This window comes from Carassius carassius, chromosome 27 (assembly GCF_963082965.1).
Source record: "Carassius carassius chromosome 27, fCarCar2.1, whole genome shotgun sequence".
NCBI lineage: Eukaryota > Metazoa > Chordata > Actinopteri > Cypriniformes > Cyprinidae > Carassius > Carassius carassius.
This window is the reverse complement of record NC_081781.1, coordinates 6,619,249-6,690,218: the sequence shown is the minus strand read 5'-3', so window position 1 is coordinate 6,690,218 and position 70,970 is coordinate 6,619,249. Positions and strand designations below refer to the sequence as shown.

Genomic DNA, 70,970 nt, shown 5'->3' with positions numbered 1-70,970 from the left:
GTCAAAAGATAGAGTTCAATTAAAGTGCAGGAGAATTAAAACACATAATTAAGGAGAGGAAACAAGTTTACAGAAGGAAACTAGAGGATAGTCTGGATAACAACAATACTAGAGATGTGTGGAGTGGGATAAGAAAGATGTGGAGGTATAGTGGAGGGTAATGTACAACAAGCAAATGAGTTTAACCAGTGAGTTTGTTTGTGTACATTCCATCCCACCTATGTCACCTCCTTTTCACACTATATATCACCGCCGATAACGTGAGACAAGAGCTGGAAAGGTTAAATTAGAGTAAGTCTTCTGGACTGGATGGAATTAGTCCTCGTGTGCTGAAGGCAAGTGCTAGCCAGCTGTGTGGAGTACTTCAGCATCTCTTTAACTTGAGTTTGCATCTTCAGAGAGTTCCATTGCTATGGAAAACATCTTGTCTATTTCCAGTGCCTAAGAATAGAAATCATGACTACAGACCCATTGCACTAACCTCTCATTTAAAGAAGGTTATTTAGATACTCTTTCATGTACAACTTAGACCACAAGTGTATCCATTACTTGACCCTCTGCAGCTTGTTTATCAGCTCTGGGTGGGTGATGAAGATCATAACCAAATGTTATGTGATTGGCTTACGGATAACCAATGATTTTAAACCTAAGACAGCCCCCCCCCCCACGAGAAAGTAAACGATTGTCAATTATGTGCTTCCAGACTCTGTCTACAAAGCAAAGCGAAGTAGCAGAGTTTGGTATTACCAGGCTTCCAACACCACAGTCTGCATGTTGTTCTTTGATTTTTCCAGTGCATTTAATACCATCCAGCCAAGACTTTTGAAGGCAAAACTGGAAGATATACAGGTGGATGCTTCCTTAGTCAATTGGATCCATGATTATCTGAGTTTGCTGCTTAAGATGTTGTGGTGTTCATTCACATTGTTTCTAGATTATTGTGTGAGCAGATGCATTTTAAATAATTGCTAAAAGTTTCATTGGCGTTGGCATTGTGTTTTTGTTGGCAATGTTACCTCCAAAGAAACACGTGCAGCATCATCGTTTTGCATCAAAATGGCCACGCATGCAAAGGAAATTGCTACAAAGAATATTGCACCTTTAAGAACCATTTACCAGATCATCAAGAAATTCAGCATCACGTTAGTTCAGGCAGGCCACATTAGTCATGCTTGCATCAGCCGACAGTCACCTGTTCCCGATGTGTACCAATCCAATGTTGACACCTATCACACGCGGTCTATTTAAATTCCCATTCTTCAGCGTCTCTTCCATTGCATCGCTGCTTGCAAATAACTCCCTCCTCCAACCCCACCAACTGAACCTGTAATCCGATCTAACTTTGTTCTTTCTTTACAGTCACTTCATTGGAACCAGTCCCTTTCACGTTTCGTTTACAACTCATGTAATTGTGAGTTGTAATTGAGTATGCATACAATGATTCTGTTCTGTACCCCAGGGGGGTTTGTCTTGCTGCATTTCCCACTCTGTCCAAGCATGGCTGCATGGACCGTTGTGTGGAGTTGTGCCCAGAACATAACCATACCGCCAACACTAACTGTATATATATATTTGATGGAAGTGGTCCTGATTAAACTTCAAGGAGAGAAGTTTGACTGCAATGAATAAGCCTTCAGGACATTCCTGTGTCCAGCAAGCAGCAGGACTGCTACAGAATCGTGTCATCAGCAGTGCAGAGCTTGCTCAGGGCAGCAGGTTGGTGTGAGAGCATCTGCACTCACAGTGAGGCCTAGACTTTTGGACAACTGCTTGGTGTCAAGAAGGGCAGCAATGAAGCTACTTCTCTCCAAGAAAAACCTCAAGAACAACCTGAAATTCTGCAGGAACTACAAGGATTGGTCAGCAGAAGACTGGTGTAAAGTTATTTTCTCTGATCAAGCTCCCTTCTGACTGGTTGGGACATCTGGAAAATTGATTGTTCAGAGAAGAAAAGGTGAACGCTTCTGTGAGTCCTCTGTTGTGCCAACAATGAAGCATCCTGAGGCCATCCATGTTCGGGGTTGTTTTCCAACCAAGGAAGTGGGCTCTCCATATATTCTGCCCAAAAACACTGCCGTGAATAAAGAATGGTATCAAAACATTTTGCAAGATCGATTTCTTCCAACGATCCATAAGCAATTTCATGATTCGTCCATTTTCCAGCATTAAGATCATTACATTGAAGTTTTGGATCCGTAGCCAGGCAACTTCCCGGATCTCAATCCCATAGAGAATCTGTGGTCAGTCCTCAAAAGGCAAGTGGACATGCAGAAGCCCACAAATTGTGATCAACTCTGAGAACTATTAAGGCAAGAAAGGGGTCGCCATCAGTCAGGATTTTGCCCAGAAGATTATATCCAGCATGCCAAAGCGAACTGCAGAAGTTGTGAAGAACAAGGGTCAACATTGTAAACACTGACTCATTATATTTTTTTTGCCAATAAAAGCCTTTAAACAGATGATGTGTTTATCAATGTTTTTCAGTATACCATAGAACATGTGGAAAAATTATCTACAAATACTAAAGCAGCACACATTGCAAAACACAAAATTTATGTTGCTGCCAAAACTTTTGGCCATGACTGTACATGATTAGTAGTTTTAGATGGTTTTAATTAATCAGTCATTCATGAATCCTGCATGCTTAATCAGAAACAGAAGACTTCAAAGATATGTGTGTGTTGCGTGTCTCATGTGGAAAGAGTATGGGGAAGAAGAGGTAAAAGTGACTGAGTGGATTCAAAGGCACACCATTGATTCCAAGAGAGAATTGCATTCTATACAAAAACTGGTTGTTGTTTTCAAATAAATTATTGCAGATTGTAAACAACAAACATATGGACTTAATAGTTCACCCCAAAATGTAAAATTCTGTCATTTACTCACCCTCATTTGCTGGATGACTTACTTTCTTTTGTTTATGTTACATGTTTATAACATAAAGCATATAGTTACCACAACCATCAATATCCAATAAAGCACAATAAAAGTGGCCTATATATTGTGTGCTATATTCCAAATCTGTGTAAATCATTCAATAGCTTTGCACAAGAAAAATAATGAAGTTATTAATTACTGAAAGCCTCTTAATTCATATTATGCTTCAACATATTCAAACCTTACAAGACACTTGAAAATCAGTTAAGCAGCATTGATGTCAAACCTGGCTCCATGCACCAAAATTGGCATTTAGATGACTTACATGATACTTTTATTAAACTATATTATATTTCTATGGTAAAAAATCTCCTTTGATGTTATGTGGAAGAATTAAAGTCATACAGATTTGCGACAACATGGTGAGTAAATAATGACAATTATTATAAACAGGGTGGTTTTTAACCAGGGAACCTCAGCTAACTTAAAAGAGGGACACAGAAGACTTTAAGGTATTTAATAAATTATGAGTAAGATATTAAAATAATCTACCTCTGATCTAAATTAAAATGAAGAACATGCAGTTCTACTTCTAGAATTAAAAAATAAATAATAGTTAATTTATTTAATATAATGAGCATGCATATGCACACCATCCGAGGTGCCGGTCAGAAGAAATCTAAATAGCATAAAGAGGCTTAAGACCGCACACTCACTTGCAGGTGATTCTTTATTTACCTTTTATTTATTTATGTAAATAAAGAATCACCTGCTAGTGTGCATGCCTCTTTATGCTAATTTATTTAATATATCAATACTCCTAGTTTGAAATAATTACAGCAGAAATACCAAAAATATCTTAGCCTGTATCACTTGACTTGATTTCAAACTGAATGCTGATGTTGTTAAATAGAACAAAATAGTGTTTTAGAAAAATGCACTGACTTTAATTGAAAAAGTATGAAGCTGCACTTTGCATTTTCAAAAGCACTAGCACAATAATTTGTCTCTCTCCTAACAACAACAAACTGACTGTTGAGGAACACCATGTCCCTTTTTGTTCCATATGGCAAACACAATGTGTAAATCTCCAACAACAGAGGCCACAGAAGATAAAGGTGCCTGTTGCTCCAATACCAGACATTTGTTAGCAATTAGGCGGGTGCTCGGGACTGACTCACTGAAGCACATGCACCGTGTCCCACCTCCTCCTTTTCTCCTCCTTCTCCCTTCATCCATTCCACCCCTTTCCCACATAGAAACACTCTCTCCCTCTCTCCAGCATGTTTCCCAAAGCTGCACATGTTTATGGTCCAAGGTATTACTTTCCTCTGGTTCTATAGCGCAGAGTCAGCATATTATAGAAGGGTTTTCCTGACACACCAGCCGGACCCAGAGGGGTTTTCAACATTGGATAATTCTGCAGATTTGGTGCCTTACTTCTTGTTAACAAACCAGTATGGTTCTTGATTGATGCTCAGGATTCTGATGAGTCAGTGAAATACATCCCAATTTGAAAAAAATCTAACAGGTGAAATATATTCAGTCTCAAATCTCTGCTCTCATATTTACAAAACATCTTGACATCCTGGTTGATTTTACAGAATCAACATGAAAGGTAAGCAAGTTTATTTTTTATCGATTTCTACTGACTAATGTGTTACAGTTTTTTTGTTTATGTGAGAAAACCTTTGCAAACATGAGTGTGCTGGCAGCACATATTCAAGACCACAACTTGGAAGTCTAAAGTAAGCAGGGAGCTGTTGATGTTGGATGCAAGTTTGTCGTTCTGTTGCTATGAAAGCAGAATACATCATGCCTTCATCACTCTCAGCTTGACACTATTTGCTGTTTAATTTTTAGTTAAACACTTAGATAAACCACACTATTGGGGCAGCACTTGGTTTTAGTCAACATTGAATAATTTGCATTTTCAGAAAATCCAAGTGAGTTCTTGAAGGGAAATGGAACATATGGATCTGCATCCTTTGCTAGGATCTTTAATTTATAGGAAACATATCCAAAATGAAGGTCAATTTTTACACTCTTTTAATGCATAATCCAGAAACTCATGAAAGAGCATGACTCCCCCTGAGGGATGTGTGGGGAGTTCTATGTTCTTGGTGTGGGCAGCAGGTGTGAAGGCAGTGCTAACCACACATAAACATACGTTCTTTCAGCTGTTTTCCCAGGATCTGACCTATGCATCTACTTGTAATGGGCAAATAGGCTATTTTTAATTTGTATTACATCTAACTGAAGTGTATCAGATATAATGAAACACACTTGCTCTTCATCTTTAATGGTCAAAGAAAAAAACAAAACTATATTGTTAGTCTAATGGGGTTGCTATAGTTTGGCTTCAGAAAACAAGCTGTAAAACATCAAAGAATGTGTACTTTCATGCAATAAAGTCAACCCATGTGTGACTGTAAACATGTCGATATCTAAAGATGGGAGTAGAGGGGTGAGATTCACCTCCAGTTTGCAACCCTTTTGTTTTCATGAACTATAATATACAGTATGAATGTTTTCAATTACTCTCCATTGAACTCTATGGTTGAACTCTTGGGAAGAACTACTCATACTTTTTAAAATGCGTGTAAAGCAGTTATACATCAACCAGAACTGTAGAGACACTTGTCTTTATTAGTTGTGGTTGGGTTTCTGTGGTTTGGAAAGACCCTGCCCTCTGCCTCTGCTACCCATATCTAGTTTCAAGGGTTTCTGTCAGATGTTTTATACCCACGGCATTCATCTGGTCACGTAATACCCGTATTACTGGATGTTTCCTGTTTTGGTGCTTTTCAGTAAAGGGTATCCATTTAAAGGCACTGGGCAACCTCCTGAACCCACAGTTTAGAAATCATGCACACCACGCCAATTCGTTCTTTAGGACATCAAAGCCCCAGAAGTTACCCAAGAACACCTCACTCAAGTAGCTTTCCATTGCTCGATTTGAAGGATTAGGAGACACCTCTGAAATCTTTGGCCTGTGTAGAAGGTGCTGAAGAGATTAACCACAAACTTTTGACATTGCAAAGTTCTGAAAGGAGATATCATCTTAAGCATTTTTCTCCAAGGAGTTCTCAACTATTGCATTGTATTAAACATTTGTCTTCTTCGCTGTATTTCTGGAAAAGAGGATGAGCTGATGGATGCCTCATATGTTGACAACCAAATCTTGGTGGTTTAAGTGCATCTTGGTGACAAGACTTTGTACTAGCCCCTAAAAATATATAAAATTCTCTGATCTGTACTGACGTGCTACCATTGTGAGTCATGTGGTTTTAGTTATTCTGACAGTGTTTCGAAGACCTAGCATTAAATTTTAGCCTTTAATGTCTGGGGAGGGCACAGATGTAGTTTGCATAGCTGGTTGCTAAGATACTGTACAACACCTGCCCAAGTGGACTGATTTACTTAATTATGTACACCTGAGACAACTGATGACATCCCTCTAATGCTACCTTAATTGTGTCCATGGTCAAGTATTGCTGTTGATTTAGAGAGAATGCAGCAGACATGGTCAGTTTTTGACCTTTAAGTATCATTTATTGTATTATATTGTTGCAACTTGTAAACTTAAGACTCCCTGCTTGTTTAAACCTTACATCATGCAACTTAATTTTGAAAGCACACAGATTGTGAGTGCCCACCCTTTATAAACATTGGCATATTCGTCTTATGCACTTAGACTTCTGACCAAATTTAGAAACTTTCCATTTCCTCCAGATCCTTGAATGACCTGGCAAGCTAATTAAATATCCTGCCTCTTTCATTAACTTTCATACTTTATAAGTTTACTTCTGTTGACTCAGCTATAGTGCTTTTTGAAGGTTCTTGGCTTCCTTGTAAGCAATGTTTTCGAAGGGAATGCAGACATCCAGACCAGACTGAAGGGTCCCCTCCTTTTCCTCTGTACTGTTGGCAACACTTACACTACCACAAGACCCAAGGTTGTGTCTGCTCCGAGCCACCTGTGTAGCCAGAACTGGTGGGGAAATGTAAAGTCTCTCAACTTTCTCCCTCAACAAGCTTTTGCCCCTTCTAGCACTCTGGTTCTGGTAGACCTGACCTCAGCGGCTTGAGTAGTATGTATAAACAGTTTCACATGAGCTTAGCAGGTCTGGCACGCAAAGCGCGGCTCCAAGACGTGCTCAGGGTTTGAAAAATACAGACCCAAGATTTAAAACAAACAGAAAACGAAGCAGGTGCAAATTCCCTGAGGCTTTGGTGTTGAAGGATGTTATTGTAAAAGTGCTTTCTGAGTAGTATTGTCCGTTAAAGAGAAAACAGGTTGATGCTTAACAGTATTGGCAGTGATAACTGGCATAACTCCAGTAACAACTCTTTAACTTTAGTACCAACCCAGTGCCTTGCAGCTGCAGGGTGTAGAGATGTTGAGTCACCATTCCTTGTCGTAGCTTGAACCTTAACACTTGTCCTTTCTTTTCAGCCAGGAACACAGTGAAACATTTTCAAATTTCTGCACAGAGTTCAAGCCCAGTTTTCAAAGCAAACCTTGGCTAACCTATAGTAAGAAAATGACTCTCCAAAACATGGTGGATTGCAGGCTTCTGTAAAGATGCCCTCACATGTTTATGCTTTTTGTTGTTTATTCCTTCTTCCCATGAAACAGTACGCATTATGGGACATGGATGGTCTTGGAGACCACATAAAATGACATTGAAATACCTTTGTTTCTTGTTGATAAAGCTTTCTTAGATGTTCTGAGGGTGTATATAGTCCCATTTCTTTCCTCACTTGAAGCACCTCATACATTTTGGTTGCACTTCAGCAGGTGGTAATCAGCTGTTTAGTTTACTGACTGTCATGGGTGGCTGCAATAAGAAAAAAAAACAGCTAACCCTCTGCCGATAATGCTTTTCCAGATGTTCTAACATTCATTCCCTATTCTATTTATAGCTGTGTCCTGCACCACACACCATTTTATTTTTGTGGCTCATGGCCAGAACAGCTGTGGTTTTTCCCACCCATTAAAAACAAACTCAACATGGGCTTCTTAACTCAAAAGGGCCATAGTAAGGGCCCTTTTTTCGCATATGTTAAGAGCATCTCTGACATACAAACTATTCCCAGGCTATTTTATTCTGCCCAGGAGGAATAAATCCTCCAAATGATCCAATCAATTTGAGTACTTCCCTTACCAATTTTGTGTAATTGAGCTCATATAAGGTTCTTTCCAGCAGTGACCTCATCTAGTACAAATTGGTCCAAGTTGACTGGTTTTTGTCTTAAGGCTGAGTGCTAGCAAGCAGGCCTTACAGAATTTCAACTCTTTTGATTTATGTTTCTGGTGATAAAGCGAGAGTGTGTGTGTGTTATTCCCAGAATAAGTTTATGTTTCAATCTATTGACCTTAATTTGCAAACACATTGATCAACACTGCTGCTTTTTTCCTCTTTTGCAGATAGCTACAGTGGTTACGAGAACCAGCTTTTTAACGGTATGTGGAATCTTTTTCTTTGTTCAGTTTCATTTGAGCCCTCTTATAGACTTATAAGACCAAATATGTGTGTAATTCTTGCTGTGGATTTCATTGTTCTCTTATAATCTGTAATTAAAGTCTGAGACCTGACATGTTGAAATTATGATGGTAATGTTTTTGTTCTGTGCAGGAGGTAGATGATGAGTCTCAAGGGAAACTGTGTTTGATTATTAGCCAATACAATGAACAATGATTTAATAGAATTATGATTACTTTCAAGTACGATGTTATAAATTGTAAAGCCTTGACTTATTTGTGTTTTGTGCAATTTTTCTTTGTAGAGGAGGACTTAACTGGAGAAGAAGAGGAAATTCCTCCCTTGAGAGGTTAGAAAAAATCATCTTTCTTAAAGATTATTTCTGTCCTTATTAATGAGGCATGACAAAGTACAACAGATGGAATTTGTAAAAGAGAGTTAGACAGTAAGCTGTTTTTATAAATATCTGTCTAAATGTAAAATTTTTGCCTGAAATTTATTTTGCCATGGTCTGATGTCTAAAGATGTCTAAAGTGTACATGAGTCAACATTTATCCATCATTTGGAGAGTGATTATTGACTATTGATTAATGTTTCTTGACAGCATTTAGAAAAGTTTCATTTAGAGAATATGCAAGCTCAGTTTTTTAGTTTTAGTCATGTCGAATTGGAATATATTCTCTTTATTTTTTTCCCAAGTGCAGTTGTGTATTTAGTTGATAATAGTAGATTTAACGTTGATTTTGGGGTGAAATTTTTAAAAATAATTTACATACCAGTTAGGATATAATGGTTAGTTTATAATAAAATTCACATCTTTATGAGATTGTCTTTTTGTGTCCACAGGAAGAGCAAGAGGAGGATGTATGAAATGTCAGCAGACACATTCTCTTCAGCTAGCTGTCAAAATGCTCTATGGTTTTTTAGCTTTGCTCATCATTGCAGTTGCCGTGTTGGCATCCCTTGGTAAGTTTTCAAGGTACAACCATGTTTGCAACAGGTTTTGTTGTTGTTTGTTTGTTTTCCTCATTCTTTAAACTGACGCCAAAGTAAACAAAGAAAGTTAAATGGTAGTAAAATACTTTTTCATGAATCAGCTATCAGCATTTTCACATGAGAAGACACACTGCTGGGGGGAGTCAGTTATGGGCCAGAGAATGGAATGTGGGACACCCCAATTCTCATCCTTCATACATATGGTTACAACATGCAATGTGGGCTTTAATTTAGCTCAAAGTCAACAATTTCCAGATTTAATATTTAGAAGTTAACCAAAACCTTGCCCACACAATAAATCTCACATCATGTGTGAAGTAAGATGCCAAATCTGAATCCTTTGCCCCACTAACAAGCATGAAAGCACAATGAAAGGCAATAGTGAAAGAGCTACGAATCAAACCTACAATATATTTCACCATACACAAGTGTACAACAACAAACCCAAGTTCTAAATGCAATGGGGCTTCAACAAGAACTTCATGACTTCACTGTCATGCTTGCCAGTTCTAATACTACCATGTCAACCCACAACTAGCTAATCTGTGGCAAAACAAATCAATAAGAATGTTGTTTGGTTTGATGAAAAATATATGATGATGATGATTTATTTTAAAGAAAAACAAGTCTAGATATTTCAGAATGATGCCACATACACATCAGTTTCATATTGCTGTAACTCTTCCAACATGTATAACAAGTCTGTGTGTAATATGCATACTACTGCTATGTTAAGGAATTTGATGTAATAAGTTTGCACAAGGCAAATAGATCAAGTGACACGTATCCTGTTTAGTGATAAAAAAATAAGCAATCTCCTTTTATCACCTTTTTAAAATACAGCATGTTACATGCCTTCATAGAGATGGGACATAAATTGCAATCGCAAGTGAGGTTCCATTATACTTTAGGAGTCCCCATAATGCAAGATTAAGTCTTGGTGTGTGAAGACGGGTTCTTAAAAGAATTCCAAACATTTTTATTCTCAGAGGAAACAGAGATGACTTTTTGCTATTTCAAAAATATTATGCAATTTCACATTTTTGATTGGAATAAAAAATTGGTATCAAATGTGTATTTATTTATTTTTCTTGCTTATTTCACATCACCTAAATGTTTAAAATAATGGTTTTTAATATTATAAAATTTCAATTTTTATCAGTTTTCAGAAGAGTTGATACCTTATCTGAAGAGGAGACATTTTACCGCAAACGGATTTCAAAGGTCCAAGAAAGCCTAAAAGGTAAGAATTCTTATTTTTGAACTGACTGTTATTTTTATATTTTCAGTTTTAATTTTAATTTTAGTATTTTATTTCTGTATAGCTTTAATTGATTTTATTACAGTTTATTGTAGTACTTACACTTATTCCAGTAAGCTGACAAGGCAACAATTAACTTTTAAAGTTTTATCTAATATTTTTCTAAGCTTTGTTCCAATTACCAAAAACTATTTTGATAGTTTTAGTTAACGATAAACACAAAGATCTACAACAGGAAAATGAAAATGTAAGAAGAAAAATGTTCTCACACAGTTTAAAATAGGCCTGCTAGATTTATCTAAATTGTTTGTTTAATCTCTCCGTTCACTTCCTGTGGTCGGTGAAATCCTCAGAGAGTAAAACCTTATGAGGAATCATTTATTACCGAAATAATGGCCTAAAAAACAGCTGTGCAGACAGAGTGCTCAGTCTGTTAAAACAAAACTGCATTTTCATGCAATTTACAGTGTATTTTGTGTCAGCGGTACAAGAGATTGACGATTTGGTAATTGTATTGCAGATATCAGCGCTGTAAACAACTATTCCAACTGCTTAGATGCTGCTCAATACCAAGAGGACATTGCCAGACTGAAGAAAGAGTATGAGGAGATCCAGAAGAAAGTACTCAGTCAAGAGCAGCAGTTGGAAAAGGTAACTCAATCTCAGCAAAGTCTTACGCAATCCAGCAACAGAATGACTAGAGACCTCCAGTCCTTTGGAATTATCATCAAGCGGATAAACCAGTCTCTGGGCCAGTACCTGGATCAGGTAACTGGCTGGCAGGTTGTCATCAATGAAACAGATCAAGGCATAAAAACCCTTTCTGAGGATCAAAATGATTTGAAGGCCACAATGCAACAAGTCAACACTACTGTCGCCCTTAGTGCATTGTGGATAGGTGCTCTCCAGAGGAAGGCAGAAGAGGAGACCTTGGTGCTTCAAAAAATTACAGCAGACTGGCAGAACTACAGCAGAGTTTTAAGTGGCCTAAAGTCCAATGCCAGCATTACCATGCAGACCGTGAGGGCTGTTCAGAATGGTGTCTCTGCCACTCATCAGCGTATCAGCATGAGTTCAGAGATGGTGCATGACCTCACTCTGCAAGTCATGAACCTTCAGATGCAACTAGACAATGTCTCGTCTTACATTGATGAACATGAGGAGAACATGCATGACCACCAGTACCATGCCAAGTACTATGAGAACCGGACCGGGGACCGATTTGTGACTTTGGATGCAAGAATGAAGTCCACTGAAATGGAGATCGACACGCTGTCTTCCAGCTTCAAAGCAACCGTTAGCCATGTTCGGAGCATGTACCAATACATCAACCAAGAGAGTTCCTCTTGCCAGTCCAGGCTAAATAGTCACACAGAAGATTTGCAGAACCTGAACAACACAGTCTTGCTTCTCCTTCACCTCGCTGACACTCTGAGAATGCAGTACATGATGCTGAATGTACGCCTCGATGCTGATGTGAGAAACCTATCAATGGTGGTTGAGGAGATGAAGCTGGTAGACACCAGTCATGAAAAGCTGATCCAGAACTTCACTATTCTGAAAGGTTAGTCTACCTTTAGTGCAAAGATTCTCAGATTCAGCCCTGTAGGGTCACTGAACTGCAGAGTATTACTCCAACTCTGATCAAATTCTGAAGACCTTGATTAACTTAGGGTTGGGGCCTAACCTCTGTTGGACAGTGGTCCTCTAAGGCTGAATTTGAAGACCTGTTGTAGTGTCTATAATGTATATGTTCTTTAAGTGTCTAAGTGTCTTTTTTCTGGATAGGTGTGCCTGGTCAACCAGGTCCAAAAGGAAACAGGGGAGAAACCGGAGCCAAAGGACCTGTAGGATTAACAGGACCAAAAGGTGACAGGGGACTTGCAGGGAATCGTGGATCTCAAGGACTTAAGGGTGCTATGGGAATTAAGGGTGATCAAGGTGTACAAGGATCTTCAGGAATGAGAGGTGGGCCAGGACTTAAAGGAGAAAAAGGGTCTTTAGGGCCACCAGGGCCTCGTGGTGAAAAGGGACAGAAGGGTGATATGGGGGCTCCTGGGAAGGATGGAATTCCTGGCCCAAAAGGACCGACAGGTATCCGAGGGCAAGCTGGACTCCCAGGGGTACATGGACCTCCTGGACCAAAAGGAGTACAAGGCCCTATGGGACCACAGGGGCCAAGTGGAATACCTGGACCACCAGGGAAGCCTGCTCAGGTTTCATAAGCGAATAGACATAAAAATTTAAAATATCCCAAATTGTGATGCACTGATTGACTTTCTGGACAGACTGATGATGGTGGTAAACTTCCACTTGGAGATCTCTTTCAAAGCAAGATTATAGTAGGGTCATAGAGGCCCCCATGTACATTCCCCAAATACGGAGTTTGCTCTGAACAACAATACACTTTGTATAGGCATATTCAACACTCTTGGATAGTCCTCAAGCCTAATTCTATACAGGATATTGAGCCACTTCACACCAGTTCTTGTTTTAACAATGGTTACAGAGCCAGACTCCTATGAAACCATTATTTGTACTAGGTACCATTCATTAGACTCATTAGCCAGCATTAACATATGAACTATTTAGTAGTGCAGTATTTGCATCATAATCACAGAACATTCAGAGCAGGTACTCTGAAACATGTTTTTTATAAGTTCAGGTAAACCAAATATTTCCACTCGTCAAAGGTACCATAGGTTCAAGTTAATGAAACATTGTGCGAAAAATTACACATTATTTTACAGTTGCTGGCATTGCATGAAATTGCAAAACCAAGGCACTGAGCAATTTACAGAACTGTTACAAACTGTACAGACAAATTTATTTCAATGATTGGCAATGTGCAGCATGAAGTTTTCATGTTCAAATTGGTTTGATTTTCCAATTTGTAAATATAGAATTTTAACAGGTATAATTTTATATGGTTAATGTGTTTTTGAGGACTTCATGATGTGTTAGCATACAGTTTATTCTCTTTGCACAACAATAAAGGTTTATATGAATGTAAAAAGGGGACATTTTTGTTTAGCATTTTCGAGTTCACTGAGCAAATACAGTATTTATGATTACTATTTCATAATAAAATCATGAACCAAATTTAAAATATATGTATTACCTGATTAGCTATCTACTCGGAAAGCACAAAATGTTTTTGTAACACTGCGCAATGTTGCATTTGTGTTGTTGCTAAGTCATGTTGCTGTACCGTTTTAAAAAGTGAACTTTTTGCAATTTGCAGATTTGAATTATAAAATTACTGAAATATTGAAAAGTGCTCGTACTAAACTACGATGTTGTTTTATTTGACCAAAATAAATAATTTTGGAAATGTAGAACAGGTAGGTTTCTCTATAAGTAAATGCAAAACATCAGTATATGTTTCTATTACAACAGAAATATAATTCCAAACTGCATCATTTGTTTTATTTCATTATTACAACAACTTGCTGGCTGGGTAAAGAAATTAATTTTTTCATCAAAGTGTAATATCTGACTAGTAAGCATAAACAGTTTCCACATGTGACAATAAATCATCATTATGACTACAGCAAAAAGGTCAGCTCCATTATGATGGATCATTATATGGCTTATTTCGGCAGAACACTATCAAAATCAAGTGCAAAGCTGAAATAAGATCTACATGATCAAGAGTCAATCTAGTGACATAACTAATGCTAGCATGTCTTGATTAGCATATCACATAATGATATTTACAGTATGTTTCATCTCTCGACATACAGTACATAAAATAAATGAGTTTTTTTGTCATAGCTAGTGTTAACTTTTCTTATTGAAAAGGGACTGTAAGTTACAATCAGGAAACAAACCATTAAAATTAGATGATTGACATTTAAATGTAGTGCGAGGTCCCTGTGATCTAATTCCTCAATCCCTTTTGTTTCTTTAAGAAAATCTGTTTATTCTTCGATCCCATTATTTCTTTTTCAATTTCATTACTGTGAAAATTGATCTTTAGCCTTCATTTCCAGCTTGTGGTTTATAATATAATCAACAATTTGGATCCGTGGATACCAAAACATTTTTTCAAAGGTAATTGATTCCTTGTGGGAATGACAACTTAATAGTTGTTGTGTGGGAACCAGCTGAATTGATAAACCCCCACAGCCAAACATCAAATTTCTAGCTTTCTAATGAGTTCCAGTGTAACTCATTGCCATTGTATCAGTTGCTCAGTTGCATAGTCTCATGGCTATGCAGTTTGTTTAGGAACCCTAGAAGAAGTGTGTGTTCATTGTGTTCGGGCAAAAAGGACAATCTGTGATGTTTAGATCCTAAAATGTCCTTTTGCTATTCAAATTCCCAGGTCAAAGTTAACTGGACTTGAACTTGAATGAATACAGTGCAAAATAATTTTGGTGCACATACATGTATTCCCACTCTCCCATATTTGCATGGTTAAGAATGGAAGTTAATGAAACACCAAGTGTAGCATGACCACCCAATACACTAGTGAATAGTTGCCCTTTCATGAACTCTTACACCTGGTTGCTCTCTCATGTCATTAGGCCCAGAGTGTCTGCAGCTGGCCACAAAGTTTAGTCCCCATCTTCTATAATGGTGCATGACACTTTAAGGAAGTTTCCTGTTGCCAAAGAAAACACGATGACCTCAAGAACAGGTCAGAAATTCTCATTAAACCAAAACGTTACATAATTCTTCAATGATTAACAGCTCATATGCTAACTTTCCAAAGACGTGTACTTACACTATCCATCAAAGCTGCCGAACGTAATAAGCCACGCAAAGTAATAATGTTCAAAGTTGATCTTAATCATCAAAACACACTCAAATGCTATTTGAAACGTCTCTGTTGTCAGAAAAAAGACCTCTAACTACAAGCCAAATACATTTGAACCCAATTTATCATTAATAACTTGCTTTAATGTGTTTGCAGATGTCCCGCTGTCAAACCCTGACCTTCTGTGTGAGGGCTGGTCCACAGGAAAGACAACTGGATCGACACAACGTCAGAATTCACTAGGGTAGTCATGGGCCGTGAGAAAAATCTGTCGTTCACCTCTTTTGTCAAACAGAGCACTGCTCTCCTACGATGTATGAAAACAATGTACAGTAGACACCTATTTCTTATGCTTTAAGTTTGGAATTTCAAAAAATGAAAAGCTAGAGGGTGTCATGTTTTCCCTCTCCTGAATAACATATGACTTGCCAGAGTAAACTGCGCCAGATGTTAAGCTACGGGCTGAGGCCAATTTATTTTTCTTCCATGCAGAATTCATTTCACACAAGCATTTTCTCACTTAGATATTTAATCAAATGTCTTCCACAGCAAAGGTAATATTGAAGGAAGAAGTACAGCAAGCTACTGATTTTGTGCTAAAAGCTTTAAAACACATGTTTGTGGGGTTAAATTAGTGACCCTATGAAAACCCCCTGAATGTTATGACTTGTGACATTATTATTGCATGGAATTTGATTTGGAGATGGAATTTGTCTTTGATATTTTCTAATGGTATGTTGTTAGGACATGGTTAGGTTGCAATTTAAACAAGCAACTGCATTACATAACAAAAAATTATAATAATAATTATAATGACTCTACAAACAGATTATGTCAAAAAAGTCTAGACAGCCACCGGTCTGTGTTGAAGTCAGAACTAATTTTAAACCATTAGGGTGCAGTTTAAACACTGTTGCTGTGATGGCAAATCTGAATGGTTTATATGTAATACATGCTTTAGAAATGATTCAAATGTTTAAAGTACATTTTTTTAAAGAAATTAAAAGGGATAGTGAAATGAAATGAACACAAATTAAGATATTTTTTACTAATTCCAAGAGCTTTCTGTCCCTGCATAAACCTACAATATCTTTTAACTATATTTAGTCAAATAAATGCAGCCTCAATGAGCATAAAATGCTTCTTTCAAACACATTAAAAAATATTGCCATTGTATCAGTGAGGCAGAGTATGTGTTTTGCAATAAATAAAATACTTTGCTATGGGAAAATGTAGCTAAAGTCATATTCTAGAATTACAGCCTGGGAAAAAGATAAATGTCATCCAAAATCTCTCTCTCTCTCTCTTTTTTTTTTTTTTTGGCCAAACCTAGACATATTTTATCTTTATTAATCATTAATTAAACAGCAGAGCTCTGACTTGACATCAGCACAGATCTGTGGATATTTATCATATATATTTCCTTATGTTGGACATTTTTGCTTGAGATGGACATTTTTCCTTCGAAAGATTTCCCCAGCATGACATTGGTCTTTCAGGAACATGACTGCATGTATAAAGCCATGAGTTGAGAGGATGGCAAGTTAGGAAGAACGTTGTGGCCTGTTTGACATGATTTTTTTTTTATATATTTTTTTGTGATGGAGGACATGGTGAACATTATTTAGAGAACTTTCCATGCACTGCTTTTTAAAACTAATGTTCCAGGAAGCATTCTCAATGTACTACATTATTATTGTTTCATTTTCAGTTCGCAAATGTTCTCTTTAATTGCGTCAAAAGGGCACAGCACACCTCCCAAAGCCACCTTTAAGGTCATGAAAATATGTACTGACAACATGGCCAGACATCCTGTACAACATAAATTTGGTTTTTAGTCTGTGCTCAGGGAACTGTAAATTACACATAAACCTTAACAGACTATAAACCTAGACAGCAAGCTAATAGTTAATAGTCTCAGTGAAAGGTCCTTTTGGAAAAGTGACAGCCTGAACGAAACCAGAACCTCTGGACAGATCTGTTCAGCGTCTGCATGGTGGGTATAAAATCTTGGTCTTAAAATGAACACAGCAGATAAAATTTGAGAGGGAGCAAGTTTTTTGTTGTTGTTGCATTCTCATAGAGGTCCAAAAAGAGTGGAATGAGAGTAAAGGAGATATGACAAAATACAGGTGAAAAATAATTTGATTGCATATTATCCTATCAGTCATTCCACAAATTATCTCCAGCAATTAGACAGCAAACAACTCGCTCACTCAGACATCAATGCAAGAGTAACATGGTGGATAAAATTTGCGAGGGAGAGAGTTTTTTGTTGGGTCCTTATAGAGGTCTAAAATGCTTGGTGTGTGAGAGAGATAAAGAAACAATAAAGGTGAGAAGTTACTTGATTAGCATATTATCTTATAAGCCAGTCTGCAAATTGGCTTCAGCTTCAGTAATTAGATTTTAAACAACTCTCTCACTCAGACAACACCACATGCGATCATGTCTGATTCAAACAAATGCACTAATTTGCATAAACCTGATGAGCCTTTGGCATGATGTAAAAAAAAGAAAAAGAAGTATGTTAATGTAAATGATCTTATAAGTATATTAATACCACACCAATCTGGCTTCAAAAGTGGCCACTCAACTGAGACTGCTCTGCTCTCGGTTACTGAAGCCCTGCGACTAGCAAGAGCAGCTTCAAAATCCTCGGTACTCATCTTACTGGACCTTTCTGCTGCTTTTGACACTGTTAATCACCAGATTCTCCTGTCCACCCTCAGAAAGATGGGCATCTCTGGAACAGCACTCCTGTGGGTTAAGTCCTACCTCTCTGACAGATCCTTCAGTGTGTCTTGGAGGGGTGATGTTTCAAAGTCACACCACCTTGCTACTGGGGTTCCTCAAGGCTCAGTACTTGGACCACTTCTCTTCTCAATCTACATGACATCATTAGGATCTGTCATTCAGAAGCATGGCTTTTCTTATCACTGCTACGCTGATGACACCCAACTCTACCTCTCATTCCAACCAGATGACCCGACGGTAGCTGCTTGCATTTCAGCCTGTCTGAGTGACATCTCTAGCTGGATGAATGACCATCACCTTCAGCTTAACCTTACGAAGACAGAACTCCTGGTGATTCCAGTTAACCCATTGCTTCATCACAACTTCTCTATACAGCTGGGCTCATCAACCATTACTCCTTCGAGGACAGCTAGAAACCTAGGAGTTGTGATGGATCATCAGTTAAGCTTCACAGACCACATTGCTACAACTACCCGGTCCAGGTTTGCCTTATACAACATTAGGACGATTAGACCCTTCCTGTCAGAGCAAGCCACCCAACTTCTTGTCCAAGCTCTTGTTCTCTCCAGACTGGACTATTGTAATGCTCTACTGGCGGGCCTTCCTGCATGTACTGTCAAGCCTCTGCAATTGATCCAGAATGCAGCAGCGAGGGTTGTCTTCAATGAGCCAAAAAAAGCTCACGTTACTCCGCTCCTCATCAGGTTACACTGGCTACCAGTAGCTGCTTGCATCAAATTCAAGGTACTGATGCTAGCCTACAAGACGACCACTGGCACGGCACCAACTTACCTAAACTCATTGGTTGAATCTTATGTGCCCTCCAGAAGTTTGCGCTCTGCAAGTGATCGACGCCTTGTGGTACCATCCCAAAGAAGTTCAAAATCACTCTCAAGGACCTTTTCCTGGACTGTGCCCAGCTGGTGGAATGACCTCCCAATCTCAATTCGTACAGCTGAGTCTTTACTCATTTTCAAGAAACAGCTAAAGACTCATCTTTTCGCCTGCACTTAACCAACTAACACTAGCACTTTTCCTTTTCTTGTCTTTTAATTAGGAAAAAAAAAAAAAAAAAACCTACCTATGCGTTCTATACTAGACTAACTGAGACTTGTCATGGCACTTGTATACTGTTGTTGTTCTCTTGTTGACCTGACTGCTTCTATTGTTCTCATTTGTAAGTCGCTTTGGATAAAAGCGTCTGCTAAATGATTAAATGTAAAAATGATTAAATATTAGTATTAGTTGCATGGTGACAGTGCCAGCATGTTCTTTAAACTTTTAATTATTGCCTTTATCTTTTATCAACATCAATCAACCAAAAAAATGAATAAATTTGTCTTCTCATTTTTTAAGTCCACCACACGCCACTGAATAGCTTGATACATGAGATAGGTTTTGTTTGTTTGTTTCTCTTAAATGAAATGATTCAAATAATTGAATTGAAATTGCTGCAGAAATTGTTTAAAAAATGAAACCAAATAAAACAAGAACATTATTTGAATTTGGTTATACAGACACACTCAGAGACTCCTTATTAAAACCATAAGGAGGAGGAAATGCTTCTCTCCAAACCAAAGGCATCAGTTTGGAGCCTTTAGCAAAGAGAACAGTGTGATGCTTTGTATAAAAAAAGAGAAACTACTCTGTTATGTCAGTAACAGTTTAAGTTTTTATCAATCGTCTGGAAATGGCAGTTAAAACCAGAGTTCAATTGAAGTGCAAACAAAGGGCTTAACATCAAACTCAATTAATATGGAGTCATTCAAAATCTCTATTCGCAGAAGTAATATATATATATATATATATATACAACCCGAATTCCTGAAAAGTTGGGACGTTTTTTTTTTAATTTTAATAAAATGAAAACTAAAAGACTTTCAAATCACATGAGCCAATATTTTATTCACAATAGAACATAGATAACATAGCAAATGTTTAAACTGAGAAAGTTTACAAATTTATGCACAAAATGAGCTCATTTCTATTTTGATTTCTGCTACAGGTCTCAAAATAGTTGGGACGGGGCATGTTTACCATGGTGTAGCATCTCCTTTTCTTTTCAAAACAGTTTGAAGACTTCTGGGCATTGAGGCTATGAGTTGCTGGAGTTTTGCTGTTGGAATTTGGTCCCAATCTTGCCTTATATAAATTTCCAGCTGCTGAAGAGTTCGTGGTCGTCTTTGATGTATTTTTCGTATAATGATGCGCCAAATGTTCTCTATAGGTGAAAGATCTGGACTGCAGGCAGGCCAGGTTAGCACCCGGACTCTTCTACGACGAAGTCATGCTGTTGTTATAGCTGCAGTATGTGGTTTTGCATTGTCCTGCTGAAATAAACAAGGCCTTCCCTGAAATAGACGTTGTTTGGAGGGAAGCATATGTTGCTCTAAAACCTTTATATACCTTTCAGCATTCACAGAGCCTTCCAAAACATGCAAGCTGCCCATACCGTATGCACTTATGCACCCCCATACCATCAGAGATGCTGGCTTTTGAACTGAACGCTGATAACATGCTGGAAGGTCTCCCTCCTCTTTAGCCCGGAGGACACGGCGTCCGTGATTACCAACAAGAATGTCAAATTTGGACTCGTCTGACCATAAAACACTATTCCACTTTGAAATAGTCCATTTTAAATGAGCCTTGGCCCACAGGACACAACGGCGCTTCTGGACCATGTTCACATATGGCTTCCTTTTTGCATGATAGAGCTTTAGTTGGCATCTGCTGATGGCACGGCGGATTGTGTTTACCGACAGTGGTTTCTGAAAGTATTCCTGGGCCCATTTAGTAATGTCATTGACACAATCATGCCGATGAGTGATGCAGTGTTGTCTGAGAGCCCGAAGACCACGGGCATCCAATAAAGGTCTCCGGCCTTGTCCCCTACGCACAGAGATTTCTCCAGTTTCTCTGAATCTTTTGATGATGTTATGCACTGTAGATGATGAGATTTGCAAAGCCTTTGCAATTTGACGTTGAGGAACATTGTTTTTAAAGTTTTCCACAATTTTTTTACGCAGTCTTTCACAGATTGGAGAGCCTCTGCCCATCTTTACTTCTGAGAGACTCTGCTTCTCTAAGACAAAGCTTTTATAGCTAATCATGTTACAGACCTGATATCAATTAACTTAATTAATCACTAGATGTTCTCCCAGCTGAATCTTTTCAAAACTGCTTGCTTTTTTAGCCATTTGTTGCCCCCGTGCCAACTTTTTTGAGACCTGTAGCAGGCATTAAATTTTAAATGAGCTAATTAAGTGGATAAAAGTGTAAAATTTCTCAGTTTAAACATTTGCTACGTTATCTATGTTCTATTGTGAATATAATATTGGCTCATGTGATTTGAAATTCCTTTAGTTTTCATTTTATTAAAATTTAAAAAACGTCCCAACTTTTCCGGAATTCGGGTTGTATATATATATATATATATATATGGTCACAGTTACTTGACTTGAGCTTTGATGTAAAATGTTTTGCTCCTTACAGGTGGTCTTAAAGGTTCTGTAATTTTCTGACCTGGTTTGCAATCTGTAAAGTGCTTTTGAAGTGTGTGTGCAGCAACAGCTTCTCAAACTCATTTGCCCGCTATCCTTGCAATTAAACTGTGCTTAGCAAATTGTGAATTACAATACAAATCAAAGGGTACATTTGATTGAGAAATTGGAAAGAGTTTAATTCTTTTTAAATGAAAAGCCTTTCAAAGAAATCGTTGATTTATCAGATAAAGAATTTTTGAATAAAGTCCCTGCAAGCCCATTGCCTCTGCTAAGACATTTTACACTTATCCATGTGTTATTTTCGTCAGTCAGCAGCCTTGGACTGCCAGAGTTGTTTCGTTTGAAATAATTTGTGAAGTGCATGCATGAAAAAAGCCAAGGGATGTTCATCTTCCAGCCGTTTAGTCCAAGAGACTATTTGTCTAAAAGCAAGAAAGTATTTTCCAATGTAATACACATTATTTTTCATTACTGGTTATACAAACAGCATAATTTTATAAAAAGTTAAGCTAATGCACATGAATGCACATAAATATATTTTTATTTGGTTTGTCCTCCTTATGCTTTAACGACAGCATGCATGATCTCCACAGGTTTGTGTAAAACTAGCATCTGGTTAAAAAAAAATAACAACAAGAACATAAAAAAGATGACTTAAAGGGATACTCCACACCATGATGAAAATGTTGTCCTTAATCATTTACCCCCATGCCGTTCCAAACCCATAAAAGCTTTGTTTGTCTTTGGAACACAATTTAAGATATTTTGGATAACCGGGAGGCTTGTGACTGTCCCATTGACTGTCAAGTAAATTACACTGCCAAAGTCCAGAAAAGTATGAAAGACATCATCAGAATAGTCCATCTGCCATCAGTGGTTTGAATTTTATTAAGCGACGAGAATACTTTTTGTATGCAATGAAAACAAAAATAATGACTTCATTCAACAATTTGTCTCCTCTGTGTCTCTCCACATCACCGTAGCACCATTTTGGAAAATATGAGCTGAACGCAAGCAGCGTATGGATGTGCTGATTTCGTTCAATTCAAAGTGTAAATACACGTAGAAAATGTATCCTTGTGTCGTGGCTGACACAGAAGTAAGAACAGCCGTGTGGAACACTTTTTATGATGAATTCTTGCACTTTATTTTGCTTCAAAATCTCAACCATTATTCGCTGCCATTATAAAACTTGGAAGACCACCTTTTTTTTAATAATACTCCAATTGTTTCTGTCGGAAAGAAGAAGGTCATATACACCTGAATAAATAATAGGGTATATTGCTCTGAAATGGCACTGCATAACAATGGGAAATATACCCCAGCTGTTTCCCTTTTACATGCTTAGTTAACATGCCATATAAGTGTCGAACATAAAATGAAAGCAATGTCAGCTCTGCCCTCCTTTAGCTGTGGCACCTTGCATGTGTTTAAACACTTTTCTGGCCCCTCCTTTACCTCCCCATGTGGTTTTGGAAATATTTTGGGTGCGTCCAAAATATTGACCTCATACAATGATTGTAATATGATTTTCCACTGCCCCGCAGCTGTAGTAACAGCCCCTGACCTCCTTCCCAAACACTGGGGCGCCATCTGGACCCCGTTAGCTCGACTTGCCAGTCCAGTCCTGTTCCTCCCAGAGGGCTCCTCATAGGCAACCGCAGATGAACAACTCAGCATGAAAGCCAAGACCCTCCTCTTCGTCCCACCCCATGCTGCCATTTTTCTCTACTTGTGCTTGGAGGACATCTCAAGGAGACTGTGACTGCTTATATACTCATTTATATAAACTCCTCCACTGTCTCCATGCAGTCTCATGTGTGGCATTGTTTGCATTTATGGTGATTAAATGAAATGACAACTCTGACAAAAGTGTGACACAGGGCTCTTTTCTGCATGATGTTTACATTACATCACATGTAGGTTTGTTTGTCTGTGTAAATGCCTCCAGGTCGGACTGGAATAGAGTGTAGGGTAATAATTGTGAATAATTTTCTGGTTATTGTATATACTTAGTAATCAAATACAAATAATAAAAGTAAATCAGAATGGATTGTTATAGATATTCATGCAATAATATGTGTTAATAATGTGTGTATTAATTGGTATATGTGTATATACTGTATATATTCAGTTAGCATTTTATATTGATATATATGAAAATTATTGCACACACAAACATATATATATATATATATATATATGTAGAAAGTAATCATGCTGCTTACTGCATATTGTGATGCCAAAACAGAACGCATTATGCATTTCAAATAGTATATTATTCTAACACGGTTACATTGCATGTTTATATCAGTGTGCAGTTACATCCAAGATCAAGATATTATTTTTTCTTCTTCAATTCTGTGTGCAAAAATGTTTGCAGTGCAATTAGTGAGGAAGGAGTAATTAGAAATCATATCTAATATAAGTTCTTGTCTACGCTGAGTCCATTCTATTGTTGTCAAATCTGTTCAGCCTTCTGCAAAAAACAAAGAGGGTTAGGCTATGTGACTGCATTTCTAAGTTATTCTGTACAGAGGCAGGCATGATTTCCAAACATCAGACATCCAATTTGACTATTGTTTTCAAAATAACGAGGGATGTTTTAATGGGTTTTCTATGGTCACCCTGCACTGAGAACTTTTTATAAGCAATGTAGTTAAACAGGCAAAACAATAAAAATACAGACTGTATTGAGTCATTATAAAATACAAAACAGGCCATTGTAGCATTTCTCTCTGCGCTATTTGAAAAGGTTCATGCAGTGAGACACTGAATCAGTTATAGAGTTGAAATGGCAACTCAGCTGAGCCACAATAAAGCAGCTTTATTTCACAATAGATAAAAATAAACAAGCTCATTTGAACATAAAGACAATGACTTCCAGACCACAAATATTACACTGACGCCTCCCTCTGACAGCTCCTCAACCGCAGCCTCATTCTGGTACTGAAACCGCAACCCCCTCCAATCCAGATTCCTTAAAGTGTTTTGCTGTGGGTGTCATCAAGAATGCATGGGACTATGTGTATAAAGAGCTTGATTTGCATTTGCCAATGATTTCATTGACTCGAAATGCAGATCCAAACTCATGAACTCTTCTTGAGAGAGGAAACTTTCTCCACATGAGATGTAATGTTTTATTTTGGATGCAGTGCTGATATCCTTTGCTGTTGAGCTCCACGGTTCCTCCTGGGCTTGGATTCAAATATCCAGAATCATATGGTCAAGCTCCCAAGTGAATTTCAGAGAGTTCCAAGAGTTTTTTGGCCTGATGGTGAGCATCACATGACCTTGATTTAATGGTTCCCTCTGGTGCAATCCACACATATTCTCCAGCTTTCCACACATGCCTGACCTGTTCTGTGCATTCCCTGCAAAATGTTTCTAAAGAAGGAATTTTTGCTTTGCCCTACTTAAGATTGTTAAACTTCTGTCTCAACTCTGCTGTGGGAATGCTGTTCTAATACTCTGAGACTTGTGTTGATATAAACAATTACAATTACAAATAACTTTATGTCTGTCTTACAGCTACGTCTGCTTTCCCTGCTGAAAAAAAAAACAGCTACGGTTGATTGCTATGTTTTGGAAAAAGCTGGTTTCTAGCAGTATATAATTTAATATGTAATTTAATACAATTAATTAAATCTAAACAGAAATATAAAAGTGACAGATGCACATGACATGAAGTATGCTGCCGATGAGTCAAGCAGAAAATAAGCCTCTAACTGTACCCATGGGAAGTGATCATGTGTTCTGAAGAATGAAGATCTATTGAATTTTAACTACGTGAATGAGGGCATCTCCTCTGCTTGAAAGATAAAGTTAATCATTTCTGTAATTATGTCACTTATGTGGTTTGAAATGATTATAGGTTTTATGCAAATATATTACTAGAAACAAGAGCTAAAACAGCTAATGCATTTATGGATCACAAATGTGGCTTGTTCACAAAGTAATCTCAGATTTGTTTTTGTTGAACTGTAGAGTGCATATTTATCTTTTCCCCTGTAGAATTCAGAATAGCTAAATGATGTCATAATAAAAATCCAAACATGGATTATGTGAGGGTTAGATTTAGGGAAAGAGTACAGAAAAAAAAAAAAAAATATATATATATATATATATATATATATATATATATATATATATATATATGTAAGAAAGTTGGATATATGTATTGCAGTATATGCCAGTGGTGACTATTCAAGAGTTTCCATGCCTTTAACTCAAGAAGTATTAATGCCCTTTTACATTTTGCATCTTAAACTTTTCTTTTGCCATCTTCATTTTTAAGGCACTGTATATTTCAGGTGGCATTTCAATATGGCTTCAGGAGTAAATTTGGTTCACTTTGACAAATTTTCAGTGGTCAAAAACCTAATATTATTAAACTTTTAAATAACTGTTTTCTATTTGATGATATCTTAAAATGTCATTTATTTCTGTGAAAACCAACCGGCCATTACTCCAGTCTTCAGTGTCCCATGGTCTTTCAGAAATCATTATAATATGCTCATTTGTGAAAACTTTGAAACCTATTTTCATAATTCATTGATGAACAAAAAGTTCAAAACAATAACATTTATGTACAAATGATTTTTTGTAAGTCACTTTTGAAAGAAGGTGGAAATGACAATACAAAACAATGATGAGAAGGCCTGAACTTACTGAAACAGCGTCTGCACTTTCTGTACAAATTAATTTAACGCTTCATAATCATGACCCTTTGACCTTTTGTGTTTTTTTCCCAGTGGTTAAGAAAGCAGCACTTTATCTCATTGTTTGAGGTCTTCTCATTCCCCGACTGTGCAGGAACTGTTCAATCAGCCCCATGTGTCCTCCACATTTCCTCACATCCCAGTGGCTAGTCTCCAGGCCTCTTCTTCTCTGCACCCACTTTATGACCTTGTTTGCTTTTGTTTAAGGCTCCAGCTGGCCCGGCTGGTTCGGAAGACCACAGAGGCACATCCCTTTTCATTTTGTGCAGCGGTCCACACTTCTCACTGCTTTCCTGTCCCTTTATCCACGCTCTGTCAGTGTGAGTGCGTGTGTGTGGTCCCGGCCAACAGTTTTGGCTGCAGTGTGTGCTAATGGCCAGTGAAGATGTGAAGTATAGCTGACAGGGTCTGGTTTGTGCCCCACTGCCACATTTAGAGACTTTTTGTTCTAAACATGAGGTTAATGGAGCAGACAGGTTATGTGTGGCAGGGCCCCAGCTAACTAAGCTAACTGTGACGGCAGACGATTGGACCAAATGAGTGTTTGTTAAGGTTTCAGGAAGTTTGCTCTACTTTGTTGATGCTAACTTCAGACATGGAGCAGGAATATGTATGTCTCCAAAAGAGGGTTTTCGCACCAGTGCTTAAGAAGAACCATTTCTGACTGGTTCATAGAGCAATTTTAGTGAACAATTCTTAAAAGAGACACTTTGTTCTTAGTGAGAAACCTTTATCCACTATAAAGAACCATTTCTACAATAGGAATATTTCATGGATTTTTTAAATTCTTCATGGAACCAAAGATGCCAGTAAAGAACCTTTATTTTAAAGGGCGGATACCATTATCAATGTTTTTATTGTACCAATAAAATTGTTTTGGATGGGTCTTATTTGAAAGGCATAAAATAAAATAAAATAAAATCTGGCATAGATTTAAATTTTATAAACTTTAATTTTAAAAATGACAAAGTAATGTTTCTTGGTAGAATGTGGCAAAAACACAAAGCAGGGGTTAAAATTGTATGTAGACTTTTAGATAATCAGATTATAGTAAGCACTGGTACAATTGCAAAATTAATGCAAAATAAAGAACCTTTATTTTTAAAGATGTAGAGCAGGAGTGGCCAAACTCAGCAGGAGTGGGGTGGTGTTGGTGCAGTGGATAAGACACATGCCTTTGGTGTGAGAGACCCGGGTTCGAATCCACTGTGAGACACCAATGTGTCCCTGAGCAAGACACTTAACCCCTAGTTGCTCCAGAGGCGTGCGACCCCTGACACACCCTATATAGCAATTGTAAGTCGCTTTGGATAAAAGCGTCAGCTAAATGAATAAATGTAAATGTAAATGGTCCTGGAGGGCCAGTGTCCTGCAGAGTTTAGCTCCAACTTGCCTCAACACACCTACCGGGAAGTTTCTAGTTTGCCAGTAAGAGATTGATTAGCTGGTTCATGTGTGTTTAATTGGGGTTGGATCTAAACTGCCCTCCAGGACCGAGTTTGGGCACCCCTGGTGTAAAGACCAGGGCCCGTATTCATAAAGAATCTTAATGCAAAAAGTAGCTCCTAGTGACAAAATTTTAAGAAAATTCATAGAAATCCGGGCGTTTACTCTTAAAATGAAAGAAAAAATCCTAGTAAAGAAAAAAGTAATTCAGAAAACATCTTAACCCTTAAAAGAGGTCTTAAGGTCAAACTTGTTAGGAGCACAGACGAGGACTTTTAAGAGGCTTAAGAGTTTCTTTAGCAGAGGAGAAAATGGCAGAAAGACGAAGAGGCAGAAGAAATGTGTTGCAGACAATGGATGACAGTGAGTTAATAAGACGCTATAGATTAGATCGTGCAGGGATCATGTTTGTGACTGATTTTATTAGAGACGTGCTAACATCTCCGACACAGTGCAGAAATGCCATAGCGCCAGAAATTAAAAGTAATCACTACATTACGATATTTGACAACTGGGAAAATGCAACAATGCAATAGTGATGATTTGGGTCTGTCACAACCTTCTGTAAGCAGAGTGATCACACAAACAATTACAGCACTTTCACAACATCTTATTGTGTCGCAGTTCATTTCGTTTCCCACCTTGCAGGCTCAAAAAACTGCATTTATGAATATAGCAGGCTTATAGGTGCACACAAGCAGGGAGAATGAACCGTAAATAGTTTGTGCTATACGCTCCCATGTCTGCTTCTTGTCCCTTGCTGTGACACCCGGCCCGAATTTTCCTTTAAGAATGGCCTTGTGTTCATCCACTAACTGGGCTAACAGTAAATACTGTTCCTCCAGTTTGGCTTTCTTGCCCTTCTTGGTTTTGATTCCATGTTTGATACATTAAAACCAACATTCAAACTGCCACTTAAATAGGACAGCAATCACTGTAATTGGAAAGAGTGGAACAATTTTTATAATTCTAAGCCAATCAAATACCTTATAGGAAATTAAAAGCATGGTAAATAAAAAAAAGGATTTATATACACACATATAATGTACATACCTGAACATACCTGGCAATATGAACATACCTGGCAATAAAGCTCATTCTGATTCTGATTCTGATTCTGATGTATGTGTGTGTGTGTGTGTGAGAGAGAGAGAGAATGGTCAAATAGGAAAAGTTACGCATGTAAATTCAAAGTGAGAATTAGAATAGACCCTATACTTAAAATCACTCTTTTTTTCCTTCTTGGACAACCAACCAATCACAGTCTTCAAAAGATTGTGTCATACATAGCAACGGGGTCAATCCCGCCTCCTCACTAAGATGAAAGTTTTTGTCTTTTCCTTACTCAGAGTTGCTCTCAGATCGGTCCCGAACCGGCGGGAAGGAAGTCGACCGGAAGGCCCTGGATCCTTGCTTCTAAAAACATTTCCTGTAAATTATCCTTTTTTTATTATTATTAAATCGCTGGCATAAGGGAAATAAATCAGGACATATGCAAGCCAGACTCAAACAGCTCTGACAAGCAACTTTGAATTACATGCCATTATTGAAGTATCATGTTAATTTGATTAATTTGCAGTTTATTAACTTGTCTCCACACAAAATTACAACAAAAGTGTATGTGCCTCTGTCGTGACAGTATGATTTATTCATTCAGACAATGTAACCCCAAGTTTAAATCCAATTTGCTTTTATATTCACTTTTTGTAAATGAGTCCCTGGAAAGGCCAATATTATAATAGTGCAATGCTACTGGCTTGAAAAAAATGTGACTGAATTTTTCCTATAAACAAACCAGAAACATCCCATCAGTGAAGGACATCTGAGGTGCCAGTCCAAGGTCATATTTTCCAGTCTAGCCTTGGACAGAAGACGCCGCCTTTGCAGAATAACTTCTTTCTTTTGTGTCTGTCTGTACCGCAACAAGTGTGTTAGCTCTTTAGGAGGATGTGGTCTGTCAGCAGCTTTCAGACTCTTAAGATACTCGATTTCTGATCACTCAGCCACAACATACAATTGCCAATGTAATTATTGTACCACTAAATTGATTTGGATGGCTCCTATTTTTTTTTTGGTAAAAAATAAAATACAAATAATAATAAAATAAAAATAATTCTGGTAGTAATTACAATTTTAGAACCTGTTTAATAAAAAAAACTAAAATTAATAATAATATTTTTTGGTAGAACGTGGCAAAATCAAACAAATCAGGGTTTCCAGCTGTATTTAGACCTTTAGATTAGCAATTGTAGTAAGTGTTGAAAATTACAAATATAGCCTAAATTTAACGAAACAACTAGCGTAATCTTCAGTTGGATGATCATTATCAATTTACTTTTAAAAGAGATTTATTTAGACCGTTTTGTATCCTATTGTGGAAAATTTCTTAAATCACAGATCTGTAGAAATGAATCTCGTCTCAAGTCAAATTATATTTGTTCGATGAAATGCTGCCATCTAGTGAATCTAGAGGCCTTTACCCAGTTACATTATAAATTAACCTAAAGCAGCGTATTTAATATCGGACTGAATTGAAAAATCGTCTATTTGACTCGTCAGTAACATTTTACTACTGAAAGCCTAAAAACAAAGCAATAGTCACAATATAGTTCAGTACCTTCTACAGCTTTTTTATAAAGTTTAAATCATTTACATTTGAATATAATGCTAGCTAACTCCATCCAGATGCCACGACTGTTCTCATATAAAACTGATTTTTTTTTCTTTTTTTTTTGCTATGTCCAGAGAAGAGTATTTACATGCTTTTAGAAATGTATACCAACAGAAGTGAGCCAAGAAAGTCAAAGATTTATTTAGTTTAGGACAACAAAAAAGGAAAAAAAAAAGCAGTCATTTGTAATTCAATTGTATCACTCCAAAAAGGTATATCAATTACAAGCAAGTATCCCCTAAAGGTCTCGGTGTACACATCCATTAATATATATCAAATCTTTATTTCATCCAGAAACATCAACAACAAAACTGTTTAATATACAGAATCAACAGAGATCTTCAAATTCTTCTGGTTTGTATAAGCAATCTAATCTGTTTTATTTTGAGATATTTTACATATTGCATTTGTATTTTCAAAGAAATGACAAAGCTAACTGCTTTAGAACGGTCCTGGCATTTCCCGGTTTCTTATCGATGGCTCAAATCTGATGTCTCGAGTCCTTTCCTTTCACAAACAAGATATTGTAGGGGAGGATGTTGGTTCCCTTTAAATCGCAGATTCATTCCTTTTCTTTACATGAAGTCATCTGAATCATAGCCACCCTGCAGAAAAAAATAATCACTCTAAGTCATAAAATAATTTGTGTCAATGCTCAGCAGAATAGGATGCATTACCTCATTTGTGGTCATGTTGTCACTCTTCATGAGTGATGAATAATTCCTGCAGGAAAGTAGATGTTACAAGGAAGCACACAAAATTGATGCCTGTACCTGTAAATAATACATCTCAAGGAATGGTTCTGATGTGCAAAGGTTATTTTTATCGTATTTTTATCATTTATGTATCTACAGTGGAGTTCAAAAGTCTGAGACCACGCTGGAAATATTGCATAAACACGCGAAGTGAAATGAGTTATTAAACAAATAGGAATTATGAAACACAACAGACATTCACTCAAACTGTTATACCGATAACATAATTTGTAATGCCGTTTTTTTTATCAAATTATAAAATGGATAAAATAAACACGTTTCACTAATTGTCTCAAACATTTGGATTCCCGTGTACTTATTTATCTATTTATTTTTTATTAAAACCAAATATAAATATATAATTGTTTGTGTTGAGGTTATAATATGCATCACAACATTTTAACAACATGTAGCACCTTAATTCCTCCGTCTCTTTTTTCTTCTTCGTTTCCTCCTTCTCCTTTTTCTTCTGCTCTTGTAATTGAGCCTTCTTCTCGTTTCTTTCCTCTCTGTCCCGGGTCTCCTTCTCCGCAGCAAGATCAGGATACAGCTCCTCTTTTGTTTTCTCTAGTCTGTTGACGATTTCGTTGATTTTCTTTTCTACTGCCACAATTTTCACCTGTTGACATTGTACAGTAAATGGATATTTATACAGAAACTATTTAGAAGATTTCCAAATGCAGTAGTAATACCTGAGCACCTTAAAGGGTTAGTTCGCCCAATTTGCAAAATTATGTCATTAATAACTTACCCTCATGTTGTTCCAAACCCGTAAGACCTTCGTTTATTTTTGGAACACAGTTTAAGATATTTTAGATTTAGTCCGAGAGTTCTCAGTCCCTCCATTGAAGCTGTGTGTAAGGTCTACTGTCCATGTCCAGAAAGGTAAGAAAAACATCATGAAAGTAGTCCATGTGACATCAGAGGGTCAGTTAGAATTTTTTGAAGCATCGAAAATACATTTTGGTCCAAAAATAGCAAAAACTACGACTTTATTCATCATTGTCTTCTCTTCTGGGTCTGTTGTAACTGTTAAACTGTGTTCCGAAGATAAATGGAGGTCTTACTGGTTTGGAACGACATGAGGGTGAGTTATTAATGACATAATTTTCATTTTTGGGTGAACTATCCCTTTAAATCACATATACTTTTTCAGACAGGCAGTGAATGGTATTTTTTGGCATAACTGACTCAGATTACTCAGAATTGCCTGCAGTGTGAATGATATCATAGCTCCTCATACCTCCTTCTGCCGATGGAAGCCTATCTGCCCGACATCCATGTCTGCTGTTTTTTTCAGATTGGCCCATGGTGTGTAGACAACATTAATATTGTTCATTTTGCAACCTGTAAAAAAAATCCTTTATATATATATATATATATATATATATATATATATATATATATATATATATATATATATATATATAATATTTTTTTATGCTTTATGCAGTACCTTGAATGCTGTTGTTTTTGACCAGCTGGACACAGTCGATCAGGACTTCTTTTGGTATGTCTTCTATCGTTGTACCCTTTAATTAGTGAACAGAAATGTCAACATGGAAAATTATAAATAAAACTGTAGAATAAAATATGAATAACCTCTTCAAATACCTTGGGCATTCTTAGATATACATGGGCAGATGAGAGCTTGTCCACATGGAACCTGAAACACAAGATACTAATATTTCTTGTATTGAAATAATATCAGAGCAAACCTAGAAAGTGATAATTCCTTTGTAGTGGCAAACGTTAAACAGATATTTGTTCTCACCAGATATCTTCAGGCCATCCATACTTTATAAGATCTTCATCTGTGGAAAAACAAAAACGGTTATTAATGATCCGACAAGCACATGGTGAGGGTGTTTAAAATAATATTTATAAGGAATTCAGTACTTACTTTCATGTTTATCTTTGCCCATGTATATGGTATAGGGAGGTGAGACAACTGTAAAAGAAAGCATGTATTGCAACTTTTTACTCTTGCTTACATATTTAACCGAACCTCCAACAATATAATCTCACAATGTCAAATTACAGTATATTACAGTTTTGATCCTCTCTCTTTTTGTTCTATGTTGTATATTTATAAGTAACGTCATTATAATTGTCTCGTATTTAAACTGTTTTTGTTGACAACATACACACTGTTTTGCCCTGGCATAGAGAACACACGTTACTCACCGGCGCTTTTAAAGTAAAACACCATCTTTTTAGGCAAAGACGCAACCCTTGAAAGGTCTTTGTATTCAATGGATAGGTATTCAACAAAACACTAATCACATCAGAGGTAAATAATCTTCTATCAGAGGCACATTTCATGTGCACCATCCATTCCGACCACAACAGGAACAAGCAGCGCTGCAATGAAGTGATTCACGGTTCATTTGAATCGAATCTCGCTTGAGTTCCGAATCCGAACTGTGCTCACGTCAGCAAATACGTCGGTGGATTTTTAAAAAATGTATATGTATATGCAATTTATTAATTATTTAGATTCTAAATTGATTTTTAAAGTAACTAAATAGCTGCATCAATCTGATTGGGAGCTGTCAGGGTTCTTTGAACCAATGTGTTCGAAAGAACCGATTCGTAGAAGATCATACTTACCATCCCTAACCGGACGTTGTCACACGCATTCGTTGTTTCCGTTTCCATGTGCGCCACAATTGACTTTGGCGCGTTGTTCAAAACAGACTGAGGGTGAAGGGAGAGTTTTGCCGCGATTATTTCACATAAAAACATCGGGTTAATTTGACCTGGTAAGTGAAACCCTATATATATTGTTACATTGTAAGTATCTGAACGAGGCTTGTGATGACTGCGGGATACTGCAAGTATTTTAGATGAGATGTTGGTTGGTGTCAAATAATTGGCGCCTAGAAATTTGCTGCGGTATAAATGAATAAGTATTGGACAAATATATTTACTGTATTCTTTATACTATGTGCCAAGCTATATAACGTTACAGTTACCATAGCAATAAGCTTGCCACAAAACCCCATACAGTTTGATTCTCTTTTTAATGTCGGTTTAAAGTCACACACTATTCTCTGACGCAAATAACGCATTTTGTCGAATATTTTTAACTAAATTTGATTGTGTTACTGCTTTTTTTTCTCCACATTTCTCTTATGATAAAGTGGAAGCAAATTTATATTGCAAGAAATATGAGAATGTTCCAGAAATGCAATCTGTGGCGTCCTATAAAAGCGTTCCATGATCTTATTCCCTGTCTTCTCATTTCAGGTAATTTGAAGATGTTATCCCGAAAAAGAAAACATGGCTCTCCTGATGCCCAGAGGTATGTGATGTCATTTTGTTAGATAATGTTACTAGATCTGGAAATGTACTTTGCTGTTATCACACAGATTGTGAGCCATTTCCTTCCGTTTTTAATTTAAACCCCCACCACAGTAACCCATCCAAAAAACAAATTACAAGCCAGCGAAAGTCTCCAAGAAGGACCGCTGGACAAAAAGAGAACATTACCATCTCGCTGGCATCACCCCAAAAGATTCTCAGTACTCCTAAGAAGATGCAGAGGACCTCTTCACTAGAATCTCCTCCAAAGCGGATGTCTCCACGAAAAACCGTACTGGGAGCGGGATCCTTCTACAGCAAGCAGAAACCTCTTTATCTCACACCTCTGGAAAGAAAGCTGTTAAAGGAAACCAAGTCCCCACTGCCAGTCCCTATCAAAGAACCATTACACCACCCTTTGAATGCTGTTAATAAACCAGTGAAGAAGGTTCAAAAGAAAGGCACTGGCGCAGGTCCACAGTCTAACCTAAAAGGCTACTTTACTGCTAAACCCAAAGGGAAAAATCCCTCAGACACGCAAACAGATCAGTTGTTGAAGGCCACGTTAGCTCCGATTTCATTTAGCAGTATGAAACCCAAAAGTAAACCCAAGCTGCTTGTGGGAGCAGCTTTCTTCAGCACTGGAAAAAAGCCCACTTCAATGTTCAAAAGGTCTGCACAGAACACAAAGCCTAAACAACCCTCAACCTATGAGAAACCCAACTCTCAGAAACCCACGAAAGAGAAGGAAGTGCTGACAGCACCAGGAGAACGTTCCCCAGTCCGCCGAGCCATCTTCTTAAAAAAACACCCGAAAGCAGAAACCACAGCCACAGGTACCACTGATGAAGATGGTGAGGGCAGTGAATCAACGCAAGTGATGTTGAGCTCTAAACAGATGTCCCCTCACATCCTGGCAGATCTGCATGGTATTACCAAAGAGTTAAAGGTGATTTTGAGGAGATCGGTTAGTCCCAATGGATCCAGTAAAGCTGGCAGCCAGGTAAAATTGAACTCTTCAGTCATCTGCTAATAACTTTATTAAATATAAAGCTCTCATCATCTTTTTCTCAAACTGAAAATGTTTTCCAGGACTCGCCCACAAAAACAGATTCAGTGTTTGATGTGAGTGACATAACACCACAGGATAACCACAGCTCTCTTTATGAAGGTAAATAAACATCATTTTCTATAAATACTTTATTTAAAAAGTTAATATAATTTTTTTATTTTATAGATATGAAAGTGTTTATTATATATTATTATCTTATATGTAAGATATATATTTTATAAATCAAAATTATTGTAATTTCGCCAGTTATTAAATAGGATGTTTAATGTGATTTATATAATTTCTGTTTTGAAAATCTGGAGTCAGGTTGCAAAAAACACTAAATATTGAGAAAATTGCTTTTTAAGTTGTCCAAATGAAGTCCTTAGCAATGCATATTTCTAATCAAAAATGTAAGTTTTGACATTAAAGGTAGTAAATTTACAAAATATCTTCATGGAACATGATCTTTACTTTTTTTTTTACAATTGCTAAACGACAGTGAGCACAACTGGAGACACATGTGCAAAACTCTAACTACAGTCTGCACAGCAGCAGTTCATGTGGACCAAACTCTAGTTCGTTTTTCATTGCTTGAACACAGTTTTCAAAACTCTACACACTTATCCCATGACTTTAACCACAACCTGCACAACACTGTGGATTTACAGCACTTTGTTCAAATGCTAACACACTGCTGTCAAAACTGAACCACACATTCAAAACAGAAGAGATTTCAAACACTGCTAATTGCAATTTCAGAATTAGCCCTGAAAATTATTTATTCAAATTACAGTATGTACTTTTAGTTTCTACCTTTTTTTTCTCATTACTGCAATTCTGTAAATTACTACAAACTATTGAAGCAAACTGCTAATTTTCATTTACCTTAAAGAATTATGTTCTAAAAATTTAAATAAATCATGTGAAAGAATGTCACTCTTTTCTTTGAAGAAAATATGACTTTGTATGAAGTCACTGAAATTGTTCAAACTGTAAAGATGAAAAGTGAGTATTTTCTGTATTGGTGTTTGATGCTAGTGTGTTTCCTCTCAGTGTGTTCTGAGTGACAGTGTGTTTTATCTCAGTGAGGGTTGTGTGTAGTGTTTGGCTGCACTGAGCCTGTTTTGAGCCGTGTGTTAAGAGTTGTGTTGCTTGGAATGAGTTTTGCAGGTGATGTGAACTGTTTAGCTCAGGTGACTGTTGCTAGTGCAGACTGTAGTTAGAGTTTTGCACATGTAGCTCCAGTTGTGCCCAATCGAAAAAAAAAAAAAACTCGTTTAGCAATCAAAAAAAACTGTAATATCCTAAAGGTTTTCGGCATAAAATAAAAATCTATCATTTTAACCCATACAATGTATTGTTGGCTATTTCTACAAATATATTTGTGCTACTTAAGACTGGTCACAACTCCTGCAACCAACCCCAAATGCCTCTCCAAACAACCATTCACACCATTCACAGCTCCTGCGACCCATCCTGATCACCTCTCCAATCAAGCACTCTCACCATTCACACCTCCTGCATCCCCCCTCGCCCCCACACCTGCAATACAGATCAGCGAGGATGCGGTGCGCCAGGTCTTCCGGAAGCAGAAAAGGAAAAAAGCACCAGGCCCAGATTGCGTTACACCAGCGTGTCTGAAATCCTGTGCTGACCAGCTGGCCCCCATCTTCACAAAGATCTTCAACAGATCGCTGGAGCTGTGTGAAGTCCCTTCATGCTTCAAACGCTCCACCATCATCCCCATCCCAAAGAAACCCAAAATTACAGGACTAAATGACTACAGGCCTGTGGCTCTAACGTCTGTAGTCATGAAGTCATTTGAAAAACTGGTGCTGGCCCACCTGAAAGACATCACTGGACCCTTGCTAGATCCTCTTCAGTTTGCCTACAGAGCAAACAGGTCTGTGGACGATGCAGTAAACATTGGACTGCATTATGTTCTGCAACACCTAGACAGACCGGGGACCTATGTGAGGATCCTGTTTGTGGACTTCAGCTCTGCCTTCAACACGATCATCCCAAACCTCCTCTTGCCCAAACTAACTCAGCTCTCCGTGCCCACCTCCGTCTGTCAGTGGATCAACAGCTTCCTGACAGACAGGCAGCAGCTAGTGAGACTAGGAAAATACACATCCAGCACCTGTACAATCAGCACCGGAGCTCCCCAGGGCTGTGTTCTCTCCCCACTGCTCTTCTTCCTGTACACTAACGATTGCACATCTAAGGACCCCTCTGTCAAGCTCCTGAAGTTTGCAGATGACACCACACTCATCGGCCTCATTCAGGACGGTGATGAGTCTGCTTACAGACAGGAGGTTAAAGAGCTGGCTGTCTGGTGCAGTCTCAACAACCTGGAGCTTAACACGCTCAAAACAGTGGAGATGATCGTGGACTTCAGGAGAAACCCCACTGCACTCCCCCCACTCACCATCATGAACAGCACTGTGACCGCAGTGGAGTCATTCAGGTTCCTGGGCACCACTATCTCTCAGGACCTGAAGTGGGACATTCACATTGACTCCATTGTGAAAAAGGCCCAGCAGAGGTTGTACTTCCTTCGCCAGCTGAGGAAGTTTAACCTACCACAGGATCTGCTGAAACAGTTCTACTCCACCATCATTGAATCCATCCTCTGCACTTCAGTAACTGTCTGGTTCAGCTCAGCTTCTAAATCTGACCTCAGAAGACTACAGAGGGTAGTCCGGACTGCTGAGCGAATTATCGGTACAACCCTCCCATCTATTCAACAACTGTACTTATCCAGAGTGAGCAAAAGGGCTGTTAAAATCACTCTGGACCCCTCACATCCAGCACACTCCCTCTTTGAACTGTTGCCATCTGGTCAACGCTACAGAGCACTGAGCACCAGAACGACCAGACACAGGAACAGTTTCTTCCCTCAGGCAATCCATCTTATGAACAGCTGATAATAACTGTGGGACACAATACACTATTTATATTTATATACACTACACTTTTTATCCAACACACATACTTAGCGTAAACGTAAATCTTTTGCACATAATATACATGTACATACATGGAACACACTACACTACTTATATTTATATTTATATACACATACACTTATTTATCCAACACACATACTTAGCGTACAGTTAAAAATTTTTCCACATAATATACATGTACATACATAAATGCTCATTTTAATATACCTGCCATACATTGTCAATTTGTATATTGTCAATCCTTACCCACCTATTTGTATTTTTTTGTATTTTTTATTCCTTATTGTGTTTTTTGTTCTGTCGCTGTTATGTTGCACTGCGGAGCTCTGTCACGAAAACAAATTCCTCGTATGTGTGAACATACCTGGCAATAAAGCTCATTCTGATTCTGATTCTGTTTTGTGGTCTAGGGTAACATATATATTTGTATATTGTATATACTCTGTGTGTGTGTGTGTGTGTGTGTGTGTGTGTGTGTGTGTGTGTGTGTGTATATATTAATTATACTTTTTCTTATTGCTCTCTTTCAGAAGAGTCATCTGTGTATCCCATCTTTGGCAGTAAGAGGTAAGACAATCATACTTTTTTCTAATGCAACTGTGGAAAAAATACTGAAAAAAAAGCAAAGTCATGATTACATTACAGTGGGGGGAAAAAATGCAGTTTGAAAAGAACAGCTTCTTAAGGCTAGAATGATTTAATGACTCTATGTGTGCCAGCAAGTTTATATTCAGTCTTTTAACAATTTGTCATGACCCATGTAGAGCTGGTTAATCAATTAAATGTAGAGCTGGTTAATCAAAATCTTTTGTTTTAGATCTCAGAAAAAAGGGATTTTGTCACCACCGCTGAACACCAGCACTCCTTCCGCATTGACTGGTACTCCTGCTCTTAAGGCCAAAGAGAGGACTGCCTTGAGAAGAGAGATGAAGAGGCAGACAGATAATCAGCTTATAATTGTGAGTAACAAGTTAAGTAGTTGAACAGCAATAAATCGTTCGTTCTTTTCCACCTCTTCTTGATGGTTTGTGTGTCTGGTATTTAGGATGCCGGTCAAAAGCAGTTTGGTGCCACCACATGTGGGTCCTGTGGGATGCTGTACAGTACAGATAGTCCTGAGGACAACTTCCAGCACACACAGTTCCATCAGCGCTTCTTGGACACCATTAAATTTGTGGTGAGCTGTCATGAAGTTGTCATCAAATGCAGCTGAACAGTTCTGCTGGAATTTCACATCATTTTGTTTATTTTAAGGGCTGGAAAAAAGAGAGGGTTGTAGCTGAGTTCTGGGATGGAAAGATTATTCTCGTTCTTCCTGATGATCCTAAGTATGCCACAAAAAAGGTATGCTGGCAGTGATTGATTATAGTTTAAATATTTGCTCTGTCCAGCTAAATCTCCAGTGTTTCCTAACCAACGCTGCTTTGTTTTAGGCAGAGGACGTGAGACGGATTGCAGACAGTGAATTGGGCTTTCAGCAGATCACTCTCAGTAGCCCAAGCTCGGCTAAAACCTACCTGTTCATTAACAGCGACAGGATGGTGGTGGGATGTCTGGTGGCCGAAAACATTAGACAGGTGGCTGTTTAACAAAACATTTCTAACATTTGGCTTTTGTTCAATATCATTGCCATTCTGAGCTATAAAGTAAGGTATACAGTGATTTTGTCTTAAAAGGTCTTAATTTCTCCTTTCCACAAACTAAGGCCTCAAATAGCTGTTTTAAATATGCATGATACATAATGTCATGGAATTAAATGTTGCATGCAAATAATTTTCCTCCAACTCAAATTTTCTTTACTTGGTCTTAAAAAGTTTTCGATTTGCGTTCATAAAAACTGCAGAAACCCTGAAGAGATCTTGCTAACCCCTGATCATACCCGATGTTATATAGGCTTGTCGGGTGCTGGAGCAGCAAGAAAAACCCAAAGACATGAACAAGGAGGACTTCATGGAGCACCACAGAGCCTGGTGCTGCTCTACTGTGTCAGAAAAAGCCATCTGTGGTGTTAGTCGCATCTGGGTTTTCAGTCTGATGAGGAGGAAGGGAATTGCCACTCGCCTTCTGGACACTGTCAGGTACTAAACATTTTCAGTGCATTAACAAAAAAATGTGCATACATTAGTTTGTGTATATAAAACTGTTGTTTCTTACTGAATCAGAACTAATTTCATGTACGGGAGCCACCTGACCAAAGAGGAAATCGCCTTCTCTGACCCGACTCCTGAAGGAAAGCTGTTCGCTACAAATTACTGCGAGACACCAACGTTCCTGGTGTATAATTTCATCAGTTAAAGAAAAACATTTCTTGTAGATTCCTGTAGGACTGCATTTGTGAATGCTTTGAGTTTTTAATAGATAAAAAGAAATGTTGTTTAAATGAAGTTCTGTCTGATATTCTAAAACTCATGCAGTGATCCAGATTTGTTCAGGAGAGTTTCCAGGTTTTACTGTTTTGTATAGATTGATGGATTGTCTTTGACAGTGAGTTCATGAATCAGTATTTAAAACGATTTACATTAGCACAAATGCAAGCACTGTTAACCCATTACCTACCACGACTTAAAAGTTCCGGTTCGGAAAAGTCGACTCATAATTGCCTCGAAGTTGGTTGTAAAGTGAACAAGAACTTTCAATTCAACTGATCTTTGCTTTTGACTTTGTATATATTTTTAAATAAATTGTACTTAATCAAATATTTTGTGTTGTCTTTGTGTAAATCCCTCTGTCATAGTGAGTTTGAAGAATCAAGTGTTTTGGCTGTTTGCAGTAGCCAAAATTTGCACATGGGTGTATTTAAAAGAGGGTTGCTTTTAAGGGTTAGTCATTGAATACGCTTTCCATAAACCTTTAATCAATAGCTTGTAGAGTGTGTACATATAAACCTTCATAATCTATATCTTATAAATCTTTATAAGTAAATTCTCTCTTTAAGTTTTCTGTTTGTTATTAAACTTTTGGCTTCAACTTATTTGTATTTAATCTTAAAACATTTTAAATACAAACATTTCTAATTACACTTTGAATAACATCATTTTGGTGCAAGTGGGTCTGTGGAAAAGTTTGAGAAAAATGATTTGTGAGAAACTTACAAAATTTTCCATTATTAAGTCTGGTTAAAAGTCTTGAGGTTAATCACAAATATTTCATTTTGACAGCCATTGCTTTTCCTATTTATATATCTTAATCTGTTGACAACAGGAAGAGGAAGTTATATATTTTTTTGTTTTAACATTTTTCACAGTACAACTGGCCCATGCAATAATATACACATCCATGGCATCAAAAAGCTTTGAAAGCCTTTAGTTTAGAATATATCATGTTACACATGTTATATAATTACTTTTATTAGTCAGCTATTTTGTCAGTGAGAACTTGTACACTTTCCATCCAGTAAGGATTGTAAAATTAAAATTATATTCAAGTTAAGACAAGACATTCATTTAGTATTAGTGCTGATTTTATACAAAGACCATGGTTAAAAAAGAGCTTTTAATCAAAATTGCACTGCAACAACTACTGTACTTAGAATCTCTGCAAGTCAATAATGCGCATAAGAAAATATGTAACATTACAACAGAAAAGTATTTACAATGTGAAAATACACCAGCTCACAAAGTAAAATTATAGACAGAGTAGTAACCAGACCCAACAGGCAAACATACAGTGAACATTTAATCAATTACAATGATGTCATTGCTTCTGTCACAAAGCTGGGTGTTTGATTCCAGCACCTGAACAATGTGAGCTGCAGAAGGCCTTTTATGAGGGTCTTCCTCTGTACAGAGACAGAAGAGCTCCACCATCCTCTGATAAGCCCCTCCAAGAGTGGCTGCGTCCAAAGCAGGCCTAGTTCCCAGTCTCTCATAATACGCATCTTCATCAAAATCATCCTCATCAAAGGTATCATCTAAAAAAACAAAAACAAGAAAGGAGTCATGAGGCACTTAAAAACTAAATATATTCACTATAAGCTATGGATAAAATCATAGTTATTTTACCATCACCATCGTCGTCGTCGTCCCCCTCAGTGTCCAGTATTTCCAGGTGAGGAACAGAAAGTGTCATCATCTCCCACAGAGTGAGTCCATATGAAAAGATATCAGCTTTGTCTGTGATAATTCCATCCTCCAAAGCTTCCTTAGGCTTCCACGGCTCTGTCCCTATATAGTGGGCCTTCAGATCACTCACTGGAGAAAATATTTGAAAAATATCACAACACTGACAAACATGTTGTACACAGCATCTGATAGTTGAAATGTTATTATAAAGTAAAAGGCCTTTAAGGCCATCATTCTAAAAATGATCAACCATCAGGTAATGGTCTAGTTGCTTTTTTTTTCTTCTCTCTCCAAGAAAGAAAACCTTTTATATTGTTAGTAATATTTCAAGATACGTTTTCCACACATTTTTTTTTTGCTGTACAAAAAATTAATTCAAACAAAAACAAATATGCAAACTTGGTTCAGGTAAACAAGGTTCAAAAAAAGAAGAAGAAAAAAACAGATGTTTCAGACTATTATTTCATATGTCAGACTTCATAGGATTAATAGAGTGGCTCTCAAATGTTGGGTCATCATTCAAAACGATAAAAAAATAAATAGGAAAAAAATGAAAAACTAGTAAAAAAGTAAAAGAATATGATTAAAGCAAGGAAAAATAATGCTAAAATATAAAATCTTTTCATACCCTGCATGTTTTCATCCAGTGACAGTGACACACCAACATCACAGATTTTGATGCTTTCAAAGTCGCCCTTGATGACAACATTGCAAGACTTCATGTCTCCATGCAAAAGCTTTTTCTCAATGTGCAAATACTGAGGAAAAAAGACAAAATACATATGAAGGAGCCTGAGATTATGTTATAACAGCAACATTTAAAGATGGGAAAAATCAGTAACAGCACATTTCTGTCTGATTTAACAATCACACCTGTAAACCCCGTGCGACATGAAGAGCCACTTTTTCAATAGTGGCCACTGGAAATGCATGCAGACCCTCCTCTCTCCTCTTCTCAATGAGGTCATTCAGAGACTGCTCTCCACCGTACTCCATCGCCAAACACTTAGAGCCGTCCTTTGCTGTGGTAAAAGCTCTGAAACCTTAAAAAACACACAGGAAATAAATCATTTAAAGACACATTTGTCTTATAATATTCACATTAACCATTATAATGTAGTACTAGACATATTTACCAACAATATTAGGGTGGTGCAGGTCTTTTAAGATCTTTGCCTCCTCGCACAGACGCTTCTGATAAACGGTCATTTGACCATTTGCACATTTGCTGTTGATCTTCTTAATGGCCCATGGTGAATGAGTGTGCTTACCCATCCTGATGTAAATAGTGGCATAGATGTTTCAACTTTTTCTTTGCACTATCATGGTGAAGGTAGTACAAACATGCATCAGATATATGTAAGGTTACGTACCTGTTCATGAGATATACACTGACTCCAGTCCCACAGCCCAGCTTCTTCATGAAGGGAGAGGCAGGAATGGTGACCGGGGTTCCACATGCACTGACTGATAAAAACAGGTTAATAATAATAACAACCACATTTTGATCAAGATGGAATGTTAAACCATCTTGATAATGAGAAAGTCAATGTAGCGTGATGCATATCAGACATTTAAAGATCATTTTACCTGGACTTTTCACTTTTGCAGGCTTGCAAGGCGTTTTAAAGGCACTGGGTGATTCTTTGTTGGCCTCCATTTCTCTAAAATTAAACAATAAAAGATTGTAACATTTTTGTTTACACTCTGTCACAATCCAAAACGACAAACGTTACAAACAAGTTTAATCACGCTGTACACAACCGATTAAACTAAATATCAAACGACAATTCATAATGCGTAATATGACTTATATAGATAATGTAAATAATTTGAATTAACAGTTAACTTGCATTAGATGATGCACTTCAGAGATGGTGAAATACGCGCTCGGATTTGAAAATCACCGGTTAGACGTCAAACGTACGTAAAGCTAAGCTACAGCGTCCGTGGAGGGACACAACCGACTGCGTGCGTTTTCGTTTTTTCTTCAATTCCTTCTCCAGTGTTACTCAACATTTGTTAATCTGTTAACTTTAAAAAATCTCTATAACATTTTACATACTAAATCGATACATTAAAATATAATAATATATTGTATGTTTGTTAATAACAATTACATTACAATGACAAAACATGTAAATAATTTGTTAAAATAAATCTCAAATAAAATATACATTTTCGATAAAAAATAATAAAGTCAAAAGCTGAGGCACTAAAATTACAAAATAAAAATAAAAAAGCAATAAATGAAACATAAATAGTAATATTCAAATAATTAAATAAAATCATATTTTAAAATAACAAAACTTAATGAAATAAAATGAAAAACAAAGAAAAGAAAAAACTAATTCAAAATATTAAGAAAATTATTATATTATATAAATAATACTAAAATAAAACTGTCTCTTTTAATAACGAGTTTCCTGTTTCTGTGGGTGTCAAAAGTAGACTTTTTTTTTTAAATGTAGACTACTGAAATATTTAAGTATTTTTAAACATATAGGCTGTTTGATGTGCATAAATGTTTGGTCTATTAAGCATAATGTAGTGAAAAACCGCCAATATCACATAAACAAGTGAAAAATACTTACCTACGTCCAGTAGATGGCATCATGTAAGCATGGGAGTTGCTGAATGATATTGTTGGGTTGTGGAAATATTTCTTAAACGTTCTGTTGTGCCAAAGGCAAGGAGATAACCAAGTGGCCCGTGTCCCAGCAAGCTTTTATTTATTTATTTATTTTAGTGCTTTACTGCAGTTTACTGATTTTGTGTTCTAGATACTCAGCTGGGCAGAGAGAGAGAGAGAGAGAGAGAGAGAGAGATAGAGAGAGAAACCTATTTAAAGTCAAAGAAATCAACTCCAGTCCGATTTAGTAAAGATATGCCAATCCAAGATTTAAATGTGCTGATTAAAGGATGAAGAAAAAACAAATAAAACAATAATGTATACCTGAATATAAAATACAAATGTAATGCATTTTTTATTGCTGTGATACTGAATGTTTGGGTAAGAAATCAGCTGTTGCCATTAATCTAAAGAACAATATTTCCTGGAAATATCTGTTTGACCATTTCATATTAAATCAAACAGTCAATAAATCATAGAATGGGAACATAAAACAAACAAACCCTTCATGAAAAGCCATGTGATCATCACAAAACATAACATCTTTTCCACACATGGCCTCAAGCATGACATTAACTTTTTAAACGTTTGGCTCTGAGGGCTTGTGCTATTGTCTGGCAAATTGTCTTTCGTATATGCCTTGAGCAAAATGAAGGAGATAATACTCCATGCTGTGCAATCTATTATAACTGAAACATCATAACAAAAGCACCTGGTACTCATGAGAAGTTTATTTGCTTTTACTTGTTCATTGTCAGGCAAAGATAATTTTAAATGGAAAACCATGGGGAGTGTAACATGAATGTTCCCTGTATAGTAAACCTCTGTTGCTGTAGTGCAACAACAAATAATACTGTTCAGAGAGGTCTAAAGTTTAGTTCAAGTCTGGTTTACATTTATTCATAAAGATGCTTGTCTGACTGAGAATAATGAATGCCGCTAACAAACCAAAAAATTAGGATTTGAAAGGCACCTTTAAATGCATTATCCTGGCGTTAAAGAAAAAAATTGCTGAATATTTACACCGAGGCCATCCAAGATGCAGATGAGTTTCTTAGAAAGATGCAACTTTTCACTTGACAAAATAATCACTTTATGGACTGGAGTTGTGTGGATTATTTGTGAATTATTGTGGTGTTTTTATCAAATGTTTGGCCTCTCATTCAGACGGCACACATTCACTACATATATAGGATGCATTAGTGAACAAGTGATGTAATGCTAAATGTCTCCAAATTTGATCAAATGAAAAAACAAACTCATCTACATCTTGGATATTCACTTTAATTTAACGCAGGGGTCCTCTGCTGTGTGAGATTTTAAAACTGAACAACAGATGGCAAGTGTGTGTAAAAGTGTTTGTAAAAGTGAATAAAAATTTCCCAAAACCCTACAATATATTTTGATTATTTGTTTGGATGTGATCAGATCCCCATAAGACTTCCTCTTGTCTCTGGATTTCATGCTTTCAAAAGACAATATTTCACAACACAAAACATTATGACCAGCTCAAATCATATCTTTGTTGCAAGTGAATCTGTTTTCAATACAGGTTGTATTTTATTCTACCTTGAAAATTGTGTTGGTTTATGAGAAGAAGTTCATGTCACAGCCTTGTGTTTTCCCTAATGTCTGAACAGCAACTCATTTCTTCACCAATTGTGAATTACTGATAAGCAAACCATCTCGCAGATTGCTAGTTAAAGATTGGTGGGCATTATTAAAGATGATACAAAAAATCAGAATTTTGATGTAAAATCAGTTTAAATTAATTGTGTACATGCAAATGGGATATTTCAATCACTCCTATTCAAGATTTGCATTCGTAGACAAAACAGAAAATATACAGACACTGTGTGCATAGAAACATAAATAATCATTCAAAATAAATTTAAAGGGATAGTCCAACCAGAAATAAAAATTCTGTCATCATTTACTGACCCTCATGACGTTACAAACACACACAAAAAGAAAAAGACATTTTGAAGAATTTTGGTGACCAAATGATTTTGGTTCCCATTGTTTTCCACTGTTGTCAACATAATGGAAGTTAATGGGAACTGAAATGGTTTGGTTACCAACATTCTTCAAAATATCATCTTTTATGCTCCACAGAACAAAGAAAATCATACGATATGAATATAAATAAATGATGGTAGAATTGTCATTTTTGAGTAGACCATCTCTATTAAGATATTAGATTTTTTCCCCCCCAAAGTAATTTTAAACCATTTCTGAAATAAAAGGATATTTTATTTAAAGGCAATAAATTGGCACATCTGTTATTGGGTATTCCTCAGTGTCATATAGTTATACTCCCTCTAATATACAAACAGACTATACCTTTTCATAAAAAATAAATGTTCTTCATAAAATGATGTTCAGAAGAGAAAAAGGCAAACATTTTTCACACCATCAGTTCAACAATACTTAAATTTAACATGCACTTCTTTCAAGCAGAAAACCAATCATCAAGGACTTTGAACCTCCATGTTGTCAAGTAAAGTGTCTTTCTTAAAGAACTTTAAGGTGTGAATGGTTTTCCAGACCCCTACGTAACTGTCGCTCAGAGATTGTCTCGTAGGATCGTCCGTCGGGATCCCCTGTCTTTCTAATTCTATGGACTCTGCCACTTTATTCTCACGAATGGAACCCTGGTCGTTGCCGTCAACTGATGCTGTCAGGCTGCCATTGGGAACACTCTCCAGATTATTTGGAAGAGTTTCCATATCTCCATCAGGCTTGGCTTGTTCCACATAAGGTTCTCCTGGAAGTTCTTCATCCTTAGCAGACTCATCCATATCCTGGTAGGCTAACTTCTTTTTGGTTTCATGATACTTCACCGCACAGTAGGTGATGGAGCCGATGGTGTTCACTACCACCCCTACCACGAACAGTTTGGTTGGCATTACATCACTGAAGGCAAACATGCCCACAGTGATAGTAGCTATACTCTTGACCACCCCCACAAAACTGGTGGTGACGGCCGAGTTGATATAGGTACATTGCAGTGTGGTGAAGTTCATCGCACAGCCGATGAGGATGCAGATGCAGAAGATGCCTGTGATATACGGGTTCTTCCAACCTTCATATGTCCACATGTTAATGGCATCCATGCTTACAAAGGAACAGATGAAGAGAACGGGAGAGGCCACCACTGCAATGGTGTACTGGGCTGTGAGCGGCCCATAATCACTGTCTGCACTTGCTTTTTGGATGAGCACCAAGTAGGAGGCGTGGACGATCACAGCTAAAATGCCAGTCACGTAGCCGAAAGGGTCACCTGTTAGATCTCCAGCACCTGCAAAAAAAACAAGTTAAACAGAGACTGCGCCAAACATGATTTATGGCCATTATCAAATGAAACTCTGTTTGAGAGCCATGTTTCATGGAGACATGACATGCATAGTCCAGAATATCAAAATAACATGTTTAAGTATCATACAATTGGCCAAGATTTGGCTAGTTAGGCTACTTTTATTTGCATAATTTGCTTTTATTTTCAGAAGCAGTTTAAAACACATTATTAGTATGATATAATTATATGCACACTACTGTGCATAAAATAAGTGACAAATAGGAATATACCGAAAAAGAAGGACATCTGCATCGGGAAGACTTAATGGAGGACTAGAGATCAAACCGGGGCAAGTTGTCCCAATGTTGTTTTGTCTCGAAGTTTTTTTCCATTTGTTGGATTAATCTAGTTCAAAACCTTTTAAAATTTCAAAAATCTATAATTTTATTATTAAACCTAAAAGAAAAATATCAAAATATCTTTGCAGCACAACACATACAAGTTATAATGAAGTTTGTACTCAAATGCTAAACTGTGTTCGCAGGACTAGGTTTTCATTTACTGTCAATAAATGTCACATTATTGTTTTCATATGTGTTAAATGTATTGATTACAGCATTTGTTTTTAACATCAGTGACAAGTTCCGTGACAACTAGTGGTAAACCGATCTATTTTCCTCTGGAAATAGCGATACAAATGTTCATAGGTATTCTTTGAAGCTATGTGTCCACAGAAATTGACTTTAATAAATGTTAACTGGAGTGAAAAGTATGATTAGGCTACTACCTCATCATGAAGTGAAAACTATTATGTTATTTATAAATGACCCAAAATATTCTTACCAGCCAGTGCTGCTCCTCCAGTGGTGATGAGAACCGCAGTTATTACCCCAGCTGATGGGATCCCGTTCTTCAGCACGCACACTCCAATCGCCAGCGTTACCAATGGCAAGCATCGCTTAAACACAACATACATGGGCAAACTCAATCCCCTGAGAGACCAGAGGGTTAATGTGGACTGCAAAGTTGCCAAAATACAGACACTGGCAAAAACTTTGACTAACTGAAGGCTGAACGGAGGTATATCTATTTTGCCCAGTCTCCTCAGCACCTCTAATGTGAGAGCCGCAGTGCCGCTGGTAAGAAACTGAATTAAAGTCAGATACGTAAAGCTGTAGGTCGTAATGAGGAATTTTAACAAAATATTCAGCGATCCCGAAAAAAATCCATGCGCAACGGCCACCGAGATGCCCAGCAAACGTCCTTTGCAAACTTCCATGTCTTTCCTCGTAGACTGGGGGTTCCCGGCGTCTCCGTATTACGTACTGAGCTCCGAGTCCACTGCTGAACATTCACGTCCACTTTCCTCTTGTGCGCAATTCACGCAACACGAGCGCTGCTGAATAAATGCGACGCGCTGCAGCTCCGACCCTCTCTTTCTTTGTACACTGATCAAACTGCAGTCAACTGCAGCCAATCCATTTACTTTGAAGTAGGCTTACTTTACTCTTTTATTTCTCCTCCGAGGTAGTTCACAGTTAGAAACAATACTAAACAATACTAGGTGCGCGCAATTAAGTCTGTAAACCAATAGCGCAAATTTTAAACCTACCAAATAAAACTAAAGGCTATAGCCGACTGTTGTATCAATACAGACTATAAGCTTTTTAAAATATTTGTTTATATTTTTTTTCTTACATTTCAGTCACAATTAAGTTAGATTAGGACCTTAAGGCCTGGTGGTTAAAAAATATGGCAGCTAAAAAAAATTAAAAGCTGGAGAACAGAACGTGAGTTCACCTGAGGTAACAGCCCGCCGCTTTAGCTTTCATTCGTCTCTATTATTTAACCCAGACGAATTAATTGGTTAAATACGTGTTTTTTGTTGTTGATGATTTGTTTCATGTCTAGATTTTCCTGTACCAACTCCTTGAAAGTCATAGTATAACTGGCACTGCTATACCCCTTTAATTCTATGGAAAATATAATCATTATCCTTTCAGTCCCAATTCGCGTTTCCAAAGTTTGTGTTTACACTTTCAAAGGCTTCAAATCCCTGACAGCCTCTATACAATTTAGTCTATATGAATGCATAATATATAGGCTAGTATATATAAAATGTTACATCAGTAGGGCCTATGATATTCATTATATATCGAAAAACCATAATTGATTCCCTTGCTGTCAGGTTATACAAGCACAGTACTTATTCATAACATTATACTACTCTTAAACTTTTAAAATTTTAAAATAAACTGAGTGGTATTGATTAGATTAAAAGGAAGGCTCAGGATTTGACCAGTTGAGAATGACAGATTGCATCGATTTATTAATATCAGTTTAACAAACCAGTAAGGAACAACATATGCATACTACAAAATCTACCAATGAGTTTAATACACCAAGGCACTCGCTGCTTAAACGAATAGTCCACCCAAAAACTATGTTGTGTAAAAACCAAGCCCTTCATTCATCTTCAGAACAAAAATGTAAATATTTTTGCTGAAATCCAAAAGCTTTTTGACCCTGCATAGACAGTAATGTATAACTGAAATGTCCCCAGACCATAACATAAAGACATCAATAAAAAAAGTCCATCACTGGTTCAGCTGTAAATTTTACGAAGCTATGATAATACTTTTTGTGCACAAAGTAACGACTTTAAATAATTCTTGTCCTCCAATTCATGTATTTCACCATTATCGAGAGTACCACAACACATGTGCATTGCTTTCCTCTGCACATAAACAAGGCTCAGCTCATGTGAGTTGTACGTCATCAGAATCACACTTATGCATTGTTTCTGTTAATGCAGAGGTACTCTTGAAAATGGCGGAAGAAGTGATTTCGAGGAGAGGGACTGCTGAATAAAGTCATTATTTTTGTTTTAAGTATTCTTGGAGCTTCATAAAAATTACAGTTGAACCACTGATGTCACGTGGACTGTTTTACCACTGTCCTTAATTTCAGTTCTGAAGGTGAACGATGGGTTTGGAATGACATGAGGGTGAGTAATTAATGACAGAATTTTCCTTTTTTTGGGTGAACTATCCCTTTAAGGTAAACTTTTAGTTTCATTATACATTTAAGAAACCCTATAATAACATCACACTCAGTGACAGCATGAGATTGCCCCTCATCTGTACAGTGCCCCTGACGCAATGCTCCTGATGCATCCCATGGGTTCTCCTTTAATAGTGTCATTAGGAAATCTGCAGTGAAATCTTGGCAAACTCTGCACCTGTGATTGAAACATAGCTGTGGCTCCCCTGTGCTTTGCAGCAACATCTTTCCATGGTGCACCAACCTCCTATAGGGCAGCTAGGCATGAAGGGGTGAAGACTTTTACAGTCTCATCCCAAGAGCAGTCCACAACCTGTGAAGAAGGCCACAGTCACACGATTAAAACTGCATCCACGTGATTGAGGTAGAAAAATATGATAGTTAGATAAGGACTTAAAAGCTTTGGGTCAGACAAGCTTAAACACTTTCTATAGCTGGATGCTGGTAATGATACCACCCAACTGGCTACAAGCCCATCAATTTAAAAGGGTCATATAAAAAATAAATAAAAAGATTCACTTTATGGAACATTTTCTATTATGTTAATGACCTATCTGCAGACTTCTTGCTTGATTGGAAAGAATGACAAAGCTAAAAAGTTCCACCACTGACTGGATACATACAGTATGCAATGTATTTTAAGATATTGTTTTTAATTCAATTTAATGCCATTGAAAAACGCCATTAATAAATCTACCAAATTCATGTAAAGCACAAAGCTTACTGCGTCACCACAAGGGTCAAGTCAGAACAAAAAAAGGAGAGAAAGAAATCCCCACTGGTCTGCAGTGCTGAGAGAGCACCCTTGATATTGGAAAACAAAGAGATTTTTATGCATGTGTTGCTTTACTGAAATACAAAATAATGTTGTTTAACCAACAAATTGTTTGTTTCTTTTGATGCTGCTTCAAAGACTTTTTAAAGCATCTCTTTTTGCCTGTGCAAGGACATTAAATTGATACTGTACCTTGTACAGTTAACAATGTACTTTTGTTATATTCTCCTCATTATAATTTGTAATAGCAATATCAAGACAAACTGAATATGGGCAGCTGACATAAGAACATATAATGATTAATATATGCATAAGATATTAATCACAACACTAAAAAAGGTGTAGAAACAACTTTCACTCTTAAATTTCTAGTGAAATTCACAATTAATTAATGAAATGGCAAATATCATATTGAAATAAAGCAACATTTTGAAGTAAAAAACTTGCTTGGCTTTAACAATACAGTTAAAAAAAAAATCATGAACTATTCACAAGTCTGTTCATGTCCATATTCCTATAAATAGAACTTCAAAGGCACAGTTTGTCCTAACAGACAAAATTCAACTCAATGTGAAAGTGATATAGTGATGTTCCATTCCCTTTTCTCCATATCTCATTACTCCAGAGTGCTCCAGCAGAAAGCCTGTGACTCACCCATTGAGGGAGAAAAAGTCTTTCATTAATTACTTGACTGCAAAATACAAAACAGAGACTGAGTGCCAGTAAGCAGGCAACAGTTCAGAAGAAACAGATGCAGAGAGCAGGAGCGAGGAGTGAACGTGTGGTCAGCTGATAACACAACGCTCAATAGAACTGGAGGCAAGAGAACAAGAATGTGATTCTGCTCTGCTCATCTGAGGAACAATATCTGTTAGGAACACACAATACACAATACTCTTTTGAGAGACACGTTTTAGGTTCTTGTCAAAAAGTGTAAAGGTATGATGCATTACCTGTTGTAGGTGTAGATGAAGTCGGAGCTGGGCTTTTTCTTAACAACCGGTTACAGTATAATTACTGCATTTAAAGACTTCACTTTATACAAAGGCATAATGACTGTACAGAGATTCAGCTTGTGCGCAAACCTGAGCAGAGGTGATCAATCAAACCAAAAGGGTAAAAAAGAATACATTTTCATTGTGAATGTGTTTTTTTAAACTGATACGTCGTTTGCTAGGAATAGTCAAAATTGACCTATAATCGTATCCACTAATAAATGACATTGGTGGTGTTGATCCCCCTTGACTGTAAAATGTGTATTTAACAATGGCTCAGGGTGATTTGTGGGCTTGAATATTGACAGCGAGTACGAGTAGCACAAGGTGTGTATGTGTGTGCGTTTGTGTGAATGGTTGGCAGCGAATAGGGAGACTGCGGTAGAAAAAGCACTTCACAGTTGCCCTCGCGTTGCAGGAACAACCCACACCACCTGCAGCCTGCCAACAGCTGCACTTACACCCCATGCGGAACTAACAATAAGAGAGAATCCATACCTACATAATTTTTCCAATCCTGCAATTTGGCTCAGATGCACTTGCGGTCCAGAGATTTTTCTGGTTGAGTACTATTAAGATAAGAGACACATCATGTCTTCTAAGAGACTTACAAAATACTCTGAAATGGGCAAGACATCTAAGTGAGCTTAAACACTTCCCAAATTTGCATTCTGATTGACAGGAAACTCTACATTATCAAAATGAGATGTGAAGGTAATGGCAAAGCCTTGAAAAATTTGAATGGCGTTATACCCAGTAAACAATATAAATAATTTTAGCAGAAAATATCAGGATGCTTTGAGAACACAAGAAGGAATCTAAAGGGTTTGAAACAGAAGCAAAAGATTTTTCAAAATTATCCAATCAAATAAAAAATAACACTTAATTATTCACTTTATGATTTTATTATATTGATATTTATATTATATGTGACCCTGGACCACAAAACCTGATATAAGGGTCAATAAAAAAAGTTTAAACTGAGATGCATACATAATCTGAAAGCTGAATAAATAAGCTTTCCATTTATGTATAGTTTGTCAGGTTATGACAATATTTGGCTGAGATTTAACTGAATTGAAAATGTGGAATCTGAGGGTACAAAAAATCTAAATACTGATCAAATTGCCTTTAAAGTTGTCCAAATGAAGTTCTTAGCAAAGCATATTACCAATTAGAAATTAGATTTTGATATATTTACAGTAGACAATTTACTAAACTTAATTAAAGATCGTTACTTAATATCCTTGTGATTTTTGGCATTAAAGAAAAATCAAGAATTTTGACCCATACAATGCATTGTTGGCTAAAATATACCCATGCTGCTTGTGACTGGTTTTGTGGTCCAGGGTCACATGTTATTATATTTGTTTATTATTTCAATTGCATTATACACAATATATAATGCATTACCATTCAAAACTTTGGGGCTGTTTTTTTTTTGTTTGTTTTTTTTGCTTTATTAGATAAATATTTTGTTTATTATTTAAAATGTATTATATATATAATAAAAATAATATATACTCCAGTCTTTAGTGATTTGGTGTTTAAGAAACATTTCTAATTAATAATGTTGAAAACAGTTGTGCCATGTAGTATTTTTTGTGGAAAGGGTAAAACATTTTTCACGATTCTTTGAAGAATACAAATTTCAAAAGAACAAAATTTATATGCAAAAGCATTCTTATGTAACAAAGATATTATTTCTTTCTTTAAATAAAACATTACATTTTACTGACTCCAAACTTTTGACACAATATTCTAACAAACAAAAATACACTGCATATGCAAATACTGGTTGACAGTGTATTTTCAGTTAGCTATATAACAGTTTCTTTTTCAGTTCTGCATTAAAGTAAATCATAACTTATTTTCCTTGACTGCATAAAATTAATTAATTCATTGAAATCTAATCAAAGCCATCATGCTCCACATAAACAGTCAGAACAGAAGATGTTCATATTCATAGGCTTCAGGATTTGAGGTGACCTATAGGTTGCGAGGTATTCAAAGGTAAATCTCAGAAAAATGGCAAAGTGGCACTATGGAGCTGGGGGGTTTGCTGCAGATGTCTTCTGTCAGCTCAGTGATGGCTCATTGACTGCTCTGACTTTTCTTCATCACTGTGAGTGCTGGCGTCAGACAGGACCGGCTCCCCTGAGGACCGCGGCCCCACATCTCAATGAGCTGAGTGCTCTGTTGCTGTACGTGACAGGTTCCTTGTACACGCTCTATGAACAAGGCATGCCACCTATCTGCAGATGATTGTTTTGAGCAACAGATCAAAATCAGAGGTGAAGTGAGGTCAACAGACCAGGCCGTACAGTGAGGGTTAACCAAAATTAATAGCTGCAGATGGAGTCATGGAAATATTAATTTAAGTTTCTCAATTACGAGCCACTGGTCCATCAGAACAGATGTCATTAAAAAACACTAAAGTAAGACTGGATGATATAACTCAGCACAATATCAATAATTTGCCAATATTTGATATATAACTTATATTTACATATTTGCTTTGAAATAGAAAAAATAAAATAAAATAAAAAAGGTGTTTTTTGCCCAATCAGAACTACCTTAATTTAAAACAACCACATTGGAAATTCAAGTAGTACAACCCGAATTCCGGAAAAGTTGGGACATTTTTTACATTTTAATAAAATGAAAACTAAAGGAATTTCAAATCACATGAGCCAATATTTTATTCACAATAGAACATAGAATACGTAGCAAATGTTTAAACTGAGAAATTTTACAATTTTATCCACTTAATTAGCTCATTTAAAATTTAATGCCTGCTACAGGTCTCAAAAAAGTTGGCACGGGGGTAACAAATGGCTAAAAAAGCAAGCAGTTTTGAAAAGATTCAGCTGGGAGAACATCTAGTGATTAATTAAGTTAATTGATATCAGGTCTGTAACATGATTAGCTATAAAAGCTTTGTCTTAGAGAAGCAGAGTCTCTCAGAAGTAAAGATGGGCAGAGGCTCTCCAATCTGTGAAAGACTGCGTAAAAAATTGTGGAAAACTTTAAAAATAATGTTCCTCAACGTCAAATTGCAAAGGCTTTGCAAATCTCATCATCTACAGTGCATAACATCATCAAAAGATTCAGAGAAACTGGAGAAATCTCTGTGCGTAAGGGACAAGGCCGGAGACCTTTATTGGATGCCCGTGGTCTTCGGGCTCTCAGACGACACTGCATCACTCATCGGCATGATTGTGTCAATGACATTACTAAATGGGCCCAGGAATACTTTCAGAAACCACTGTCGGTAAACACAATCCGCCGTGCCATCAGCAGATGCCAACTAAAGCTCTATCATGCAAAAAGGAAGCCATATGTGAACATGGTCCAGAAGCGCCGTCGTGTCCTGTGGGCCAAGGCTCATTTAAAATGGACTATTTCAAAGTGGAATAGTGTTTTATGGTCAGACGAGTCCAAATTTGACATTCTTGTTGGAAATCACGGACGCCGTGTCCTCCGGGCTAAAGAGGAGGGAGACCTTCCAGCATGTTATCAGCGTTCAGTTCAAAAGCCAGCATCTCTGATGGTATGGGGGTGCATAAGTGCATACGGTATGGGCAGCTTGCATGTTTTGGAAGGCTCTGTGAATGCTGAAAGGTATATAAAGGTTTTAGAGCAACATATGCTTCCCTCCAAACAACGTCTATTTCAGGGAAGGCCTTGTTTATTTCAGCAGGACAATGCAAAACCACATACTGCAGCTATAACAACAGCATGGCTTCGTCGTAGAAGAGTCCGGGTGCTAACCTGGCCTGCCTGCAGTCCAGATCTTTCACCTATAGAGAACATTTGGCGCATCATTAAACGAAAAATACGTCAAAGACGACCACGAACTCTTCAGCAGCTGGAAATCTATATAAGGCAAGAATGGGACCAAATTCCAACAGCAAAACTCCAGCAACTCATAGCCTCAATGCCCAGACGTCTTCAAACTGTTTTGAAAAGAAAAGGAGATGCTACACCATGGTAAACATGCCCCGTCCCAACTATTTTGAGACCTGTAGCAGAAATCAAAATGAGCTCATTTTGTGCATAAAATTGTAAACTTTCTCAGTTTAAACATTTGCTATGTTATCTATGTTCTATTGTGAATAAAATATTGGCTCGTGTGATCTGAAAGTCTTTTAGTTTTAATTTTATTAAAATTTAAAAAACGTCCCAACTTTTCCGGAATTCGGGTTGTAAAAAAAAAATCAGCAATATTTAATAAATAACTGCAAGGATATTATAGTTAATTAAAACTAAAATAATTTATAACTTAAAATAAAATACACATCAGAAATAAAAAATATATATATTTTAGCTAGCTTCCAAATAAACAATTGTAATTTTCATTTAGTGTATGTAGTGATGTAGGACTACTGAAATAACAAAAAAATAAAATGACAATAAAATTTATAAATCTAAATTGACATATTAAAAAAATCTTATAAGAATAAGAATGACAGACACACAACAAAATTTACAATTAAAATTTACATTATAAGTTAAAATAATTAAGTTAAAAGTATAGTAAAATTTACATTATAAGTTAAAATAATTAAGTTAAAAGTATAGTATAGTACCTCAATGATACTCAACTAATGCATAATACTGACTGAAATGGACAGCTTGAACTGATTTATAAGTTCAGTTCGATTCATTTCTGTGAATCAGTTTGAACTGTCAATTTCAATGAATCCCTTGAAAACTCAAAGGAAACCTTTAATTTGGGTCATCATCTTTAACATGCACATTAAATTTTTTTATTTATTAAAATGTTCTATTTTTACTACTGAAGTAAAGCTATTAAAACATTCTACCTAAATTCTCTCATACTTGAATAACACCAGCTTTACTTAAATAAAAAGGTTGCTCTGAGTTATTTTTGCTGCACTATTTAAAAAGCTACTACATTGTTTTCTCCAAATATTAATTTCCTTTGTGTCACTTATTGAAAGGACAGCATGGGAGGAAGTGGCAGGATGTGGCAGAAAAGAACTGGGAGCTGCACATGCACTGACCAGTAGGCCTTATTTTCATATTGTTATTTTCAGCTAAAGTCAATAGGTGTGACCTACATCACTGTGTTTTGGTGAGATTACCTGGTTAGGGATGTGCAGGCTGAAATCCAGGCCACACACAAACTCTGAGTGGTGCTCCAGTGTCTCCAGCAGCGGCTGGTTCTTGGAGTAGTCCCAGAATCTGTGGACGCAGAGCAGCAGAAGGCAATCATGCTAATTGAACAGCAGTTTGTCTTCTCTGACGGGGCAGCAGCTCAAAGCCCTGACGCAGCCCTGGCTCACCAGGCCCTGACTGATCCATTCAGCAAATGTAATTAAATCACCTCTCTGAAAAAAGAAAAAAAAAAACCCTGTCTATAGGAAAACATTAGGCAGGCATTAATACTAACATTACCACAGAGCAGAAGAGAAGGATGTTATTTATAAGCACAGTGGGACGACAGCTTTTCAGGGTGTGGACGTCTTTAGAAAGAGATGTTGAAATTAATCGCCAGTGTGGCATCAACATGCTGGATGTGTGTTAAAGGTTCAGAGGGCACTAAAACAGCACCAAACATCACTCATCAAGTAAAAATGGCAATGTGTTAAGACAAACTTGTGCCAAATTACTAGACTCACATGATTTTTTCCAACAATAAGCACAGAAAATGTGAAAAATGTGCGCAAAAAAAAAAAACAAACAAAAAAATTAAAATCCAACCACACAATTAAAATCAATAAGAGTATGTTGTGGCAAATGTTTTTGGAAATTGCCGATACTGAGAGAAATTCACCGGCAACACTATAATGCACCTCATATATGCAGTTTGTGCATGTATTTATGTGAAATCTATTTTGTTAGATACATATACTGTACAATCAACAGGATGACTGATGTCTGTCATACTTCATTAAAAGCAATGCATCAATCTAAACAAACTGTCATCATTTAAATAAAGAATGAAAGCTCCTTACACAAAGCAAAGAACAATATAGAAAAATCAATATCCCTGCCTAATTAGTTGTTAAATAACACAGAGAAAGACTTTTCCTTCTGTACAGCACTACCACATATGTGCCGTCATAGCAGCTCAGAAAAGCCAGCTGTTATGTATGAAAGAGGAAACTTTATCTGCTGTAAACGAGACCTGATAGATCTAAAAGAGCAACTGCATGGACTGGGTTAAGTAAACAGCTAAGTGTGCATGTGTGTGTGTGTGTGTGTGGCAGCAGGTGGCTCAAGTTCTTTTGAACGTAAATCCTTTAAAAAGTCTTTGTTTTTAAATAAACACCATTTTCTCTTTACTGCAAAGGGAACAAAAAAGATTAATGTTGAGCTGTTCCTCCTGTGGAAATCATTTCTGGTAATTACCTTGCGGTTGGTATTATCACAGTTTACTCTGAAGGTAAAACAAATTAGATAGCATCTTAATCTGTCCTGTCTGTTCAAACAGCAAATTTCCTGTAATCAATAGTGCTGAGTTCTATGAAAGCAAAACCGCAAATACTAGATCTAAAGCTAATTGTCTATATTCATGCTAAATGAACTGAGAGAAAGACAACAAACTGAAAGTTAAACACAAATATAAAACAGAACTTCTAAGGTTACTAAGGTAGCCTACAGTAATAACTGGCTCCTTGTGTACTTCTTAAGGACTGTTCACACTTATAAAAAATCTGATCATAAATGAGAAGTTTATTGCGAGTTAAAATGCATTACATAATATATAAACTGCATTGTTTTGTTTAGAAATTAAACATTTCCTTTACTCTCATTGATTGTTGTCACAATGTGTTTCTACTCATTTGCATAAAGTTGGACACACCCATAAATTGTAGTCAATGGTTACTATCAGCCCATTTAATTAAAAATATTAAAAGCAATATTAAAAATGTATACATACACTTACATTGTTTTCCTAATGAATGTTGTTCAGTTGCTTTGACACAATGTATTTTGTTTAAAGCGCTATATAAATAAAGGTGACTTGACATTACCACTAAATTAGCTTTTTGGAAGTGTGAACAATATAATAAATGAGTCTTTGTCTTGTTTTAATAGGGATCTGGTTTAATCATAGTACAAAAACTTGCAGTGTTTTTCCAAGTACTGATTGGCTGGCGCATTTAGTGACAAACACCTTCAGTCTTAGATAAATAGATAGCGTTTAAACAATAAGGTGACAAACAGCATCGGAAGGAAAAATCAAGCTCACCTCTAATTAGACCACTTGTGGCAACCACTACTCAATATGAGAGTCAATTCTCATTTTAAAAGCTTGTCAACCCAGTTAAAGTACTCTGTGTTATCGTTCTCCAACAGCCAAGGCAAAGACCTGTTGTCACTCTTTAAGAAAAACAACTATCCATCCCCTTATCAATTATAATGGTGTTCCCATTTGACCTGTTTGGAGGAGTTCAATAGACTAACTTTATTTAAAAAAAAATGTTCCAGGTTCAGCTTTATCGACATACTGTCAGTCACATGTTTTTAGTACAAAAAACATAAATGAGAAGCAGTGTTTTTATTACAACTTAATTTTTACATAGAAAAAGTTATCTAACTTAAATGATGTGGCAGAGCTTCACTTGTAAGAACATTACTAGGTGTCACGAGGTAGGAAAAAAAGATTGCTAAAGACTATAATGTGTGTGTTCTTCAAAAGCCTAAAAATGTATTTCACATTCAAATCACAATTAAAGGTTATTAAGACTTCTAAAGCATATTTGCATACAATCTATTGGAAAAATGTGGCTCCTTTATGAAATGACAGCAACTAGGCAGCAAGCTTGGCAAAAAAATAAAGCCAAATATTTGCTTTTGCTTTACTACTGTGTTTTTGCTGATATGTCCTTGACAGCCCTTACAAAGATCATTCCCCCAATTAAAAAATGAGCTCCACGCTCGATAAAAACACAACCATGCACTAACAGAATGCATTCACTGCAAAAGGAAATAAACCAGTCTACCCTGAAATGAGATCAATGGGTTTTACAACCCAGCTTTATGGCAAAAGCATTCGTTCTTCTGGTAATGTGCCAGCAATGCAGACAATTTACCATTCATTCATGCCCTCAACATGGATGAGCATTTGGACAATGCAGGAAGGTCTTTAGAAATGTGAAATCCACTTCATGTGATTTTTGATGGAAGACGAACTGTTTCAGTAAAATTTTTATCCTATACAATTAATCAAGTTATTTACCAGTCCCCTAGTTTAATTGAACAATTTTTGATTACCTCCTTATTTACAGAACAGTATAAAAGAAATGGCACAACTGTAACCATGCTGGTGTGCTGATATTCAGAAGAACTACACTGCTGCTCATGTGATGTTGCTTAATCTGAATTTAGTTTATAATTTTCTATTTAATGATTAAATGTGACAGATGCATCTGTAGTCAAAAATGTGGCTTACCTGACGGTGAAATCATATGAGCAGGATGCTAGGATTGTCTTATAGAATGGGCAGAACTAGAAATGACAAACACATAAAATAGGAATTAATATACAGTGGCTGCTGAAGAAAAAAAAAATTGATGGACATCAATGAACACTGCTTTAAAACGGGACCTGGCATTTAGGCTATATTTACACTACAGCTGAATGTGGCCCAAATCCTTTCATCATTTTAGATGACGAACCAGTTTTAAAATGTCCAAATGTTCATTTATGACATGGGTCACTTTTATATATGAAAATAAACTGGATAAGTATCTGACTTTTTTTTTTTTTTTTGCAATCAGACTTTAGTGTGAAATGAATTTCAATTATTACATCAATTCCATCAGGCAAAATCTTTACTTATTAGCAAGCTAAAATAATGTGATGAACTTTAAAATGAGATCTACATGTTTTTATTGATTGACTCTCCCTCTGCCTGAGTGTTTTAATGATATCAGCTAAATTATGACAGCACCAATATTATCATGACCCTACAGAAGGAGTTTTCAAAGAACAGCAAATGAGAAAGACAATATGCCTCTTTATCAGTGATCCAGTATAAGAAGACACAATAATCATATAATAAGAATAAACAGTGTTCATTTCAAAGCTGTTCAATCACATGCTTCTCAGCACTCCTGTATTCCCAGTGCAATAAACAGTTCATAGCTCCTTATTTCACACATGCTATTTTTCTCTACATTATCTGAAAGCTGAGAGCAAAACCATTAACTTGAAACAGCTTGTGATTTCACCCTGACCCAGCTGAAGCAGGTTTTATTCCCATCGCTCCTTTTGGAGGTATAAGCTTCCTCGTGTGACATAAAATTTGTAGCATTTGTGTATGTTTTGGGTCCACAGGTTTGACAGTATACCGGTCAAGTGTACCGATCTCTATAATCTACATAATTGCTAAGTGTTTGGACACTCAAGCGCTCACATTTTCTCCAACTCAGTTTAGCAGATCCCTAGAGATAATCTGTATATATACGAAAATCCATAGCTGTCACATACTGTACAGAAATACACTGTTAGTTTTACACAGACAGACACTGCAGCATGCCTCATTAATGTTCAACAGACTTGTTAATTAAAAAAGCAATGAACAAACTAATGTGACACTGACTGGCAGCTGTAGTCTTTACCCTTCATCCAACTCGATATTTTGAACTGTTATGATTTCTCACTACGGCCCCTTTTACACATCGTTTGCATTACCTTCCAAATTTTATTAAGTGACACACTTCTGTGAAAAAAATCAGGCCAGCTTTTAAACTAGAATCCCAGGAATAAGTTGACCATCTAACTACAATACCTTTACTCTACGGATGGCGTAGGAATGGCCCATCATTTGAGCTACAGGATGTCGCACGTTACGTAGGTCCCACACTCTGAGACTGCAATCCACTGCTCCAGTGACCAGAATATTCTGAGAATATGAGAGGAATAACAATCTGAATGGAATGAAATATTATTGTGCACTATATACTTTATCGTGCATATACTGCATATATATTTAATAGAAGCAGTATGCTAGATTATTGGTCACATGACACATGGCACTATGTTACAAGTGGTATACGGTTATCTCAGAAAAACATTTTTTAATTCCAATTTCTATCAGAATAATTATAAATCACTCAAAATTCTGAGACTGTAAGATATTTAGAAATTAAAACGTTTCAGCAAGGACACACTTATGAAAAGCGACAGTAAAGACATTTATGTTACAAAATACTTAATATAATATAATACTTAATATAATATTTCAAAAATATTTCACAAAATATTTCTAATAAATGATGTTCTTCTGAACTTTCCATTCATCAAAGAATCCTAAAGAAAAATTCCACAGAAATATTAAGCCGCACAACTATTTTCAGCATTCATAATAATAAGAAATGTTTCTGGTGCATCAAATCAGCATATTAGAATGAATTCTGAAGGATCACGTGAAACTAAAGACTGGAGTAATGCCTTTTTTATGTGCTCAGAGAAAGTTCAGTACAATAAACACTTTTATATACTGTATCACAAACTTTATCACAGATAGTGAGTGAATGAAATAGTCACCTGGTCATATTTGCACCAATCACAGCTGAGGATTTCAGTCTTGTGCGCTGGGACAGCCAGCCTGCACGATCCCGCCTTCACATCCCACACTCGCAGTGTCCCATCCCCTAGCGACAGAGATGAGAAGTCTCAGATTTTTAAATCTTCTAAAAAGCCACAAAATTTCTCATATAAATTCCTGGTCTTCACTCCTCTGAACCATTAAAGTAATTTCAAGGGCCACTTACAGTCAGCATGAATGGACCCAGGGCAAGGCACTGATGGCCCGTCCTCTATACTGCACAGGCTACAGATTTCTACAGGGAATTTCTCGTCGTATCTCTTTTATGCCTTCTATCGGACCTTTTTCTTGAAGCACAGCATTTCTATTCTGGAGTAAGCAGTAAATGGTCCAGACATTTACTTTTTTCAAGTCACTACATGTTGCAACGTTAGCAGTATCAACAAACAGCGAAAGACTCAAGAATCAGTCACTTGGGGTTTCTCTGCTGTATACGGTGCATAAGTATTCATAGATTTAAGCATAAATGTAGCATTAACAACCTGGTCGAAAATTTGCATATGTTCCCAGAACTGCAGGTCCCACTTTGAATAACCTAAAAAAAAATTCAATAAATAGCTATACGTAACAAATTAAGTGAGCACTGCATAAACACAGCATAACCATATTAATGAAAATCTGGAAAGCACATAGACCCAACTTAAAAGGGATAGTTCATACAAAAATAAAAACTCTTGTCATTATTTACTCAACCTCATGTCGTTCCAAACCTGTACGCATTTCTTTCTTATGCTGAGCACAAAAATATATATTTTGTATTTTGACCCCAGTGTTGATATCCAAAGAGTTTTAAATCTTACTGATTTCTACTTATTTTTTTTCCATACAATGGAATTCAGTGGGAACGGAAAATGTTTAATTATGAACATTCTTCTAAATATCTTCTTTTGTGTACCACAAAGAAAGATTTGGAATGACATGAGGATGAATAACTCATTTTTGGGTGGATTATCCCTTTAATATTTAATCTTCAAGTTAAGCATCAGTATTACTATGGCAAAAAAACAAAAACAAAGATGTTATGCATCTCATCTTGCACCATTTGTGGCACAGACATGAATAACAGCTCAAATAATAACGGACTAGCTTGTCTCTGTGAATATAAAACAGATCTGGAGTTAATATGCAGGTAAGATTTTTAAAAAGTCCAAATAAGATTAATACAAAACATGAATCTCAGTTTCTCAATGGCTTCAAAGTATGTGGCATTTACTTGACGATCCAATAGCTCGTTGTTTAAATGAATAGCCCTACTTTAGTTAATTACATCTCAGGAGGCTTGTGCCAATGACTATTGTAACCCTTATTGATTTGAAGATCTCCAACTGATGGAATAAATAAAAGCCACTCTGAAATGCGACCCGCAGGGAGTGACAATAAATTAAGTCTATCACATAAACACTTTCAAGTACTCTAGGAAAAGTGGTTTTGTATCACAATATACTGCGGTATGGTTCCATTTTCTGCTAACATAGTAGCATCAGGACAAAGAGACTGCATTTCACCTATGGGCCCTAATATGATTTTAATTAAAACAGATTTAAGCTTCTTTGTTATGCCTTCATAATTTTAAAAAAATAGTTTTAAGATTTGATTATTTTACCCTTGTCATAGATGCAGACTGAAATATAAAAATCCACCATAAAAATACATAAAAGCACATTTTTTTAATTATGATAATCCTAATACAGAGTAAACCCTGTCACCATTAACTGTCTGAAAATAATTTATTCAAGTCCAAAGCTACACCACTCCAGTTGACGATGACATATCAGAAAACATCACAAAAAGGGTCTTAACATGTTCGTAGGAGGCAGCTTGTAGATTTCAGAGAAAAGTGTTTGAAGGTTTTGAGGAAGATTAATTATTTCAATATTTCAATGAGCTCGAGTTTAATAATAACTGTGATATGTGGTCTGCTCTAGGCACTTCTATTTTAATTATTGCAGAACAGATCTCTTACTGAGATTGTTGGCATGTAAGCATCTTGCATTAAAGATTTCCTGGCATCCCGGCCGGAGAACTGCATAAAGCGGGGAGGAAGTGAAATCTCTGAGAAAGGGAGGTGCTGAAACTGTCTTTTCAAAGTACAGAGGCATAATGACACAATGTCTTATTAAGAGTTGATTTTTTTCAACGTTTCTAACCAGAATTTTAGTATTTATATTTGTTTATATATTCATACAACCACAATTCAACATTATACAACACCGCATGAACCTGAAAATTCAGGATATTTTTCATCTTACCAAAACCTGTGAGCTATGGTGGTTTAATTATTTGACGTCATATTGTCTGACATCAGTGTCTACGCAAGTACTGGTTAGAAGAATCATGAAATATTTTCCCACAAAACTACAATTTGGCATTTGTGGGTCGAAAAGACATGAAAGAGGTTATTTATAAACATAAAGCTTGCAGAAAGCCACAATCAGTCCTCTTATAACTGTGCTGGAAAGCTGTGGAAAGCATAAACCTGATGCTGGCTTTTTGTTGTATGCTTATATAAGAGGTTTATGTGATGAGAAAAGCTAGCATATCTATTACTTAAACATCTTTTGCTGAGGTAGCATTTCACAGAAACCACTTTTGCCACGATCACATTCAGCGTTTGCCATGGTGCTAGGGTTTAGTATTGATTTTCAGACACATCTCATTACACACATGGTATCAACATACTATAGCAAAAGAAAAGGGTCCTCCATCAGCACAGGAGGGTATCATACTTACCACAGCTCCCGAAGAGGGGCCAAATTAATACAAAGGAACATGGATGAGTATCCTGTACATGATCTCTATTTCTAAACCATAGATGGGTTGTGTGAGTGTATATGCATTCACAGTTAGTCATTCTTGCCTGATGCACTATAAGCGGCCCTTGACTCCTTTACACCATTCATGCATAAAATACATAATAAAAAGATGTAATTCTCCTTTTGGTGCTACACTGAAGAACGAAAGTCATTAGTGTTTCAATGATATGATGGTGAGTAAATGATGGCTCAATTTTCATTTCTGGGTGAACTATTTGTTTAAGCACTGAGAGTTAAGATCAGCAGTAAGTGGCTACCGCAGGTCCAATGTCATTTGGAGCTGATCAACTCTGTTGGTAAAGCCTGGTGTTTAGAGTTGTAATGCGGTCTCCAATTCCTGCTACATCTGAGAGAGATGTGAACTCGTGAGACCCTTGTGAGTCCTCCTTACACAAGGCCAAACACACAGATTACTGTGTAGACTCAGAGTACGATTTAAAAAACACCCATTGTTATGTAATCATGATTATGCAAAAATTTCTACCATGAATGCAGTTGCCAAGCACAAAATGTATCAAAACTAGGGCTTCTAGGTCAATTAAAGATTTAATTTACTTGCAACAAAAAGCAGATTACTTATTCATATTAACACCTATATGTTTTGTTTTGTCTTTTGAGAGAAAGGGATTTTTTGTACATGTGTGCATGAATAACTGTGTTCATTTCTGTTTTATTTTCTAATTAATTGCACTAAATTAATGCAAAACTAAAAGACAATTTTTAATTAAAGGGCATCTGCAAGCTCCAAAGAATGGTAGTAGCTCACTGCTGACCTCTTGGGGTGAAAGATTTATATATATCTTCAATCTCAATCTTTGCCAATATATATATATATATATATATATATATACAATCTCAATCTTTGCCAAAATGTAATATCTGCTATAACTAAATTTTGTCTTATTATTAGAAAGAAAATTTGTCAGTTATATTGAGGGGAATGAGAATGTAAAATGGTGCTACATATCAACACAAACTGTGTTTTCATATTTAGTGTCATTTGTTCTCAAGTGTCAAATTTGCCTGTGATGCAATTTTAATGAGCCAAATATTACAGCAAAATCAAGACATGAAATAAAATAAACTGAAATTACATAAATAAATAAAAAAGTAATATATTTTATCTCAGCTAGTTCCCAAAGCAATATTTCTCATTTTCAATACATGTAACTTGATGTATTAAAATAACTTTATCTAAAATTATATAAAATATATAAACATAATACCAAAATATTAATAAAACTATAACAATACATAAGTGATGCTAAAATAACATGGTTTCACAATCCCATTTTCCCTTTTCTACTCTTAATTTCCTGTCCTCTCCCATCCCTCACAATATAATTAGCAAAACAATCCTTGAACTGGTAAAATGGACTTGTCGTCTAATAGGATTTTAATAAAGATTTTATCAGTACATGCTTTTCTTAGAAATAAAACTCATGGTCTATTTACATTTTTATTATTTTTATTATCTGTGTCGTGTCGTAGTCATTCTGTTTGTGCTGTGGAAGCTTCTTTCACCAAATAAATTCTTCATGTGTATAAACATACCTAGCAATAAGGCTTATTCTGATTCTGATTGTTTTGGCATGCCACATGGTACCATTTTGTTATGCATGTCTTATCACCCTATAATATCCGTAGTCTACTCTAATATCTGCATCCCAACACAGTCATTTTCAAAAGTAAAGCAGCAATCCTTTCAAACTTCATGGAAGGACAGATACAGCTCATTTTCCTACCTGAGGCTGAAGCAAAGCATGCTGGGATATGAGGAGACCAGATTGTGCTGTAGATAACACCCTCATGACCCTGCAGGGAGTTCAATAACTGACATCGCTCCGGATCCCACTGTGTGCAAAACAGGACAACCATGACGCTCATTTTATGCCAACAAGTAACAACATTTCCAGTATGTCTGATCCCCAGTACACAGAAAGAAAGAGTTTCATCTTCATTTTAAAGGTTAGTTGCATTTTTAGCATTAGTTAAGAATTGAACTAAGTCTGATTTTTAAAAAAATGTCTGCATATATTCACCTTCTTAAACAAACTCCACTTACCACTTTGGCTGTGTGGTCCCACGATCCCGATACCACCAGGTGTTCCCCCCGTGTCTGACTCCAGTCTACTGAATACACCTACACCAAGGCCAGATGTTTTTCAGTTCAGAAGTTATGAAGTGCTAAATGCAGGGAGCTTTAAGATAAACTACTGAGGGTGTGAACTAACCTCTTGTGTGTGCCCTTTCAGCACCTGCAGAGGACCTTGGGGGTTGGCCGTGTCCCAGATCTGCAAAGATCCATCACCTCCTCCCGTCACTAGCACATGTTCATTGTTCTCGCTCCATGTCACATCGAAGAGCCCATCATTCCAGTCAAAACTGTGTATGAGACAGAAAGATACTCAACCTCTATTTAATGATCAGTCACATCTCCACTTCTTCTTGACACTCTGCATGCATCTACGGTGGCCTTAAATACATATTAAGAAATTTACCCTATATTGTAATTACTTACTGCAAACAAATACATTAATAAAATAAAATTATATATATATGCTCAGATTGCATCAGATTCCATCCTCAGATTGCAGACTTTAAAATAGTCAAATATTGTCCTATCCTGACAGCCTATACATCAATGTAAAGCTTATTTATTATTTATTGACTCACACACTATATATGTGTGTGTGTGTGTGTGTGTGTGTGTGTGTGTGTGTGTGTGTGTGTGTGTGCGCGCGCGTGCGTGTGTGCGTGTAAAAACACTGTATTAAAAAAAAAATTAAGTCTTAAAAAAGGCCAACAAATTACCTCCTCACAAGTGAAACATCTGCCTCTCTCTGCTCCAGCACAAACAGTGTCCCACATCCTAAAAAAACACGAAGAGTTTTCATTGGCATTTATGCCAGTTTCATTTATGTATGTTCATGCAATATTCCAAATATTACCTGCTATTCCATAATACTGCGATGACGCACAGGCGAACGTAGAAGCCAAAAAAGGTGAAATCTCCACCGCATATCCATGGCGGCCTGGAGATTTAAACGACTTCATACTCTTTTATAACTCGAAAGTCCACCAAAAAATGTATTCACGATAAATAATATATTTCGTGGTAAAACGCCAAACATTTGTCGACAACGGCGAAAGCTTGATAAATTCTCAACCATCAATAAAACGGTAAATTACATCAGGAAACCAATGCGTTTGCAATGTTGTTACATTTAGCGCAAAACATGTGTATACCATATGTTTACTTCCGTGTTTTGACTGCCTGAAAAAACGCGAAGCTGTGATTGGGCAGACGAGGATGACGTCTTGAACACAGTTTAATATATAATGTATCGTGTTATTTTTTTTCTTTTAATTTTATGTGATTTTATAAAATAGAAACTACAGCAGGAAATATTTCGAAAAATGCTAATTGCGCGTAGTCGCAAAAACGAGTGACTAAATGAAAAACAATCTGCGCCTTAAAATTATCTCGCACCAGATGGCAGCATTTCTTTAGTGAAGACCCATTTGTTGTCTTTTCAGACTTCACACCTCACCATTTAAAATATTTTGACGTTGTAGTGCCATCAAGATTAAACATAATGATGGAATTGTTCTCTTAAATTACTTTTTGTTAATAATGTTCCTATACAAAACGTACTGTGGTGGTAAAGTGAAGGAAAAACCATTTGATATTTACCATGGTATTAAATGATCTATCTATAAAATTCACTGTCATATCCTCAATACATCCTCTTCAGTGTATTAAATGTTACAGATAATAACCAAACAGTTCAAGTTAAAAAGTCAAAATGACTGATCCTGTTCCCCCGAGCCTAGAATATGATCTATGTGAACTATGATCATATATATGCTGCTTTTATCCTGCGGCCTGGAGCATGAAACACATCTTGTAGTAGCTAAAACATTTTTATGTGTGGAAACTAATGAAGCTGACAGGCTTACTGACCATGTTCACAGCGCTGACTCTTTGCCTGTGTGATGTTTTGGGGAGATCATGTGCACCCTTATATGACGGCCACTTCAAAGGCAGGGGCCCGGCGTGAGAACCAGCCGCTCTAAAGCAGATAACCGGCGGATTTATGGCCCCGCACTTTTCCCATGATTGCCGGTGGGTAGCAGGCGCTGTTTGCCTTAATCCCCATTCACTTGGA

General features: G+C 36.7%; 6 protein-coding genes and 1 long non-coding RNA gene across 12 annotated transcripts; 2 read left to right on the top strand and 5 right to left on the bottom strand.

The window, feature by feature from the left end:
• The first annotated feature begins 4,123 nt into the window (after positions 1-4,123).
• scara3 (scavenger receptor class A, member 3) lies at positions 4,124-13,639 on the top strand. Of its 2 annotated transcripts, XM_059512336.1 has the most exons (7): positions 4,124-4,495; positions 8,312-8,347; positions 8,671-8,715; positions 9,213-9,332; positions 10,525-10,605; positions 11,144-12,187; positions 12,412-13,639. In XM_059512336.1, the coding sequence occupies exons 1-7, from the start codon at positions 4,489-4,491 to the stop codon at positions 12,846-12,848; spliced, it is 1,770 nt and encodes a 589-aa protein (XP_059368319.1). In that variant the 5' UTR covers positions 4,124-4,488; the 3' UTR covers positions 12,849-13,639. The 2 variants fall into 2 exon arrangements, with proteins under 2 accessions (XP_059368319.1, XP_059368320.1); XM_059512337.1 differs by lacking the exon at positions 12,412-13,639 and having other exon boundaries at positions 11,144-12,192.
• A 16,964-nt stretch (positions 13,640-30,603) lies between these two features.
• Positions 30,604-33,611, bottom strand: ccdc25 (coiled-coil domain containing 25). Its single transcript, XM_059512335.1, has 9 exons — positions 33,429-33,611; positions 33,145-33,192; positions 33,016-33,055; positions 32,856-32,907; positions 32,698-32,773; positions 32,485-32,588; positions 31,658-31,860; positions 31,164-31,209; positions 30,604-31,091 (listed from the first exon to the last, which is right to left on the bottom strand). Exons 1-9 carry the CDS (start codon positions 33,451-33,453, stop codon positions 31,062-31,064), a joined length of 624 nt encoding a protein of 207 aa, XP_059368318.1. The 5' UTR covers positions 33,454-33,611; the 3' UTR covers positions 30,604-31,061.
• A 251-nt stretch (positions 33,612-33,862) lies between these two features.
• esco2 (establishment of sister chromatid cohesion N-acetyltransferase 2) lies at positions 33,863-41,269 on the top strand. Of its 4 annotated transcripts, XM_059512334.1 has the most exons (12): positions 34,076-34,139; positions 34,494-34,548; positions 34,662-35,383; positions 35,468-35,550; positions 35,640-35,718; positions 39,104-39,140; positions 39,391-39,532; positions 39,619-39,750; positions 39,828-39,917; positions 40,007-40,150; positions 40,467-40,651; positions 40,736-41,269. In XM_059512334.1, exons 1-12 carry the CDS (start codon positions 34,091-34,093, stop codon positions 40,866-40,868), a joined length of 1,851 nt encoding a protein of 616 aa, XP_059368317.1. In that variant the 5' UTR covers positions 34,076-34,090; the 3' UTR covers positions 40,869-41,269. The 4 variants fall into 4 exon arrangements, with proteins under 4 accessions (XP_059368315.1, XP_059368317.1, XP_059368314.1 ...); XM_059512332.1 differs by lacking the exon at positions 34,076-34,139 and adding an exon at positions 33,863-34,006 and having other exon boundaries at positions 34,662-35,550; XM_059512331.1 differs by having other exon boundaries at positions 34,662-35,550; positions 39,107-39,140.
• On the bottom strand, positions 35,950-37,003 carry LOC132106554 (uncharacterized). Its single transcript, XR_009424157.1, has 2 exons — positions 36,897-37,003; positions 35,950-36,071 (listed from the first exon to the last, which is right to left on the bottom strand). It is a non-coding gene; the product is annotated as an uncharacterized LOC132106554 (long non-coding RNA).
• Positions 41,270-42,053: 784 nt separating the features above from the next.
• pbk (PDZ binding kinase) lies at positions 42,054-44,389 on the bottom strand. 2 transcript variants are annotated; one of them, XM_059513481.1, is made up of 7 exons: positions 44,225-44,389; positions 44,008-44,101; positions 43,771-43,910; positions 43,508-43,677; positions 43,263-43,392; positions 42,575-42,763; positions 42,054-42,483 (listed from the first exon to the last, which is right to left on the bottom strand). In XM_059513481.1, exons 1-7 carry the CDS (start codon positions 44,292-44,294, stop codon positions 42,248-42,250), a joined length of 1,029 nt encoding a protein of 342 aa, XP_059369464.1. In that variant the 5' UTR covers positions 44,295-44,389; the 3' UTR covers positions 42,054-42,247. The 2 variants fall into 2 exon arrangements, with proteins under 2 accessions (XP_059369464.1, XP_059369465.1); XM_059513482.1 differs by having other exon boundaries at positions 42,581-42,763.
• Positions 44,390-47,291: 2,902 nt separating this feature from the next.
• On the bottom strand, positions 47,292-50,111 carry LOC132107241 (solute carrier family 35 member D3-like). The gene is made up of 2 exons (XM_059513480.1): positions 49,408-50,111; positions 47,292-48,567 (listed from the first exon to the last, which is right to left on the bottom strand). The coding sequence occupies exons 1-2, from the start codon at positions 49,841-49,843 to the stop codon at positions 47,738-47,740; spliced, it is 1,266 nt and encodes a 421-aa protein (XP_059369463.1). The 5' UTR covers positions 49,844-50,111; the 3' UTR covers positions 47,292-47,737.
• Positions 50,112-51,610: 1,499 nt separating this feature from the next.
• pex7 (peroxisomal biogenesis factor 7) lies at positions 51,611-70,073 on the bottom strand. The gene is made up of 10 exons (XM_059513479.1): positions 69,750-70,073; positions 69,613-69,670; positions 69,033-69,183; positions 68,864-68,941; positions 68,544-68,652; positions 63,925-64,031; positions 63,167-63,280; positions 61,826-61,881; positions 58,509-58,608; positions 51,611-51,940 (listed from the first exon to the last, which is right to left on the bottom strand). The coding sequence occupies exons 1-10, from the start codon at positions 69,853-69,855 to the stop codon at positions 51,875-51,877; spliced, it is 945 nt and encodes a 314-aa protein (XP_059369462.1). The 5' UTR covers positions 69,856-70,073; the 3' UTR covers positions 51,611-51,874.
• Between the last annotated feature and the right edge of the window lie 897 nt (positions 70,074-70,970).

Coding starts and splice junctions, on each gene's coding strand:
- pbk (XM_059513481.1), bottom strand. CDS start 44,294: ATGGAGGCCAACAAAGAATCACCCAGTGCCTTTAAAACGCCTTGCAAG. Junction 42,764..43,262: donor ACTGGATGAAAACATGCAGG/GTATGAAAAGAT, acceptor TATTTTCTCCAG/TGAGTGATCTGAAGGCCCAC. Junction 42,484..42,574: donor CGACGACGACGATGGTGATG/GTAAAATAACTA, acceptor TTGTTTTTTTAG/ATGATACCTTTGATGAGGAT.
- pex7 (XM_059513479.1), bottom strand. CDS start 69,855: ATGAAGTCGTTTAAATCTCCAGGCCGCCATGGATATGCGGTGGAGATT. Junction 64,032..68,543: donor ATGCTTTGCTTCAGCCTCAG/GTAGGAAAATGA, acceptor CTCTGTCGCTAG/GGGATGGGACACTGCGAGTG. Junction 58,609..61,825: donor TCATATGATTTCACCGTCAG/GTAAGCCACATT, acceptor CTGCGTCCACAG/ATTCTGGGACTACTCCAAGA.
- scara3 (XM_059512336.1), top strand. Junction 8,716..9,212: donor GGAAATTCCTCCCTTGAGAG/GTTAGAAAAAAT, acceptor TTGTGTCCACAG/GAAGAGCAAGAGGAGGATGT. Junction 12,188..12,411: donor GAACTTCACTATTCTGAAAG/GTTAGTCTACCT, acceptor TTTTCTGGATAG/GTGTGCCTGGTCAACCAGGT.
- LOC132107241 (XM_059513480.1), bottom strand. CDS start 49,843: ATGGAAGTTTGCAAAGGACGTTTGCTGGGCATCTCGGTGGCCGTTGCG. Junction 48,568..49,407: donor TGGAGGAGCAGCACTGGCTG/GTAAGAATATTT, acceptor TTTTTTTTGCAG/GTGCTGGAGATCTAACAGGT.
- ccdc25 (XM_059512335.1), bottom strand. CDS start 33,453: ATGGTGTTTTACTTTAAAAGCGCCG. Junction 31,861..32,484: donor GCTTCCATCGGCAGAAGGAG/GTATGAGGAGCT, acceptor CAATGTCAACAG/GTGAAAATTGTGGCAGTAGA. Junction 31,092..31,163: donor ACAACATGACCACAAATGAG/GTAATGCATCCT, acceptor TTTTTTCTGCAG/GGTGGCTATGATTCAGATGA.
- esco2 (XM_059512330.1), top strand. CDS start 34,091: ATGAGATGTTGGTTGGTGTCAAATAATTGGCGCCTAGAAATTTGCTGC. Junction 39,141..39,390: donor CCCATCTTTGGCAGTAAGAG/GTAAGACAATCA, acceptor CTTTTGTTTTAG/ATCTCAGAAAAAAGGGATTT. Junction 39,751..39,827: donor TGGACACCATTAAATTTGTG/GTGAGCTGTCAT, acceptor GTTTATTTTAAG/GGCTGGAAAAAAGAGAGGGT.